Here is a 67,679-nt window from a genome sequence, read left to right on the forward strand (position 1 = left end):
GTACGGCAATAAATACCTCCTGGTTTTTGTGGGCACTTTCTCAGGATGGATGGAAGCTTTTCCCACAAAGAAAGAAACCGCCCTGGTCGTGGCCAAAAAGATTCTGGAAGACATTTTTCCTCGGTTCGGTATTCCAAAGGTAATTGGGTCAGACAATGGGCCAGCCTTCGTCGCTCAGGTAAGTCAGGAGGTGGCCAGGTTTCTGGGGCTCGATTGGAAGTTACATTGTGCTTATAGACCCCAAAGTTCAGGACAGGTAGAAAGAATGAATAGAACCCTAAAAGAGACTCTCACCAAATTGACCATGGAGACTGGCGGTGACTAGGTGGTGCTCCTTCCCTTGGCCCTCTTTAGAGTCAGAAATACTCCCTCCCTACTAGGCTTAACTCCCTTTGAACTACTCTATGGGCTTCCTGCTCCCCTGACTCTTTTTGGGGACCCCTTGACATAGCTAGTGGTAACTCTGACTTGTCCAGGCTGAAAGGACTGCAGCTTATTCAGAAAGAAATTTGGAGCAAGGTTGGCAGTGTATATGTGCCTGGGTCCTTGGAGGTGCCCCATCAGTTCCGGGTTGGAGATCTGGTGTACGTGCGACGACACCGCAGCCAGAATCTGGAACCTCCGTGGAAGGGTCCTTATTACGTCCTGCTCACCACCCCAACTGCCGTCAAAGTAGAGGGCATCGCAGCTTGGATTCACGCGTCACACGTCAAGCCTGCTCTTCATCAACCTGCAGACACCTGGAAAGTCCAAGCCTCCAGCAACCCGCTAAAACTGAAACTCATCAGGGACAATGAACTCTCCGACCAGTAAAGTGGACAAACAATGGTACCTCTGGGTGGTGCTGTTTGTACTTAATTGGGTAACTATTGACAGGAGCTTTGGCGATCCTCACCAGGCTCGCAAGGCCCTGGAAGCAATGTCTGCTAAACCCTGTGATTGCAAGGGTGGGGTGATGAATGGCAGAGCCTTACTAAATGGTGAGATTTGGGGGTCCAGCGAGGTCTATGCGCAAGTTGAGTGTGGCGCTACATGGGCATATAGAGCCCTACAACCTTCAGGGAGCACCCCAAGTTTAGAATGGCATTGTGTAACCAAGCCTAAAATGGTTTCTCATGCAAATGGGCGCCCTGGGCCTTGCCCTTGTGGTACCTATCAACAGGCTGTGCATAGCGGTTGCTCTGGGGTTGTGCAACAAGGTACTGGAAAAGATAACATCACCTATTTCACTGCCATATTGAACCAAGTCAGGGGGGCCATGGGGATAGGCGATTGGTCCCACAACGTGCCAACAGGAGGCCATGGATCTCAATTACCCCAAGCCCCTTGTTCGGGGATGGTAGGGAAGCCTGTATGCTAGAGTAAGGTACCTCCCATTCACCTCTCAGAAGGAGGAGGGCCGCAGGATCAGGTCAGACAAGAACAGGTTAAACAAGGCATTGAAGAGTTAATAGAGAAAGAATGCCCGTCGCTCAATTACCACCCTCTGGTTCTTCCTGATAGTAGGGGAAACCTTATTTTAGACCCCCAGACTATAGGTGTTATTACTGCAACTCATAGGCTCCTAAATAACACCAATCCTTCGCTGGCAAGTGACTGCTGGCTCTGCCTCCGACAAGGGCGGCCTGTTCCTCTGGTGCCCCCCCCCCTAAGGCCACTTATTCCACTGCTGAGGGGTCCTGCCACCCAGCACCCCCTATGAGAGTGCAGCCTCTCTTCAACCAAGATGTTACCTGTTTGACAAAACCCTACAAAAATGATAGCTCAGATCTACCTGTAAGGGCTGCTATCTTTGCCGTTTGTGATTCAACAATCGACATCTCCACAGCTCTCTGCCCTGACAATAACACTCTTTTCTTATGCGGGAATAATGAAGCCTATACGTTCTTGCCTGCAGAATGGACTGGGACCTGTGTACAGGCAATGTTACTCCCTGATATTAGCATCATTCCAGGGGACGAGCCGGTCCCAGTCCCCAGCTTTGACTTAATGGCTGGAAGAATGAAGAGAGCCGTTCAGTTCATTCCTGTTAGTGGGAATTGGGCTGACTGCCTCCATAGGTGCTGGGTCAGCTGGTTTGGGTGTTTCATTATATAAATACCAACAAACTGTCCCAACAGTTAATTAGTGATGTACAATTGCTTTCAAGCACTATCAATGACCTCCAAGACAGGCTCAATTCCTTAGCAGAAGTAGTTCTCCAGAACCAGAGGGAGATTAGACCTCATTACGGCTGAAAAAGGAGGAATCTGCTTAGCCCTACAGGAGCAATGCTGTTTTTACACTAATAAGTCAGGCATTGCTAAAGGAAAGATTAAAAAATCACAAGAAGATCTTGAAAAAAGGAGACGAGGATTAATAGAATCTCCTTTTGGAATGGGTTGAATGGACCGCTCCCCTATGTGCTTCCCTTACTGGGACCCCTTGCTACCCTTTTGCTCCTTGTCACAATAGTACCCTGTATTGTTAACCGATCGCTCGCCTTCATCAGGTAATGTGTAAGTGTGGTTCAGGTCCTGATGCTCCAGAGGCAGTATCAACCTCTCTCTACGGTTGATCCACAATTTTAGGGTTAAAATTGGAGCAAAAGGAAAAGGGGGGAGGAGTGAGAGCCCACCCGAGAATGCAAACAACTGTAAAAGAAAAACAGCTGTGACTATTCCCATCCTTGAATTAAAGCCAGAGGCACGTAGCTCCTGATGAACTGCTCCGAGATAGCCTTCAGTTGAAGCCAGAGGCAGATAGCTCTCAAAGGGCAGGATGAACTGCTCCGAGATAGTTTTTTAAAAAAATAAGGGCAGGGTGAATTGTTTTGAAAAAACTCACAAACGGCCAAAAACTGCAAACAACCAGCTGTAAACTATCTTCATGCTATTCTTGCTGACCAATCACTGTATAGAGCAAAAGTGGCCAGATTTTTAAGTATAAAAACCCTGTGCTTTGCATGCTCGGGGTCGTCTCCTGCCTTTGGAGGGGCGACCCTATCGAGATTGGAATTAAAAAAAAAACCTCTTGCTTTTGCATCGAGTTGTGATCTGTGGGAATTCCTGGGAAGGGTGCGATCTTGAACTCCTGAGCTGTGAGACCCCAGGTCTTACAGATGGAACCGCTGGGGAGATGGCATCTGCGATTGCCTGTGGGGTGATCTTGGTACGCCTGTCAACTGAACTGGTCTTGATTCTGGGCAGGCCCATCCCTGAGCAGATCCTGGACTGTGATACTGGAGAAAGCGAGCAGGTCAGTAGTGCTCAGGCGCTGGCCTCCCAGTGGCATTCTCCTGCTGGCTTGATTACCTCCAGGGCCTGAACCTGGAGCTGCACATTAAAATAAGCTGTTTCCACTAATCTACGTTTAAAAGGAGTCTGCTTATGTGTTTGTGTGCACGCAGAGCCTGCAGAGACCAGAAGAGGATGTCAGGTCCCCAGGAGCTGGAGTGGCTGGCAGCTGTGAGTCCTGGGATCTGGTCTGATCCTCTGGACGTCAGCGCTCTTACCCACTGAGCCATCGTGAGGTCTGTTGTTGCTGCTTAAAACAGAGTGATTTATCACAGCCGGCAACAAGACACCGACGAATTGCCAGACGTGATGTAGCCGAGTTTTGTTTGTTTGGCTTGAGGGACTACCTGGGAATGAGAAAAACAACTGCGATTATTTGAACTGAAGCCAGGTGCAGATAGCTCTTGTAGGGTAGGGTGAACTCTTCTGAGAAAAACTATCTACAACCAGCTGTAAACTATCTTCATGCTCTTCTTGCTGACCAATCAATGTATAGAGCAAAAGTGGTCTGATTTTCAGGCATAAAAACCCTGTGCTTTGCATGTTCAGGGTCGTCTCCTGTCTTTGGACGGGCGACCCTGGTGATTGGAATAAACCTCTTGCTTTTGCATCGAGTTGTGTTCTGTGAGTGTTCCTGGGAAGGGCGCGGCGATCCTGGACTCCTGAGCTGTGACTCCGGTCTTACAGGCTTGCGGTTATCAAGACGCGGAATGAAGCCCAGGCTACTCCGGTAGGTAACAGGAGTGCACCATCACACTCAGCTCAAAAAACAAAACAAGGCAAGCCAAAGACAAAGACCATGGCGGTTCACACTGGCCGTCCCAGAAACCCGGAGGCTGGGATGACAGGTTGCTAGGAATTTGAAGCCTGACTGCACTATAAACTCCAGGCCAGCCTGGGCTACCCGAGAGTTTGTCTCAAAAAAAGAGAGAGAGGAAAGAAGGGAGGGAAAGAAAGAGTAGCCAGGCAAGGTGGTGCGCTCAGGTCATCCCAGAACTCAGAAGGTGGAGGCGGAAGGATCTGGAGCTCAGGGTCAGCCTTGACCACATGGAGAGTGTGAAGCCAGCCTGGGCTACGTGAGGCCCTGGCTGAAGAACAGAAGGAAAGGAAATGAACGAACAGGCCAAGCACAAACGCACACAGCCCGAATGAAGCAACACAGTCCCAGAAAAGAGCCTGCAAGGAAGAGCGGTGTCAGGTTCCCATGGAAACAGCATCCTGCCCGCTAAGGTGGAGTCGAAGGCCCCGCCCACTGATCTCTGACAGCCAATCGCGGGGCCCGCTGTGCTCTGCGCACGCGCAAAACCGCCCCGTCCGCGCGGCCGCCTCAAGACCACAGGGACGGCACCGTATTGCGCCGACGCCAGACTGGTTGGTCCCCGCGCGTGCGCACTCCGGACGCCCGTCAGCCCTCGCGCGCATGCGCCTTCCCAGCGTGCTCCGAGCGCGCGGGCGGCGAGCACTTAAGTCTGTGAGCGAGAGCGCCGGAGCCTCCCGAGGTGAGTCGAGGCGCCCCGGGCGGCCCAGGCGACTGGACGACAGGAGGACCATCCGCACACGCCGCCGGCCGCCATGAAGCCCCCCGCAGGTACGCGCCGCCCCTCGCCCTCTCCGCCCCCTGCGGCAGGTGGAGCCCGCGGGGCCCCCGACCCCGACCCCTCCTCCGCGGAATGAATGAACTAACTTTCCCGTGACTTCATCCCCTTGGCACACCGGCCTGCGAAAGCGACGGCCTGGCTCCTGCCTCCCGCCCTTCGGCCTGGAGTGGGGTGGGCAGCCGACGGGGCTCCGAGCAGAGCCCGCACGCGGCGTGAACGCGCGGCTGCTGGAAGGCTACCCCAGACGGCGGCGTGCCAGCCGGGGTGCCAGGAACGGGCGCCAGCTGGCGTTTAGAGGGGTCGGGGTACTCGCGACTCCTCCATCCTTTCGTGGTTTCAGGGTTCTTTTTAGTTACGTGGGGGGGGTGTGCACGTGTGTGGAACGGAGGCCACAAGAGTGTGGGGATCCTCTGCACCTCAAGTCCGTTCCAGGTGGTGGCGAGGGTGCTCTGGAAGAGCGGGCAGGCACCCTTGACCATTTTCTGAGTACAATGGTCACGCCGCTTTGGCAGGGCTAGCTGGGAGACCCATCCTCCTCTTGCCGGTCCTGGTGGGCGGGAAGCATCCTCGATGGCGCAGCCGCCGGGCAGGGATCCCATCATCAGGTGTAGAGCCGCCCGAGAAGATGAGGGGCGTGTTTGGCTTTTATTTAATGGTATTTGGTGTGTGTGGAGGGATCCTCATGGGGAGTTGTCTCTCCTTCCACCTCGTGAGTCGTGGGCATTGAATTCAGGCTGTCAGGGTTGGCAGCAAGCGCCTTCAACTGCTCAACCACCCTGGCATCCCCTGGATTTGTTTAATCCAGAGCCAGGAACTGAGCCGGTGCCGGCCTGTCTTCCCAAGCGTGGGACACAGACTAGGATCTCACCTCCAGAATTTGCAAGGCTAGCCTCGGCAACTCGGCAAGTGCTCCTGCCTTAAACGGGAACCTTTAAACCTTAAAGTGGTGCCCTGGGTAGCACCACTTAAAAAAAAAATCCCAAAGGGTGGTCTGTGACCTGTGTGGTATCTTAGACTGTGGTCCAGGGTGTGTGTCGCCTCTCTGGGCTGCCACCGATGTGTTTTCTCATGCCATGGGATCATCCCCTAGTTGTGACCAGGCTCATGGAAGCAGGAATAGTTAGAATTTCTTGCTACACGGGAACTTGCAGATGACCCAAAGTGGAGGCGGTAATCCAGATGTTTACAGAAGCATGTCGCAATCCTAGTTCTCCAGAAGTTTTGGATTCTCTCTGTTCTCCTGGCTGGCCCTGTTCCCACTTGTACAGCCCTTCGTTTCTGGGTGTGTACACACGTGTGTGTGTGTGTGTGTGTGTGTGTGTGTGTGTGTGTGTGTGCCCGTGCATACAGGTCAGGGGTTGACACTGAGTAGCTTCCTAACTGCTGCCCGTCTCCCTTACTTTTTGTTTTCAAGACAGGGTTTCTCTGTGTAGCCCTGGCTATCCTGGACTCATTTTGTAGACCAGGCTGGCCTTGAACTTAGAGATCCTCCTGCCTCAGTTTCCCAAGTGCTGGGATGACAGGCGTGCCCCTCCGCACCTGATTTTATGATGGTGGGGACGGAGCAAGGGCTTTGTGCACGCTAGGCAAGCGCTCTGCCCACTGAGCCACAACCCCGTCCCTATTTTTATTTTTATTTATTTGAAACATGGCTGCCCTTATGTTCTCCATTTGGACCTCAGGCATGGAATCCTCTTGTTCCAGCCTCCCGAGCACTTAAAACAAGCACCAGTCACTCCGTCGAAGTCCATCTCCTGGTGGGGAGCCCCCTTTCCTGTCCTTGCCACCCGGTCTCCACAGCCTTCATTGCTGTGTCTTAAGGCTCAGGTGTGCTCTAGGGCAGGTGTGTGCCACCCCACCTTCATTTTACGTGGCTGTGGATTGTCCATTGGCGGTGCCCAGTAGCCTTGCTGGGACTGTGGGGTCAGCGACAGCAGCTGCTGGTGGCTCCTGTTGTGTGCCAGCCATGGCACCTGTCCTTGAGCTGTCCTGGTCATCGCAGAGTGCCGCCCGCCAGCCCCACTTGCATGCACCCTTGTCAGTGAGGCCCGAGAGGGGCAGGAATGGCCTTAATTATAGCTTGCCAGCACCAGGGGTGTGGAGGACCACACCTAATCCTGAATGGCATGTTGCTGGATGGCTTGTGGCGCCAACATGGTGTAGAGAACGGGACAGTAGGGAGACAGACTTCTGGAAGCCCCTTGGGGCCGGTCTCTCCCAGCGAGTGGTTCTGGACCCTCCTTTTTGGGAGAAGTTGGAAACCTTGAAAGGGTGCAGCCGGCCGAAGCCTGGGCTTCCATTTCTAGGACGGCCTTTGCCAAAGCAGCAGGGTTCCTCAGCAGGGGAAAGGGGCTGGGGCCAGGGCCCCTGTGTGAGGACACCCTACACCCCACGACCTGAGCAACCGGGGCACGGCTGTGTCTCCGCTCCTGACATCGCCACCCCGGCAGGTCCCGGGAGGAGGACGGTGGGCAGGCACACCTTGGCCGAGGCTCAGTCCATGTCTCCCGCCCCGGCAGCCTCCACTGGGGATGTTGTGGATGCGGCGCCCGCGCGCTCCTCGCCGAATCTCCTGCGCTGGGACCTGAGTGCCCAGCAGATCGAGGTGCTGAGCAAGGAGCTCATGGAACAGACGAAGCGTGTGTACGACCGCGTGGGCTCCCAGGATTTCGAGGACGTGTCCTACGAGAACACGCTGAAGGCCCTGGCTGACGTGGAGGTGACCTACACGGGTGAGCTCAGGAGTGTCTCGGGTCTGGGGGGGATTCCCACTTGCTGCTCCTCCCTGCACCGTGGCCATAAGGAGCCAGCTCAGGACAGCCTGAAACCTACTTTGTTGTGGCTTCTGTCTGCCGGTGTCAGCCCCTGCCTGAGCTTACAGACAGCCCTGGTCTGACTCTGTTTTCTTTCTTTTAAGGATTTTTTCTTTTTAAGCCAGGCTTTGTGGCACACATCCTTAATCCCAGCAGCTAGAGAAAGGTCTGTACACGTGTGCAGCTCCGACTGAGGCCAGAAGGGGGTGTCGAGTCCCCTAGAGCAGGAGCCACAGGCATTTTTGAAGTACCGAGTGGTGCTGGCAATGGTACCCGGGTCCTGTGGGTCCCCTGCAGGTGCTCGAACCACTGGCCATCTCCCTTGTTCATTTGTGTTCTGAGACAAGCCCTTACTGCGTAGCCCAGGCTTGCCTCAAATTTGCAGTCCCTCACTTCAGACTCCTGTGTGCTGGGATCACAGTCATGCGTGGGCCTGCTGACGGACAGGACACCTTTGCCTGCTGCGCCTCGGCTCTGTTTTGTTTTGAGTCCCCCTTCTGTGCCTGACACACCGTTCTGAGTCCCAGCCATCCTCCTGCCTCTGCCCCACACTTCCACAGGGAATCTGCTGTTAGCATGGCAACATTCCTGGTGCGGGGAGATGTGTGATCTACAAGTTTTCACGTCTCAGCCTCGGTGCCTCAGGCCCCTTCCAGGGCTGAACCGTGGCCATCATGGCTCCCCTTTTCACATCCTCCTGTGTTATCCTGCCTCCGCCCCGTTTCTATAACGCGATGCTAGGTGTTGCCACCAAGCAGGACAGCTTCTGCCTCAGGCCCGGCAGACACAGCAGACTGGAGGACTGAGAGCCCCTGTATGCCAGTGGACCAGGAAAGGCCATCATCAGATCTTGTGCCTGTGCACAGCAGCGCCCACAGCAGCCAGAGGACTGAGGACCATGCTGAAGCCTCTCGCCTCGGGTCCAGCAGGCTCCTTCCTTCCGCATCCCCAGGTGTGGTCCAGATGGGCCTGCCATCAGCCTGCTACCCCTCCTCAGGCTGCCTGTGGGGAAACGCTTACACTCCCCTCAGATGCAGCCAACTTCTCCTTTGCCTGCTCCAGCCTCAGCCAGGAAGGCTGAGTCCTTAGCCTGTTTCCAGCAATGTCCTCGTCCTCAAGGCTGAGGTAGGAATCACCCAGCAGAGCCTCCTTTGGCCTAGCGTCACTGTACCAGGCATCTGTTGATGCCCCTGCCAGCCTCTCCCACAGCCCTTCCTTCCCTGTGGGGGCTGGACAGATCAGAAAGAAAAGCAAGATGAACCCCAGTATGGTGGCGCACATCTTGAGTCCAGCACTCAGCAGGCCGAGGCAGGAGGATTGCCATAAATTCAGGCCTCCCCTGGGGCATATGGCAAGACCTTGTTCCAAAACAAAAAGAACAAAGAAAGAAACAAGCGGGTCTGGACTGCGCCCTCTCGGTGTCTCAGTTCGCCCCTGGGGACTCCGTGTGGAGGCCCGTGTCTCGTTTGCTCCCCTCTGGGGCCTTCCTGCGCTCAGGGTCCCCGGGGCCCTCCCCCCCCTGCCGCCCACTGTGTGCCGGGGCTCCTCACTTATTTATGGGCAGCTGAAGTGCTGAAGGGACCAGGTCCTTCCTGCGCTGGCCAGTGTCGCGCAGCTGTCTCTACAGGGACTCTCTCCGTGGCCAGTGGGTTAATCCAGGGTCACCACACCCAGACTGAGCCGTCCCTGGCCCATCCCGCACCCCGGCACCTCTGCTGCTTGCCTCTGGACTCTGCGGGTCTCTGCACCTGGGTCTCTGGCTGGCGCTGTGCGTGTCAGAGCCTCTCTCCTGTTGGTGGCTGCATGGTCCTCGGTCCTCTGGCTGCTGTGGGCGCTGCTGTGCACAGGCACAGAATTTGATGATGGCCTGTGCTCTTGGCTTCCTGCTGGGGAAGCGACTGGCTGGCTCACAGGCCAAGTGCAGTAGCGTTCAAGCTTGTGCGGCCCCAAATTGAGGCTTGCTCCTGTCTCACGGCGCTAAGATGGCTTCACTGCCTGCCTGGGCGTGAGCAGGGCATGGGCCCATCGCTCCGTCAGCGTGCCTGAGCCCGGCCGGGGGCAGCAGGGTCTCCGCAGGCGGCCGGAGGGCCTGCTCCGCTCACCGTGTCCCCGTGTCTCCCCCTCAGTGCAGAGGAACATTCTGGACTTCCCACAGCACGTGTCCCCGTGCAAGGCCATCCGCACAGCCAGCACGGAGGCTGACAAGAAGCTCTCGGAGTTCGATGTGGAGATGAGCATGAGGCAGGACGTGTACCAGAGGGTCGTGTGGCTTCAGGTGGGTGGCGGGGTTGGCAGAAGCCCTGGCGGAAGGAAGCGAGGCCCCGGGGCGCTGACCACGCGGCTGGTGGCCTTGATGCCACTGTCCATGCAGGCTGTGCGCTAGAGCCACTTTGGGGGTGCAACCTGAACCCGGATAGCATGTAGAGCGCAGGCACCATGGTTGCCGGCCCAGCGTGCTGGCACCTTCACTGGGGCCAAGGTTTCTGTTATTGAAATACCTGTAATTATCACACAGTTGTAAGATGTGATTGACAGGCTGAGACAGCAGGATCAGGAGTTCAAGGCCTGCCAGGACCAGTTGGGATAAAACAGGGTGTTAGGGTGCATGCCTCTCCTCTCGCACTCAGCTGGTGGAGATGAGGCTCCAGGCCATCCTTGGTTCCGTGATAAGCTGGAAGCCAACCTGGGCTATGTGAGAGCCTGTTGCAGTAAACAAAAGAGGGCTGCACCTTCAGTGGCCAAGCCCTGCCTGGAGTCCCCCGGGAGAGGGGAGGCCACTGCGGCATAGCTCAGGTAGGTTGTCTGCCCTACACCAAGAAAAGAACAGAAAGAAAATTCTGCCTCGGAGCTCACGCCAGTCTTGTTGGTCGGCCTTTGTGCAGCCAGGAGCGCTTTGGCCCCGGCCGAGGCAGGCTGCGGTCAAGACTGGGGGTCCTGTTGTGATGCTGGGGGCGGGGTGTTTCTCCGTTACCTGTGCTGACTGGGAACGGGATGCTCTGTCTCAGTCTCAGGAGCTGCCGTCTCTGGGTGTCTCGGTGCCTGGCTGTGTAATCATTTATGAATTTGTTTCCTGTGGAGGTGGTTCTCTCCTTCCACCGTTTGTGGCCTGGTGATTGAACTCTGGTCTGCAGGCTTGGCTGCAATCACCTCTAACCTCAAACCCGCACCATCAGATTGTGGGTTTCTGGTTGGTTTAAGATATTTGTTAGCTGGGCTCCTTGGTGCACGCCTATAATCCCAGCGCTCAGGAGGCGGAGACAGGCAGATCTCTGTGAGTTTGAGGCCAGCCTGGTCTGCAAAGTGAGTCCAGGACAACCAAGGCTACGAAGAGAAACCCTGTCTCTAATAACCAAACAAACAAAAAGATGTTTGTTTTGGGGGCTTGGAGAGATGACTCAATTGTCAACACACTGATTGCTCCTCAAAGACCCAGGTTCAATTCCTAGCACCCACATGGCGGCTCAGAACTGTATAACTCAGGTCTAGGAGACCCAACACCCTCACACAGACATACATGCAGGCAAAGCGCCAATGCACATAAAAGTCGGTTTATAAAGTTTTTGTTTGTTTGTTTTAATCTCGTGTATGTTTTCTGTCTGTTTGTGGGTGTCTTCATATGTGTTGCGGCCCATGGAGGCCAGAAGCTAGCACCGTGTCTCCTGGAGCTGTAGTCACAGGTGGTTTCAAGCCACCTTGTGGGCGAGAGCCACAGAAGGGGACAGACTCTACCCTGCTGTCACCTGGTGTTTGACGTGAGTGTTTGCTGGCTGCTTCTAGGAGAAAGTCCCAAAGGACTCCCTGCGGCCTGAGGCAGCACGCTACCTGGAGCGGCTGATCAAGCTGGGCCGGAGGAACGGGCTCCACCTCCCTCAGGACACACAGGAGGTGAGTGTCCCTCTTCCCCAGGCTCTCCAGTCCCAGCCTCCCGAGAACATCTGTGTCCTCCGCCTGGGCCTGAGCCAGAGAAGCAGCTCTGTAGAGAGTCACTGAACCCAGACCGTCACGGCCACCCGCGCTTGGCTCTGCCCAGCCTGGAACGTGGGTCCCAGGCGTGCCTCCTGGGCTGCCCTGAAGACCTGGCACGCGCAGAGACAGCTGTCGCGCTGTTGCATCAGGCTGCAGAGCAGGGGGACAGCTAACTGGAGCACTGAGGACAGGTGGCCCGGCACTGGCCAGACCTGAAAAAGGAAGTGATTCTGTGGATGCCCTGAAAGGCAGCTCCCGAGTGGAGGTCCCGCCAAGGTGATCCCACCCCCGAGGCCGCCAGCTGCATCAGAGCCCAGGACCTGCTGAGGGGCAGCATCCAGATCCACCGGGACTCTCGGGCAGAGCTGGCCCAGCGGCCCCTGCCTAGTCAGTGTCACAGCGAGCCCACATTCTGGCAGGGTGGGCCAGGGCAGGGCCTCCCGGGGGCAGTGCGTCCTAGCGTTCCTTGCCTGGTCCCCGGCTCTCATTGGCTGGCTGGCTCTGAGGAAGTCGGAGGCGTCTTCCGGCCTGCGTCTTTGCTCAGCAGAGGCCCAGGAGTCCCTTCGGGCCACCTGTGGTCCCAGTCCCTGTCCCAGCGTCGTCTGCTGAGAAGTTCCCGTAGCTATGCCGTCCACCGGCCAATGGCGGGGTCCACAGCCGGAGCCCAGCTCCCCGCCTCGCTTAGCAGAGGGCCACCCCATCAGTTTCTGTGTTTGACAGCACGTCCCCATCTCCATCTCCACGGCCCAGAGCTCAGGCCGCAGGCCCAGGGTCCTCCCCACCTGAGGAAGCCTGGGAGAGGGCACCAATTCAGGGGTGCCTGGGGGGCAGCAGAGGCTGGCGCCCTCACGGCCCGCTGTGTCTCTGCAGAAGATCAAGAGCATCAAGAAGAGGCTGAGCCTGCTGTGCATCGACTTCAACAAGAATCTGAATGAGGACACTACCTTCCTGCCCTTCACACGAGAGGAGCTAGGTGGGCATGCCACAGGGGCGGGGGTGGGGCCCAGGGAGGGAGGGTCCTTCCTTGGGAGGCAGGAGCTGGCTTCTGCTAACCCAGATCCCTTCTGCTGCAGGAGCCCTGAGCTGAGGCAGCCATGGCCGTCCTGGCATTTCCCTATTAGCCGGTGGCCAGGGCCCCACAGGCGCCCGACCACACAGAATGGGTTTTAGCCGGGACAAGGGGTGGTGCTTCTTGGCCCTGGCCCGGGGCCTTGGAGGACCAGCGCCCACTTGCGGTGTCTGGGCCCTCACCCTGGGCCTGTAACCCCCTCGCCCTCTGGTACATTAAGGACCTCAGCAGGTCTGCTGCAGGAATGTACTGTCATGGCCCCTCTCCTGCGTCTCCTGCCTGGGATGGCCTCCTAGATGCTCCTTAGCCCTCACTGCACTCACTGGCCGCCTGGAGACATCATGGCCCAGGCCCAGGGTTGCCGGCCCGCCCGCAAGGCTGTGTCCTGACAGCATCCGCCGTACCCACAGGCGGGCTCCCTGAGGACTTCCTGAACTCGCTGGAGAAGACGGAGGATGGCAAGCTCAAGGTCACCCTCAAGTACCCACACTACTTCCCGCTGCTCAAGAAGTGCCATGTGCCCGAGACGCGCCGCCTGCTGGAGGAGGCCTTCAACTGCCGCTGCAAGGAGGTGCGGAGCAGACGCTCTGTCCCCCATGCTGGCCTCCCTTGGCGCCCTGCTGCCGTCACCCACTTTGGCCCCCTGCTCTCGAGCACACCTGCTGGCCCCTGCGCAGCAGTCCCCATTAGCTGTACAGCAGGTGTGGCGCATGGCCCCCCAGTGCTGCCGTGCTCTTGGCTGCGTGTCAGCGTGGGAGTTGCCCGTGAGGGGCTCAGCCTCAGCGGGACAGTCGGGGACAGGGACACCTGTCCTCAATTCCATGGGTTTTAGAGTAACTGGGGCCCGAGTGCCGCAACTCCCCGCAGCTGCAGGCTGAGGTGCACGCTTGACAGCTGTGGCCTGCTCAGAACAGCCTGGGGTCCTCGCAGCTGGGAGGGGTGGTCACTGTCGCTTAACAACGCAGGCCCTCGGGACTCCTCACCGAAGGTCTCCGCTGGCCTCCGAGGGCCCCATTCGTGGCGACCCCATTCGTGGCTGGTGCTGCCTCTGCGAGGCCTGCTGCCCTCCTGGGTGTGAGTTGCCATGTGGTCTGGCGGTAGAGTGGCCAGGCCACCCAGTTGGGATGGCTGCCCCTGCTCCGGGCACAGTGCTCATTGTTCTGGGAGGCCTGCTCTTCCCTTGTGCTGACCGCATGGAGCTGGGCTTGTCCCCACTGGTCTGCTGGAGCGGGTTGGTGGCAGGTCCACTTGCCGCGTGCTCAGGTTGGCGCGGCCTATGGCCAGTCCCAGGACAGCCGGCCCAGAGCCCTCCACACTTGCGCCCCTGGCCAGGAGGTGCAGAGCTGGAGCTGCCTGTGTCCCCGCAGGAGAACTGTGCCATCCTGAAGGAGCTGGTGTCCCTTCGGGCGCAGAAGGCCAGCTTGCTGGGGTTCCAAACACACGCCGACTACGTCCTGGAGATGAACATGGCCAAGACCAGCCAGACAGTAGCCACCTTCCTAGGTAGCCACCCCAGCCGGGCGGCTCGGCTTTGCCCCACTCCCTCAGCCTGTAGAGCCCTTGTCCCTGCTCACGGGCACATCAGCGTCCAGCGGCTGCTGCACGCAGCTGCCCTTGCTGGCCCGTCCTGGAGCTCTGGGGTGATGGTGCAGACCTGTGTCCGTGCTGGGGGGTGCTGCCCTTCCCCGGGGCCCCCGGTGGCCGAGGGTGACAGTGCCGCCCCCACAGACGAGCTGGCCCAGAAGCTGAAGCCGCTGGGCGAGCAGGAGCGCGCTGTGATCCTGGAGCTGAAGGAGGCAGAGTGCGCCCGGCGGGGGCTGCCATTCGACGGGCGCATCCACGCATGGGACATGCGCTACTACATGAACCAGGTGGAGGAGACGCGCTACCGCGTGGACCAGCACCTGCTCAAGGAGTACTTCCCCATGCAGGTGGTCACGCGGGGGCTGCTGGCCATCTACCAGGAGCTGCTGGGGCTGGCCTTCACGCTGGAGGAGGGGCCCGCCTGGCACGAGGACGTGCAGCTCTATTCCGTGCGCGACGCCGCCTCGGGGGAGGACATCGGCAAGTTCTACCTCGACCTGTACCCCAGGTGGGCGCAGGGCCTGCCGGGACTCGGGTCGCCGCCACTCTACCATGCTGCCCCCACCAGCCGAGGTAGCCATGCCCGGGGACCACGCGCTGGCTGGCTGCGGCTCGGGGTGCCCGGGGCCCTCTCCTCTCTGACCTCATCCCCCCCAGGGAAGGGAAGTACGGCCACGCGGCCTGCTTCGGCCTGCAGCCTGGCTGCCTGCGGCCCGATGGCGGCCGGCAGCTGGCCATTGCGGCCATGGTGGCCAACTTCACCAAGCCCACGCCCGACACGCCTTCGCTGCTACAGCACGATGAGGTAGAGACCTACTTCCACGAGTTCGGCCACGTCATGCACCAGCTCTGCTCACAGGTGTGTGCGGGCCCTCCCGGGTGAAGGGTTTCCATGACACTCGCTTCCCGAGCGAGGGTGTGTTCGTGTGTGTGTGTGTGCGCGGGCTTGCGTGTGCAGACAGCCGAGCCTCACCCACCGTTTGGGTTGGCTCCCAGCTCAGGTTCCCTGTCGCTGACCCGCCTCTCCTGGGCTGTGGTGGCGGCCTGCCGCAGGCCCCTTCCCTCCTCACACTGCCATCTCTACGCAAACATCTCCCGACACTCGCATCTCAGATGGCTTTGGGGTACAGTTCAGCCCGGAGCCTCTCCCAGCCCTGGGCTCGTCGGTGCAGTCTGCAGGAAAGCAGAGCCAGGGCCTTGGGAATCTTAGTGTCAGGCTGGGGACCAGAGGCAGGGAGATGACGATGGCCTCGGTGGCCCCAGGCGCTGAGGCCCGATGGTGCCCGGACGCCGGGATGCCTAAGGTTGTGCCCGATACAGGCAGAGTTCGCCATGTTCAGCGGCACGCACGTGGAGCGGGACTTTGTGGAGGCGCCCTCGCAGATGCTGGAGAACTGGGTGTGGGAGAAGGAGCCGCTGATGCGCATGTCCAGGCACTACCGCACGGGCAGCGAGGCCCCTCAGGAGCTGCTCGACAAGCTCATCAAGTCCCGCCAGGCCAACGCAGGTGAGGCTGGCCCCCGGTGCTCAGCCTGGCGGGAGGCCTAGCGCAGGCGCTTCCCGCAGCTGAGGCTGACCTCTGACCTTCCCCCAAGGTCTCTTCAACCTCCGGCAGATTGTCCTTGCCAAGGTTGACCAGGCCCTGCACACGCAAACAGACGCAGACCCAGCTGAGGAGTATGCCCGGCTCTGCCAAGAGATCCTTGGGGTGCCTGCCACGCCAGGTAACCACGCGCAGCCCACCTAGTGTTCGGGCCCCCCCACCCCCGTCCCCACTCCAGGGAGCTGCCGAATGGGCCCCTCCAGGGGCTTGAGGAGACACAAGCCTCGCCTGCTCCTCCTGAGGCCTTGACCCGAGCCCACACTATCCAGTCTCTGCCACAGCCAGAGCCTGCTGGGGCCTCGTCCAGGGCCTTCATGCACACCATGCAGATCCCAGGACACCGCAGAGGTCCTGGGGCCTGTCACCGTGGCCCCATGTGCCCCTGCCCAGCCCATGCTGCCCCAAGGTGGGCACCGCAGCCTACTCACCGCTCCGTGTCTGTCCAGGGACCAACATGCCAGCCACTTTCGGCCACCTGGCGGGCGGCTACGACGCCCAGTACTATGGCTACCTGTGGAGCGAGGTGTACTCCATGGACATGTTCCATACGCGCTTCAAGCAGGAGGGCGTGCTGAGCCCCAAGGTGAGCTCTGCCCCTCCTCAGCCAGCCAGAGCACGGCGGCCTCCGGCTTCGGGAGGCTCCGAGTAGGCGGAGCTGGGCCCCACAGCCCCCGAGATGCTGACCCCGGGACCGCGGCTTCCCCTTGGTGAATGGAGCCCTAATGCCCACCCCACCCTCCTCCCCCCCCCAGGTTGGCATGGACTACCGGACCAGCATCCTGAGGCCGGGGGGCTCTGAGGACGCCAGTACCATGCTGAAGCAGTTCCTGGGCCGTGACCCCAAGCAGGACGCCTTCCTCCTGAGCAAGGGTCTGCAGGTCGAGGGAAACGAGCCTCCTGGCTGCTGACCGCTCCCCGCTCGCCGCCCTGTGCCTTAGCCCAGCCAGCCTGGGGCCTACGGATGAGCTGGGGGGTCATTTTCCACCCTGTCATACCCGGCTCAAGGTCCCCTGGCCTCAGGCTGCCCCAGTGGCTTCCTTCTTGCACTAGCCCCTCCCCGGCACCTGGTGGTGGACGTGGTTCTCTGTCCTCTGCAGCACAGGCAGCCATTAAACTTCACACGGGCACCCTGCCTGCCCCTCCCTCTGCACTGCTCTGCCCACAGGCGTGGCCTGCTGCCTTCCCAGTGCTCTGGGCTGTGACATTTTTGGGTCACATGACAGTCCAGCTGTTGGGAGGGTGCTAGGGAATGGTGCCAGGGTTAGCTGCCCAGTGCGTCACTCAGGGTCATTGTTCTCAACAAGCAGTTTCTGGACCTCTCTGGGGGAAGGTGGGGAGCAAGCCTTGGTGAGGCTCTGCCACTCGCTGGCTGTGTACAGTATTGCGACCTCTAGCTGCCATTAAATCTGCATTAAAAAAAGACATGTAGCCCAGGCTGGTCTCTGACAGCCAAACAGCAGACTGTGACACATAGTGTCAGAAGGCTGGTGGGCACAGCAAAGAAAGCCGGCGAGATCAACCCTGATCCTCCAGTAACACAAGACCCCAGCCCGTCGACGGAAGGGACATGCCCATCTGGGCTCAGAGAGGCGTGGCAAGGCAGGGGGTGAGCGACTCCAGGTCAATGTGGGCCCTGCGGGTCCTGCCTCAAGCAACCGGCCTGGGCAGTTTGAGGGCATTTTCCCAAACTGAAAAAGGACATTTTCCCATCTGGGCAGACCTCGCAGCAACTGCCCGCCACACAGGCGTGCGTGCTCGGGTCTGCGTCCCCAGCACTGTGAGGTTTCACAAGGCTGTGGCCCTTGTCCGCCTGGGCCTCCCTGACCAGGCAGCCTAGAAGACAGGCCGCACTGGAGACAGCCCAGGGTGCAGGGCCACAGTGGGTCACAACATCTGCAGCTCCAGGTTAGGGTTCTGCTGCTCCTTCTGGCCTCCTTCGGTACTGCACCCGTGTCTGCACGGGCGGGGGAGGGAGCTGTGGCCTGGAGGGGCGCTTACTGCTCCTGCAGACTGAGGCTCAGGGAGCCACCTGCCTCTCCAGGTCCTGGGGCCAGTGTCACCCTGCCCCCGAGGACTCCTGCTCACACACGGGGCATACAGGAAAGGATGAGCCGGGCAGGGTAGCACGCACCTGTGACCCCAGCACTTGGGCAAGCAGAGGCAGATGAGGCTCTGTGAGTTCAAGGCCAGCCTGGTCTATAAAGTGAGTCCAGGACAGCCAGGGCTACCTGTCTTGAAGAGAGAAGGATAACTGCCACTTTCAGCCAGGGCTAGGTGAATGAACACTTGGTCACTGAGCCCACGTCTCAAAAGATGGCAAAGGTACCGGGGGCAGTGGGGCACGCCTGTGATCCCAGCCCTGGGCCGCAGAGGCTGGTAGATCTCAAGTTCAGGCTGCACCTGAGAGACCTTGTGTGTATTTTGTACACGTGTGCGGGTACTCGGTGGGGCCCCTGACGTGTGGGGGCCGGAGCAGGGTCCTGTGTCCCCCTCCCTCCCCACCTGCCTCACTCCCCTGGCTTTACCTGAAGCTTGCCTTTCCCTTCAACTGGCCAGCCCAGGCGCCCTCAGGATCCATCTGGCAAAGGTGCGGCTACACTCAGGCCCCACTCCTGGCACGCGTGGCTGGGGCTCACCCTCAGGGCCTGAGGCTAACCCCCCAGACCATGTCACCTGCCCCAAGTCTGTTTCTGTGGTTTTGGGACAGTTCCCCTGTGTAGCCCTGGCTGTCCCGGCTGGTCTCGAACTCACAGAGCTGTCCCTGATTGCGCCCGAGTACTGGGATTTGAAGTGTGACCACCCTGCCTGGTTCAACATTTACCCCCGTGAGCACTGTCTCCTGCAATGGCTGACCTCCTCCTGTGCACACAGCCCACAGCCCACAAGGCTGGACATGCATTCTTCTCCAGTGACGCTGGGCTGGCCCACTCAGCGCCCCAGCGTCCTCACCCATAATCCAGACCCTCGGGGAGGCACGGGCCCATCCTTGGCTGATGCCCTTCTCCGTGCCACTCTCCAAACTGCTGAGCTCACGTCTAGGGTACCAGTGAAACCCCATCCCAGGCTGTGGCCAATCGGAGCCCCCAGCCACCTTCGCTATCAAAATGCTGTGTACAGACAGGGTCTCATGTAGACCACACTGCCCTCAAACCCCCTGTGGGCCCAAAGATGCCCTTGAACTCTTTCGATACACTGTCTCACTGTCCACCAGGCTGGCCCCAAACTCAGCTGCCCTCAGCCCCCAGGGCTGGGATGGAAGGTGTCCCCACGAGCTGCCCGGCCTTGAATTGCCGAGCCTCAGCATCTCAGCTATGGGCCACCGAGCCCTGCTCCTGCGCTGCCGCCAAGGAACACGAGGGCCTCATGCATACCAGCCTTACCCACTGAGCCATAGCGCCAGTACTGCCAAAATACTTTATTGAAAGTCACACAGTCTTAGAAAAGGGGGGATCAGCCAGGCGGCGCAGGCCCGTGATCCCAGCACTCAGGACAGAGGCAGCCACGTCTCTGTGAGTTCAAGGCCAGCCTGGTCTACAGAGTGAGACCCTATCTCTGAAAGAAAAGAGGAAGATGGCTGTCCTCAGGCTGGACCCCCTCTAAAGTCCAGCCGCAGCCCGTGATGAAACCTGGCTCCCCACAGGCTCTGCATCTGCCCGGTGATCAGGGGAGAGTTGGGGATCACGATTATGTGTAAAGTGTCTGTCTGTCTGTCTGGGTAAAGGGATCTAGGCCATGTCCTACAGCAGGCTCTTCATGTCTTTGTGCCTGGCGGCCCCACTTCCACCTAATCTGTGGGTCAGCGCCTCCAGGAGGCTCCGTCAGGCCGGGGGTTATCCGTGAGTCTGGGCCTGTCACTGCCCGTCACAGCTCTCCCAGGGCACCCTGCAGCAGACGGACCCTGAGCCACGTGGGGATCCAAGACAGCCACATTTGCTCCTCTGCCATCTGCAGCCCCACCCGGCCCGGGCTGAGCAGCGGCTGCAGCCAGGCCAGCAGGGCGGCCCTGCCCAGCTCCTCCGTGGAGTTGACCAGCAGCAGGGTGGAGTTGTCCAGCTCTTCCGTCGGGTTGCCCAGCATTGGTATTTCCAGAAATTTCCCCCAGTCTGCAGCGAGGCTGCCGGAGGGAGGCCCTTTGTGGGGCGTACCAGCGTCGGGCCAGGGTCCTGGGACCTCGGACCCGGGGGTGACGTCGGGAGCCACGCGGGGTGCAGCGTGGTTGTGGAGGGTCCTGGAAAACACTGAGGAGAACTGGGGAGTCAGAAGGGGCAACCATGCAGGCGGAGGCCCATCCCCTTCCACCTCGAGGATCTGGGGATTGAGGTTCGGGCGGCAGCCTTGGCATCGAAGCTCTTTATTCTTTGCGCCATCTGCCGCCAACTTCCACAGCAATGAGCTTTTAGTTTTCAGGCAAGAAACTGAACTTGTGTGTGTTCCATGGTTCACATTGTTGGTCAGGGGTCTCTGGTAGCCTAGGCTGTCCTACGTTGCCAAGGGTAGCTCTGAACCAATTCCCTGCCTTCACCTCCCCAGTGCTGGGTGACAGGCCCGCACCACCTCACCTGGTTTCTATGGTGCTGGGGATGGGCGTCGGGGCCCAGCACACCTCGCCCTCCCCCCGGCGCTCAAAGGCCGGCACCTCCTACCTCGCACTGGCGCGAAATCTCCAGGGCTGTCGACTTTGTTGGAGGTGAACGGGCTGATGGAGGGGAGGATGATCAGGACGAAGGACAGCAGAAGGACCTGCCAGAGATGGGGCAGGGTCACCCCAATCTTCCCCCACCCGTGAGCACCTTGAGGTCCAGCTAGCCGAGGGGGAGTTTCAGGAGGCAGATGAGACTTTGTAGCCCAGGCTGACCTATAACCCGAAGCAATCCCCCTGGCTCGGCTTCCCTGGGACAAGGCTGTCCCACCTTGCCAGGCTACAAGCCTCTGCTATTGAAGACGCTCAGTCCCCACCGCCTGTTCCACTGAGACCAAGCACTCCGCCCATCCTGGGGACCCCGAGCATGGCCGCAGGGAGGACTCACCGCTATGCAGGTGCCCGCGTGGGCGGGCTTGCTGGTGGACTGGACCACTAGGGCCTGCAGGTGCTTCAGCTGCTCCAGAAGGGACCTTGCGGGGGAGGACATCCGGTTGAGCCCTGCGCCCTCCACCCTGCTTCCCTGCCCTTTCTGGAACCCCTCAGCCTCAATGGCGTACGAGCGTTCCTAAAAGGCCCTCCCCGCCCTCCCCCGTCTGCCCCTCAGCCCCTGCCCCGCAGCACCCTGTTCTGCCCCAGGGCCTTTGCAGGGGCTCGGCCTCCGTACCGAGGACACTGCCACCAGGGACGAGTCTGCGGCTGGTTCTTGCTCATCCCATAGGACTTTGCATGTACCCACTGCCTCCCTAGCCAGCTCCTACACAACCGGTGAAGCTCCCAATCGAACTCCTCTCCTCAAGGTCTCCTTTCCGGCTATCTGAGAGCCCCTGCGCCATCATCGTGTCTGTCCCTCCCTAGAGGATTCCTTCCCCACGCCCTGTATCAACACACACTTACAGATTCTGCTTTTCCAAATGCAAAACCTTCCTATGCAGCTCCTGGTTCTGGGCGGTACACGCCGACATCCTGTGAGGACAAGGACCGGGTGACCCTGAGAACACGCCTGTCACCCGCCGGCCCCACTGAGGCTTCATCCGCAGGTAGGCCAGAGCCCGGCAGCCACTCATGTGTTCTCTGGCGTGGGCATGCCTGTGGAGGACGGGCGCGGCACCAATGCCCCCTTCGGCCTCTCTCCACCGTCGTTTTGTTTGAAAGCACTGTGGTTGTTTTTACTGTGGGGACAGCGTCTCTCTTCACAAAGCCCTGTGGGCTCCAGCGGCCTCTGCCTCTCCGGCGCTGGGGTACCATAGTTAGGATTGCTCTGTGTATGGGTGTGTGCAGTACCCACGGAGGCCAGAGGGGGGCGCCGGCTCCCTAGAGCTACAGTTGCAGAGGGTTGTGAGCGGTCTGTGAGCGCTGGGAGGCCAGCCCAGGACAGGCTGCTGCTGTCCCCGCTGGGCCGTCTCTCCAGCCCCAGGCCAGGCGGTTTTGGTGGTCTTTATCTGCGCCTGTGCCCGTCAAAGCAGGCCCTCCCCGCAGGAGCAGGAGTTGAGATGCTTTCCCTGCAGCTGCCATCACAGTGGCTGTGAGCCACAGACGCTGGGAATCGGATCCGGTCCCCCAGAGAGGGCAGCAAGCGCCAGGAACGAGCGAGCCATGGTCAGTGAGCCGCAGGGGAGCCCCCTGCCTCAGCGCCTGGAGTGCTGGCATGGCAGGACCACGCAGGTGCACAGATGCCCGGATGTGAGTGTGGGTCCGAGCAGCACTCCCGTTCCCGCCCTCATCCCTGCAGCCTGGGCTGTGCCAAGGGCGTCCAGCCCTCCGCCCTGTCTCCCACCTGAGGACCTCCCAGCCTGCTGTCACTCAGGCAGGGGCTGACCCCACGCAGAGCCGAGCAGGCCCGAGAGGCGGCTCTGTGGGTCGCCAGGCCTGACGAGCCAAGTTTGACCCCACAGCCCCCCACAGGAGAGGCAGAGAGCCAACTGCCACGGTTGTCCTCCAGCTCCCACAGAGGCCCGGTGGCACACGTTCGTCTTTCATCGACACATGCAGATGAAAGAATGAATGAACAAATGAATGACGGTCCTTGAACTCCTGTCCCGGAGTGGCACAGTTTTGTTAGGACACAAAAACCCTGGCCCCCCCCCCCCCCCCCCCTCCCCATTAGGAGGGGCGGCCCTCGGCCCGCCTTACCGGCTCTCCAGACTGTCGATGTATTCTTTCTTTTTCTTCCTGCTTTCCTGGGCTGACTGCTTGTTCCGGATCTTTCTGCGGATTTTTTTCAGCACTCGCTCCTCATACTGCGGAGGAGGGGGCGTTCTGTCAACCTCTGCTGTCCCCAAGCGCACACCCAACCAGAGTTCTGCCTGTTTGAAGGTCTCACGTAGCCCAGGCTGGCCTCAAACTCAGATGTTCGAGGATGGCCTTGAACTCCTGCTCCTCCCCCTCCTGAGTGCGGCTTCGGTGACAGGCGTGTGCCACCTTGCCAGGTCTCTGTGGTGCTGGGGATGGAAGCCAGAGCACCGTGCATGCTGGGAGGACGCTGTGCCCACCCTCTCCCTACATTCCCGCTCCGTCTCTAGGTTTCCAGGGCTCTGACACTGTCCTCCACCCACAGCCCGAAAACTTTGTGGTTGCCATGGTGGCTTGGGACACAGCGCCTCCTGGTGGCGATCCCTAGAAACAGCACCTTATTGTCCATCCGTGTAAAAGAGCAGGAAAAATCTGATAAATTAGAGGTGCGGGCACAAGCCTTCAACCCCAGCACTCGGGTGGTGGCAGAGGCATGCAGGTCTGTGAGTTCAAGGCCAGCCTGGGCTACTGGGTTCCCTTCCCAGTGCCACATACAGCAGGCGCGACGTCATTGAAGCACCCAGGAAGTAGAGGCAGAGTTGCTGACTTTGGTCCCAGGCTATGAAGTGAGACCCAGTCGTCAACACGTGTGCAGACACCCCGGGGCCCGCATACCTTGGTGAGAGGCAGCTGGGTTGGGAGGGTCACCCCCTCTTTAGCCAACAGCTTCTTCTCATCCTCCGTCAGCACCAGCTCCTGGCAATGCCCATTCCCAGGCCCCAGGAGCTGGGAGGCGGCCAAGGAATGCTGTTGCTATAGAAACGAAGGGGCTTTCAGTAGAGACACAGACTCCAAAACTAAAACCACATGAGCAGGGCGTGGGGAGGGGCACAGGCCTGTCACCTGAGCACCCAGGACCACAGAGGCAGGAGGAACTCAAGTTCAGGACCCACCTGGGGGGGGGGGCGGGGCTCGGGGCTGAGGGTGGGGCAGATCACTACCCAGTGACTGGCATGTGTGGCCAGTGCGGTCCTAACCCTCTCTCCTAGCATTCTGGGCTGGGCCTCAGCAGTGGTTCCCTTCCCCTCGCTTTCTGTCTGTCTGTCTCTTTCTGTGTTTCGACCTCTGTGTCTCTGTCTGTCTCTCCCCCTCTGTCTCTCTCTGTCCCTATCTCTGTATGTCTGTCTGTCTCTCTGTCTCTGCCTGCCTGCCTGCCTGTCTGTCTCTCTCATCTTTACTGGAGAGGGCCAGCCCAGGACACACCGTCTGGGACTGAGGTGCGTCCAGGTCTGCTCTGGGCCTTGGTGTCCGAGGCTGCTCAAGGCAGACATGGGCTCCTCCTGATATCCAGGACCTACCAAGTCTCCACCGCCACCGGATAGCAGCAACTCCTTCACGGTGAGATTGAAGCGAGAGGGCGAGCCGGTCTGCTCCTCTGGGTACAGCGTGTCCGTACCCCACATGTCTGGCCGGCAGGGAAGGGACAGAGAGGACATCGGGCCATTCAGTCTCAGCAGCCGGCCCCGGCAAGTGCCCACGTCAGCCTCAAAAACGGAGTCTCTCTGTGTGGCCCTGAAACTCACTCTGTAGACCAGGCTGGCCTAGAGCTCAGATCCGCCTGCCTCTGCCTCCCTCCCCAGCGCTGGGACTAAGGGCCTGCGCCACCAAGCTCACGGCCTGAAGGGAAGGGAATGTGGCCCCCTGTAGCACTTTCTCCTCTGCTGTAAGACTCCACACAAAGGATCCTAGTTTGCGGGTCTGTGCCATGGGGCTATGGAGGACAGGCTGCTGTAAGGGAGTCGAGGCTGTCACCTCGTGTCACGCACGGCTGTAGCTCTGGGTGGCCAGCACGCAGGAGACATGCTGCTGCACAGCACAAATGGGGCAGTAAACGCTTTTCTGAGGAGACTGCGCAGAGCTGCGTGACCCTGGGAAAGGGCCTTCACCGCTCTGAGCCTGGGGCTGGGGGCGTGGTCGGGTGGAGCCCCGCCTCTAATGCCCCAGAGAGGGGCTGGGGGCGTGGTCGTGGTGGAGCCCCGCCTCTAATGCCCCAGAGAGGGGCTGGGGGCGTGGTCGGGGTGGAGCCTAGCCAGAGGCCGCCCAGTTCCCCTGGGCTGGGGCTCTCCCTGGCTAGGGTTGCTGATCCATGTCCCCGAAGTAAATCATTATTGATCTGTGGGGTGGCCCCTGATAAGCTGTCCTTCTCAGGGCATTATCTGCTCCTGTGCCAGGGCTCTGGAATCTCCCCAGCTTTTATTGAGCACCTACTGAGTTCACCATACTTGGAGGAACCCAGATTCAGGCCACCCTGTCTCCTCAATCCAGTCTGTCTGGTCTGTCTCTTGTCCAAGCCGCCTGAGGGAGCGTGTGTCTCAGGCCTGAGGTGGTGCGCTCCCCTCCCAGGGTCCCCTCCATCTGTGAAATGGCCCCCCCGTGTCTCCCACCCAGGGTGTCCATCAGTCCCATACTCACCCAGGTCAATAGCCACGGAGGACTCAAGGACTTGTGTCCTTGGAGGCACAGGGCACGGGGTGCTGGGCAGGTAGGAGGGGCAAGGCCCCTTGCCTTGTTGGCTTGGATGACCCCTGGCTGCCGTGTTAGCTGGTCCAGTGCCACTACGGGGAGGGGTGTCCTGGGGATCTGAGGGTAGATCCTCGGAGATGCCACTGTCGCTGTCGGTGGGGGACCATATGGGGGAGCTGGGGTCAGAGTCTCCAGGCCCCAGGATGGAAGTCAGGAAGTCATCAGAGTCAGAATGTGGTAGAACCTTCTAGACGGGGCGTGGAGAGAAGACACCTGCTTATTTAGACTGCTGTGTGAGCCTGGGCAAACCCCGGCCCTCTCTCTCTCAGGGAGGGAGGCGTCTGAGAGCCAACAGCCATGAAATGACAGCTGGGAAAGCTCTGGACAGTGAGCGGACAGGAGTTGGAAGTTGGTTGTTTGGCTCTGGGTGGTGCCTGCCCTCTCTCTGCCTGACCCCTGACACCCATTAGAAGGACGATCTAGCTACTAGTAAAAGGCCGTAGTGAGGGCTACCAGCTGCCTGGGTCAGGCCAGCGGGGCCACGGGCGTGTCCTGCACATGTCCCTGCCCCAGCGCTGGACGTGTGGCTGGACATGTCCCCCGGACACCCTCACCTGCTCCTCCGAGGCGAGGCTCCAGCCCTCAGCCAGCTCTACATTTCTCAGGATGCCATCCTGCTGGTCAAACAGCAGGTCAAGGAGTTCCACGCTGTCCAAGGGACCCATGGCGCAGGCAGGGGACGACATCTGAAGCAAGGAGAGAGAGGGCCAGGTCACATCTGTTCACACACACACACACACACACACACACACAGGCAACACCCAGGTCCGTCCAGGCCAAATGTGACTTCCGTTTGGCCGCTGGGCCGGGTCTCTGCCAGTCTGCTTAAAGTGTAAACAGAGCTGGGACCAGAAAGCCAGGAGTCTTTAAAACCCATGGTGGTGTAAGGCTGTCCCCTCGGCTCTCAGGAGGCAGACAGGAGGATGGCCAGCTCCAGGCCAGCCAGGTCTACCACTAGCAAGACTCAAAACAAAAAAACAAGCAAAAATCTAGCGATCCATATGGCCAGTGTGTCGCATATATATATATATATGTGTGTGTATATATATATGTGTGTGTATATATATATATGTAGAAACTTCTAGAGAGGCTGGGCAGTGGTGGTGCACACGCCTGTAATCCCAACACTCGGGAGGCAGGCGGATCTCTGTGAGTTCGAGGCCAACCTGGTCTACAGCGAGAGTTCCAGGACAGCCAGGGCTATACAGAAAACCTGTCTCTAAAGACCAAAACAAGCAAACAAAATCTCTTCTAGAGACCGGCGCCTGGTTCAACCCGTCCTGAAGGTCCTGGGGGGCTGTGGGGTCCCCTGGCAGCCCCGCTCCAGCCTCAGTCTTCCCGGCATGCTGAGGCCCTGCCGGCCTGCGGCCCCTCACCTTTCCGGTCGCTCTGTCCACATCCATGAGCCCCGAGCCCGTGGCAGCCCCCTCCAGGGTCCCCGGCGCAGCCCGAGGCTCCGTTTGCCACGTCTCCACCCCCAAAGGATGCTGAAATACGGGCCAGCAGCTCCAGGCCCAGCTCCCGCCGCGACTGGCCACGGGGGAGACGGGCGGGGCCGCGGGCCAATGGCAACAGAGGGAGGGGGGCGGGGCCACCGTTATCTGCCCCGTGCTTTTCCAGGGGCCAAAGAACAAAGTCTGGGGTGTCGGGGCCGGCGACCTCTCACCTACTTAAAGCCACTGTCTCTGTCTAGCGTCACTGGATGCTGGGTCCCCCACGAGAGCCAGGGTCTTTGGGCGGGCTTTGCCGCACCTGCGAAAGAGGAAAACAGTGGGCATTTTCCTCCCTCCGTGGGAGCGAAGTGGGGGGCCAGCCGCCCAGCGTCCCCCACTGTCCCACGTGGTAATCAATCCCTTCTCGGAGCACCTGCCCCGCATGAACTCAGCCGACAAATATTTATACACACTGCGCTTTCCTACCCCAGGGCCTTTGCACCTGCCTTCGGGCGCCCGTCCTGTGCCTGTGATGGCCTTCTGCCACATCTGTCTCCCTGGACCAGCCTGGCCTCCCACTGTGCATCTGAGGATGGACCTTGAACTCCTGATCCCTCCAGCTCCTGGCTAACCACACCTGCCCTATGTGGAGCGGGGGACAGAAGGCTCTGTGCGTGTTGGGCAAACTCTCTGCCAACTCCTTCCCAGCCCTCAAAGCCCCGTCTGCCGTGTCCATCTGCTTCCTGACTTCTTCACACCCTCACTCCCCAACCCTCACCCCCAACCCTCACCCCCACTCCCGCCTCTGCTCCAGCCACAGAGGCCTCCAGAGACTCTGTAGGTCATTACCAGGTGCTGTTGCCCAGAAGAGGGTGGGTATACAGCTGGTGCACAATCAATGCTTGCTCGTTGAGCACCTCCCGTGTGCCTGCCATTGCTTTAGGCGTGACCAGTCAACTATCCACGAGCAGCCGGATGAGCCACATCTCGGTAGACAGACGCCATCCAGCAACCAAAGGACTCCATGGCAAGAAGCAGGGGCCACCCGGAGTCCTGGCTGGGAGACTGAGTCAGCCAAGGGGAGGAGAGCTGGAAAGGGCTGCAGGCGGAAGAGGCCACCCGTGCAAAGGCCCCGGGGCAGGACGGAGCATTGTGGGGGGCATCCAGGGCCCTCCCGAGGCTGGAGCAGAAGGACGGGGTGGAGGTGACGCTTCCCGGGGGAGAGAGAGGCAAGCTCCTGTGCAGTAAGCGAGCACATCGGCGACCGCTAACTGAGATCACTAACCGAGTCAGAAGGAATAAAAGCAGAGGGCTGAACCCCTGGGCACAGCTTGAGCCGAAGGGGTCCCAGGGACTCCTCGAGCTGAGGCTTGGAGAGAGGTGATGGAGAGAGGGTGAGAGGGCCAGAATTAGTGCAGGGAAGAGAGGGGGGATGGAGGGAAGGGATGGGGCATGAAGGGCTTTGAGGCCTGTCGAAGAGTTTTACGTGGACGATGTCTGGCCAGAAGCTGCTGGGAAGTTAATGAGTGGACGAGGTGCCAAGGGCAGTCTCAGGAGGAAGGGACTTTCGGGCACCTGTTTGGCAGGAGCCTGTAGTCGGGGGGGGGGGGCGGGGAGGCCGGGGACGCTGCTTGGTTCCCTTCCCTTTCCTTCCTAAGACGCCCCACGGAGCACAACGCAGCCCCATGTCCACAGTGCCCCCAGGCGGAGTCGCAGCCCCTCCGACACCATGCCCTCCAGGCCGTTGCCCCCTCCGTCCTCCGGGGGGGGGGGCATCTGTGTTTGCTTCCTGGGCAGTGTTTGCTTTGGCCAGAATTCGGGGTCACAGGCGACTGTCCTTCAGCCGTGTGTGTGATGGCTTCTTGCCACACTGGCAAGTGCTCCGCCAGCGGGCCAGGCAGGATGGCTCTAAACATGTGAGAAGCCTGTGTGCGGGCTCAACCCTAACCCGGAGGCAGGGGGTTCTCCATGAGTGTGAAGGCCAGTGAGCTCCGGGACAGCCAGGTAATGAGATCCTGTCACAAAAGAACAGAAAAGAAGAAGAAAAACATGAGCCTCTGGGTGTCGGTGGCACAGTGTACCTTTAATCCCAGCACTCGGGAGGCAGAGGCAGGTGGATCTCTGAGTGTGAGGCCAGCCTGGTCTACAGAGAGAGCTCCAGGACAGCCAGGGCTGCACAGAGAGACCCTGTCTGGAAAAAAACAAAAAAGAAAGAAAAACAACAAAACTCACTTAAACAAAATAATAATAATAATAATAATGAAAATAAATAAAACTGAAGCAAAAGAGAGCCGGGGCGTGGTGTAGCTCAGCAACATAGCCCCCACACACCTCTGCCTAGAATCCCCCAGTGAGGGGCTGGGGGTGTGGCTGAGTCATGGCTTCTTCCCCCATCATGCCCTGGGGCACACAGAGCTCCATCCCTGGAGAGGCAGTAAATAATCAATTTATGATTGACCAGGTCTGTCCCCTGCTGGCTACTTTACCACAAGGTGAATCTTGTGATGGTGACTCCTGGGAGCTGCCTCTGTCCCTCCCAGGCAGCTTGATCTCTTGGTTCTGAGCGGTGCTGGGCGTGTCGGGACAGACTGCACTGTTCGAGGGACAGAGCGCCTGACTCACCCTGGCCCCTGCAGCCAGGCCAGGCCACACCCGAGTCCATTGCTCTGGGCCCCGTCCTGGCTTATCTGCGCACCTGAGCCTGCCTCTCCACCTTTGCATTGGGGGCAGCTGCGGGGGGGAAGATGGAGAGTTCCTTCTGCCCCTGGTGTGAGTAAAGCTCTTGTGATGGTGACAGGGTGTGGCTGGGTGGCCACGGGGCACTCTGCTCTCTCTCGGGTAACTATCAGGCTTCATCCCAGCCTGACACTCCAATGTCCTCACTCAGGCCTGTTCCAGGAAGGTGGTGGTGAGGCCCTCCTACCCCGTCCCCATCCTCAGTTCTGAGGAAGCTCGAGCCCTCGTGGTCATGCTGCAAGGGCTAAACCATTCCTCCGGCCCCTGGCAGCCACATCTGGGGACAGAGCAGAGGGCCTTCCTGGGAAACTGTTCCCGCTATCTGCCCAGTAGATCACCCTGAAGGGCCCCGCTCCCACTGAGGCCCTGCTCCTCATCCCAGAGCTCAGGAGCTGGACACAGGAGTGCCGGGAGGGAAGCGAGTGGCCAGGAGGGTGGCAGGGTTCTCCAGTCCAGGAACAGCCTGTGCAAACGCCGTGAGGTTGGCGCATCTCGGCAGAGGGCCGTGGGGGACAGAGGCGCTGAGGAGGGCATGGCGGGCAGGTGGCCAGGGGTCTGGTGCCAGGGACTGCAGGATGGGGATGGAGAGTGGTCCCTGCAGGGTCAGTCCCGGGGTGGGCACGGCTGGAGAAGCGTCTCCGGGAGCCAGAGCGAGCACAGAAGTCAGAGGATCCGTGTGCCAGGGCAGCGATGCGATGGTGACTTTATTGTCCACGGTGGATGCCCAGCGTCTCCTGCTGACATGAGGAAGGTGGACTGCCTGTCCATGCCCTGCTGGCCCTGCCCTCGCCCTTGATGTCTTGCTGCCTTCATCAGTGACTGCTTCATGGGTGAGAAGGTTCCAGGGAACTCTTGGCAAGCAGAAGCACCTCGGAGACGGGATGCTGGCCCTCCAGTCCTTTGGAGCCCAAGCTGTGGGGTCTGTGGGGTCTCCGGGTCCGGGCCTTCTTTGTGTCCCCAAGGTCAGGCACCGGGCTAAAATCTCCTTCGGCATCAGTTTAGAATTCTGTGTGCCATTTCCATCCAGTCCCTGCAGAGGGCAGCAGGTCCCCAGGAGTTTACAGAAGGCTGTGAGCCTCCACGTGGGTGCTGGGAACGAAGCCCAGGTGCCCTGTAAGTGTGAGTGCTCTAACCACTGAACACACTGGCCTGCTCCTGTTTCCGAGGTGCTTAGCTTAGAACCCAGGACCTCCTCCACGGTAGGCAGGAGCTCTAGCAATGCACCACACTCTTGCCCTGGCTTCTCCATTAAGACTCTAAGACACTAAGGGACAGGCCTTTGAGAGTCTGACCAGGCTTCACTGAGCATATAGAAACACAATTTGGAATCAGGTGTTGTTGGGTTTTTTTATTATTATTATTATTTTTTTTATTTTTGTTGTCATTGTTGTTTGTTTTGTTTTGTTTTTCCAGACAGGGTTTCTCTGTGTAGCCCTGGCTATCTTGGAACTCACTCGGTAGATCAGGCTGGCCTCGAACTCACAGATTTGCCCGCCTCTGCTTCCCACGTGCTGGGATTAAAGGCGTGTGCCACCACCTGGTTTCTTTTTGCTTTTTGCAGGGGAGATGGTCTGAGAAGCGGTTGCGGTTCAGGTACATGATGTGAAATTTCCAGAGAATCGATAAAAATGTAAAAAAAAGCTGGGTGTTGGTGGCGCACGCCTTTGATCCCAGCACTCAGGAGGCAGTGGCAGGCGGGTCTCTGCTTTTCTGCTTTTGCCTTCACGAAAACAGAAGAGTCTGCCAGGGATATTTATCTGTTATAAATAATAAATAAATCTTTTTTTAAAGTGACACTTTGTGTTTAAATATAAACAACAAATAAATAAATAAGAAAGCCAGGCAACCCAGTGAGGTGGCTCAGGCCCGTCGCTCCAGCTCTCAGGAGGTGGCAAGCTTGGTGTGGTGAGCTGCAGTCTAGCCTGGACCATGAGAGACCCTGTCTCAGAAAATATATGAATTACAAATAAGTACACAAAAATCATTCAAGCTACTGTCGTGGCTCCAGGCTTTAATCCCAGACAACCCGCACCACATCCACATCGTGAGGCCCTGCGATAATAATGGTGATGATGATGATGGTTAGTATAAGAAAATTGCCCAACCCTCTTTATTCCCTATGCCCCAACACAGAATGCGTGATGGAAAACACAACCTTCCAGGTCACAAGCATGCCCCACTCTGCCGGGCTGTGGCGCCCTCTAGAGGCTGATGGCCGAAAATGCTGCTTGCTCGGCCTTTTAATTGATTGTCTAATTAATCGAGCCTTTTAATTAATCAATCGAAGGGGGAGGGAAGGTGGGATTAGGAGGGGAGGAGGGTGGGGCTTATGGGGGGATACAAAGTGAATAAAGTATAATTAATAAAAGTTTAAAAAATGAGGAAAAAATTAATCGATGATTGACTCTTATTAATTGACTGTTTCGTTAATTAATAATTAATTAACAAACAATTGGTTGTTTAATAAATCGATCAATTAATTAATGTCGAGTAGAGACAGGTCTCCTGTCCTCTGTCCAGTATGAAACTCACCATGTAGCCGAGGCTGACTTTGAACCCCTGACCCTTGTGCCTCCACCCCACCAGCACTGGGATGACAGGTGTGCGTGCGCTCTCAGCAAGTACTCTCCCAAGCGGGGCACACCTGATCCTCTTTTTCTTTCCTTCTTTCTTTCGAGGCACACCGACCCTCTTTTTCTTTCTTTCTTTCTTTCTTTCTTTCTTTCTTTCTTCCTTCCTTCCTTCCTTCCTTCCTTTCTCTCTCTCTCTCTCTCTCTCTGTGTGTTAAAGATGACCTCCCCATAAATTGTCCCAGTCTCCCTACCTGGGTCTCCCTGGTGGTTGGGCTGGCAGGCCTGTGCCCCCATGTCCAGCTTTAAAGGGAAAGTGTAACCTCAGAACCCTGGAAATATTCTGCATTTCTCTCTTTCCAAAGCTCGAAGCCCACACACTGACTTATTTATCGCAAGTGGCTGAGCGTGCCCGCCCTAGCGCAGACATGGAGGTCAGAGGATAGTGCTCGGGGGCCGGTTCTCTTCTCCCACCACGTAGGTTCGGGGATGCCACTCTGGCCAGCGGATGTGGCAACAGGCCCCTCCGCCCTGAGAGCTCAGTTTTCCCTTCCTTCCCTTCCTTTCCTTCTTGTTTTCCAGATGAGGTTTCCCTCGCTATCCTGGAACCCACTTAGACCAGGCTAGCTTCAAACTTACAGACACCTACCTCCCTATGCCTCATAAAGCCGGGCTTAAGGCTGCACCCCACCCCTCGGGAGGAAAGGTTAGGGGCAAGATGGAAAATACCCCAGTCACTCAGGTCCCTCCACTGCCACGCAAAACATTCCAAAAGTCACTTCAGGCCTAGACGTGGACAGATGTGTTGTTTCCCTTATTAACATTCCGTAAACGATCCAGTGTTCTGAGTTATTTAGACATCTTTACAATTTGGCGAGATTGGATGACTCAGGGGCTTATACTGTTTCTGAAAAGAATCTGAGTTCCATTCCCAGCGCTCAGGTTGGGCACACTTTCTCTTAGACAGAGATACAGAAATAAAAACCGACAAAGAGAACTCTCTCAGCCAGCCATGGTGGCGCATGCCTTTAATGCCAACGCTCAGGAGGCAGAGGCAGTCGGGCCTCCGTAACCAGCCTGGTCCACTGAGTGAGTCTGGGCTGAAGAGCAGGATCTTGTCACCAAATAAAATAAAATAAAAATCGAAAGATAATGCCCAACTGATGGAGTCACTTTTGAAAGAATCTTTTGTGTGTGTGAAGACACTGGCGGCGCTGCTGGAGTCCTCCCTGAGAATAGGGTTGAGGTGTCTGCTCACAGGCTGGCCCCGGACTCCACCTCCTGTGGAATGCTAGCATTACAGCTGTGCGCTCCATGTTGGCTTTAGGGGCATTCTGGGGTGTAGTTTTTAGTAAATGTGGCATTTTAGTCTTTTTTTTTTTTTTTTTTTTTGTATTTGCTACTTTGTGTGGGTTCTTCTCCTGTTTCTTCTCTGGCTTGGCTCAGCTTCTCCCCGCTCAACTAATATTTATTTATTGTGTATACAATGTCCTGTCTGCGCAGCAGCAGAGGGCGCCAGATCTCACTATAGATGGCTGTGAGCCGCCATGTAGTTGCTGGGAATTGAACTCAGGACCTTGGGAAGAGCAGCCAGTGCTCTTAACCTCTGAGCCATCTCTCCAGCCCTCAATTCACTTTCAACTGTCTCTTATTTTCTCTTTGCTAAATCTCTTTTCTTCTCTCTAGCCCTGCTCAAACTTCTTCCTGCATCAACTGTCCTCTCTGACCCTACTCAGAAAAGATGGAATGGTGGATTCTTTGTTTCAAAAAGTTTTCAGGGTGTTTGCTGTGACAGACCGCCCCTCCCCAATGGTTTTCAGCAGCAGTTTATTTTTTTTTTTCCTTTCCTTTCCCTTATTTTGGGATTTTTTAATTTTATTTTATTTTTACAAAAGACTGGCTGAACAACTGGAAAAAAATACAGGTGGAATTGGAGAAAAGATTGGCTGAGCTACTGGAAAGCACGGAATTAGAGAAGCTTGGGAATTAGAAAAACAGAAGTGTCAAACACAAGAAACCGGAGAACAAATAGGTTCATTCCCAGTGACTGGACGAGAGGGAGTTTTCCCCAGGGAGAAAGAGGAGAAGAAACTGTCAGAGGGCAGAGAAGTAAAAAAAAAAAATGGGAAAGCAGGAGGACGGTCAGGGGAGACAGCCTTTTTCGGGAGACCGGGTGAAACCACAGCACCTTTGGAGGGCAGCAGTCCCGGGTCCGAAAACACCCACAGAGTTCCCGGCACGCACACAAGCCTACCCTGCTGCGGGATGACCCACAAGGTTATGACGAAATGGATGGCGTCCTGCGGAAAAGAAGGACCGAAAGGGTTTGAAGGCGCAACGGTGTCTCTGGGACGCACTCACCTACGTGAAACAGACTCTAAATAACCGGGCGACTCGGAATCTATTCCCCAGGACTGGAGCGAGCTGGCAAAGCTGAGCTCGAGGCTGCTCCTCCGCTGCAGCTCCTCGGCTGCAGTGGTTGTCCCGGGGGGAGAAGCAGCTAGTCTTCGCAACACCGCAACAGAGCAAGAAGAGTTAGGACAGCGAGGCAGCAGGTAGCAGGTGAAGGCCGATTTGCCAGCAGACAAGGACAGGGTCAATTTGAAGGCGCAGTCACAGAACAATGACATTTTGCAGCTTCAAGACCTTGGGGAAAAGTCGAGGAGCCAGGACACAAGTCCACATTGTTTACAAGAATTATCCAAGGCTCTGGAGAAGCCCTCTCTGTTTTTTGTTTTTTTGTTTTTTGTTTTTTTTAACAAAGATTGATCTCAGCAGTAAATATGCCCAAATGCGCAGTGTAAACTGTCATGAAGCTCGAGCATCACTCATGAGTTCAAGAACTCAAACAATATTGGTTCTAACATGCAGCGTGCTAACATAGCAGGCCAAAGTACAGTTAGAGGTCTCTGACATCAAAAGCGTTTTAAACATTTGAAACAAAATTGGAACAGGGCATCTCCAAGGGCAATGTTTTCTGGTTTTGTAAATATAGATCAGAAGGAAGGCCCGGGATCCCAGCGTTAAGCAGGTAATGTGGGAAGAGGTTTTTGTTTCTTTTTTCTTCTTCTTCTTCTTCTTTTTTTTTTTTTTTTTTTGAGACAGGGTTTCTCTGTGCAGCCCTGGCTGTCCTGGACCTCACTCTGTAGACCAGGCTGGCCTTGAACTCAGAGATCCACCTGCCTCTGCCATCAGGAGTACTGGGGTTAAATGTGTGTGCCATCCCCCCACCAAAAGATTTATTATGTAGACAGAGTTCTGCATGCAGGCCAGAAGAGGGCACCAGATCTCATCACAGATGGTTGTGACCCGCTGCGTGGTTGCTGGGAACTGAACTCAGGATGTCTGGAAGAGCAGCCACTGCTCTTAACCTCTGAGTTGGCAAGCATTGGACCAATGAGCGTAGGTCCAAGAATGATATCCAAGCGATTTCTTGTCATTGGGCAACAGAATGGGGGCCTGGTAAGAGCCGTCTGAGGCACTCATTTTTTTGTTAATTCTTCTTTATTTGGGGGTGTTGAGGCCTCAACCTCCCAACCCTATGTAGGAGAGAAAAGGTTAGTGGGGAGAGAGGGCCCCTTTGCTCCACCCGGCTGCTGAGGGTCGATGGGTTCTTTCAGGGCTGTTCCCATCTCCCTCAACAGCAGACGCAGCCAGCAGTCTCCTCCAAAGTGTTTCTCTCCATCTGTCTGCTCCAAACCGCCACACTGCTCCCGGATCTCGCCAAACTGCCAACACGGAAGGCCGCCCTTTCCATGCTTTTGCTTCCCGGGCTCTCATGTTTACACTGTCAGAGCCCTAGACCACACCCCTCTCCCTTCGCCCGTGGAAGGCGGTTACCGGCTGGCAAAACCACGCTCTGCACGAGATAATTAACAGGCGTGGACAAAATCTAGCCCAACTGAAATCCCACACTTGGAGGTAAAACAAAAATACACAGACATAACACAACTGAGCTTCTGAAGAAACCCAAACTTCCATTGCAGACTTTCCTCTGTCAGCCAGGAAAGAAGAGGCCGGCCGAAGAGGCTAAAGCCGAGCATTGCAGGCTTAATGCATTCTGCTGCAGGCAGTGCTGCTTGTGGGGCGGCCATAGACAGGCACCTTACACTCTCCCCCAAATCCAATGTTATACGGTAGCTCCTCGACTCAGTTTATGGCCCTGTGCCCTCAGCCTCGGTAGGAATAGTCTCGAGAAGGAGCAGTTTGAATCCCCAAGAATTTGTTGTGCATCCAGGAGTTATAGATGAAGATTTCAAAGGAAAAATTAAAAATAACGGCTTCTGTAAAAAAAAAAATAATAATAATAATATAATTTAACACAGGTGATAGGATTGCTCAGCGGCTACTCATTTCCTGTGTCAAAGGCAAAGCTGCTCCAGCAGAACGATCAGACAGGCTTGGAAGTACAGGAAAACTTCTGTCCTTCTGTGTTCTGGTGGACAGTTGTTAATGAAAGGCCAAAATTAGAGTAGTGAATGAATGGTATTAAAATAGAATGTTTGGTGGATACAGGAGCTGATGTAACTATTATTTCACAAAAATCTTGGAATTCAGAACGGCCGTTTCAGAAAGCTTGTACCCAGTTTTTAGGATTTGGAAAGTTATCTCCAATAAAGCAAGCAAAGAGGAGACCCCCGACCAGGCGCTGCCTTCCCCTGCCAGGCAGAAGAGCCTGCACCTGAACATCCAGCACCTGACCACTGACAGGCCTGTGAGCCGGAACTTTAAGACAGGCTGTGCTGAGCACTGCATCCAGCAGCTCAAGATGGGGCTGCCAGGCAAAGGTTCACAGAGCTGTAGAGCACGTGCCTGTAATCCCAGCTCTTTGGGAGGCAGAGGCAGGCGGATCTCTGTGAGTTCGAGGCCAGCCTGGTCTACAAAGTGAGTCCGGTATAGCCAAGGCTCAAAAAACAAAAAAAACAAACAAACAAACAAAAAAAAAAAAAAACAGAAAAACAGAAAGAGAGAGAAAGAGAGTTCAGTGAGGAACTCTAAAACACAAGATACTAGAAGGTTAGACAGTCCAAGAATGTACAAGGTTCGAGCACCAGTACCCAAGTTACAGGAGAGAGAAGCACCACTGTTAAGATCTGATCTCAGGGCCTGGAAAGGTGGCTCAGAGGTTGAGAGCACTGGCTGCTCTCCCAGAGGTCCTGAGTTCAGTTCCCAGCACCCACATGGTGGCTCCCAACCACTTGTAACGTGATGGAATGCGGCTCTGTTGTGCAGGTGGACATGCAGACAGAGCACTGTGTACCTAATAAATAAATAAATAAATAAACCTGAAAAAAAGATCTTACCTCAGCTGTAGATATGCCCCTGAGGAAGCAACAGAAAGATCGCATCGCATCACATGCCCGAGAATCTGAGAAAAGGCCCTGGAAAGAACAGGGGAGCAGCTTCGCTGGGGGCTAAAGGGGAGGTGTGGTACGAAACAGTTCATGTGCCCGGCCCTTTAAATGACCCTATGCCCTCCCTTCAGTGTCAGTCTGGGAACAGGAGGGGATATAAAAAGCCAGCGGAGTTTGAGAGCTGAGAGACAGGAGGAGGAGGAAAGGGTAGTAGGGTTGGAGAGTGGGCAGGAGTGGGGTCCAGGAGATGGGACGTGGGGTCAGAGAGGACAGCTGATACAGGAAGACAGAAGGCTGAGCAGGGCTGGAGAGAAGAGAGGGGCTGAGCAGAGCGAAGAGACCGTTGAGAGTGAATTGAACGAGCAGAATGAGAAAGAGAGGCTTCACCCAGCAGCTGGTGGAAACAGATGCTGAGACCCACAGCCAAACAACAGGCCAGGCTCGGGAGTCCTTGGGAAGAGTGGGAGGAAGAATGAGCCTGAGGGGTCAAGGACCCCTCAAGAAGACCCGCAGAGGAAACTAAGCTGGGCCCACAGGGGCTCCCAGACACTGAACCACTAACCCAAGAGCATGCATGGGCTGGACCTGGCCCTACACATATGTAGCAGATGTGAAGCCTGGTCACCGTGCGTCCCCTAACAGCCGCAGCGGGGGCTGTCTCTGACTGTGCTGTCTCTGGATCCCTTCCCCCAGCTGTGCTGCCTTGTCTGGCCTCAGTGGGCGAGGGTGTGCCCGCTGGGACCTAATGTACCACGGTGAGCTGTTACCCATGGGGGCCTCCCTTTTCCTGGGGATGAGGGGGGAGGGGGAGAGGGCATGAGGGCGGAACTGGAAGGAGAGGAGGGAGGGGATTGTGGTCAGCTTGTAAAGCCAAATAAAAATAAAATAAAAGACTAAAAAGCTAAGTTTACAAAAAGCCTCATTTGGCACCCAATGCGGGGTCAACCGTAGGAGACAGTTAGGAAAAGAACATTAATGGGGTCTTGAACTTGAGTCCGAAGGCTTGTGGGGCAAGTGCTTCCCCACAGAGCCCTCTCCTGGGCCTTTTGCTTGTACTGCACCCTGTGACACAATTGGTGGATGGCCCCGGGCAATCGTGACATGTTTGTTGACTGATTCCTGCGAGGTGGTGAGGGAATGTGTTCCTTCCCCAGCAAGCAGAGCGCGATGCAGTTTCCAGCGAAGGGTTTGTTCTGCAGACAAGGTTCAGCCGTGTTTGTAAACACGCAGTACGGTAGCAGTGAAGGCTGTGTGAGGGCCCTCAAATAAACCACACTTTCCTGCCTGTCGTCCCAGTACTTGGGGGGTGGGGCAGGAGGATCAGGAATTTGTTAGACTACTTCCTGCTGATTGGGGTGTTGGGCTCTGAGGGACACTTTGATCTTTGAAATCAGGATCTCTAATTCCTTGTTGTGTGTAACCTGCAAGACCCTTTTTGAACAACAAAAACAGGTTGGATGTAGTGACCTTGCCTTTATTGAAGAGGCGGAAGCAAGTGGAGCTCTGAGAGTTCAAGGCCAGCCTGGTCTACACAGTTGTAGGTTGGCCAAGGCTGTGTAGTGAAACTGTCTCAATAAACAAACAAACAAAAGGGGGGCTTGACAAACCACAAAATAAGATTCACAAAATACACAGCTTTCCTGTTGACATTCCTGGAGCACGGTGATCACGATGTTTGTGAACACAGCTGACAAATGCTTAACCCACAGCCGGCGCTGGGACGCAGGTGCACAGCGTCTCCCAGCATGCTCCGAGCCTTGGCTTCGTCCTGGAAAGGAACCTCCTCCCTGCCGACTCGGAGGCTGGGGGAGCTGGCCTGTGTCCAGGGCTCTGGGACACAGGCTCCCCTCCACACACATTCCCCACAGCTCCCTTCTCTTTGTCTGTCCGTCCTTGTGTGGCGCCTGCTGTGTCTGCACCGCTCCTGAGGCCTGAGCAGGTGAGTGAGCGACAGCCCTCAATGCTTAGACCAAAAGCATGTCAGTTCCGTACCTCGCTTCTTACTTGTTGCCGTGATGGAATCTCTGCCCTGAGCGATGTGAAGAAGGAAGTCTCATTCCGTGAGAGGGCACGGTCCATTGGGTGCCAGGAACGTGCTAGTGTCTGTCCACCGCAGACCCTCAGTCAGGAGGAAGAGAGATCTCTGCCGCCCAGATCCCTCTCTCCCTTTCATTCAATCTGGGACCCCAGCCCATAAGATGGGGTACCTGTAGCCTGGATTTTGCTCGTTGGTGGGTGCTTCTTGCTTCTGCTGTTCTCTACACCTTTTCTTCTTTCCTTTCAACCCCTAACACTAGTAATGATTTAAAAAAAAAAAAAAAAAAAAGGATAGTGAGGAAAGGGGGCCAGAAGGGTGACATTATGGTTAGAGGACTTCCTGCTGATTAGGGCCATCCAGCTCCTTCAGACAAGTTTGATCTCTGCCATCAGGATATCTGATTACTTCTTGTTTCTTTTTTGTGCACACCTGCTTAACCAACCTGTTAAGTTTCGACCAGCAGCAACCAACAACCCCTGCCTTCGGTTTATATGCCCTCCGAAAAGTCCCTGGAATTCCAAACACCCTACAGCTGTGCAGCTGGGATTAAAGGTGTGTGTCACTGTGCCCAGCTTGAAAACATATTCTTACATTTCCCTCTTAAAAAAGAAAAAACCTCAAATCCCCAAATCGCCACTGCAGCCTCCCACCCTAAGTGTGGGTCTTCCTCAGTTAATTCAGCCTAGAGACTCTCACAGTCATGGTCCGGGATGTGCTTCGGTGTCGCTGAATCCTGTCGTCAATCAATGGCTGCCACCCCAGCTCCACCCCGCCCTCCTCAACTCAAACACAACCAGCTTCTTGTTTTTGTTTTGAGACAGAGTCTTACAATGTAGCCCTGGCTGGCCTGGAACTCACTCTGTAGACCAGGCTGTCCTCAAACCCACAGACATCCCCCTGCCTCAGCCTCCTGTGTGCTGGGATTAAACATAAGCATAACAGCTCGTGGCCATCTCATAATACAATAATGCATTCAGCCCAGTTCCAAAAGCACCCCGAGTCAGCCACAAGACTGTGGTGTACGCCTTTAATCCCAGCACTCGGGAGGCAGAGACGGGTGGATCTCTGAGCTTGAAGCCAGCCTGCTCTACAGAGTGAGTTCCAGGACAGCCAGGGCTACACAGTGAGACCCTGTCTCCAGAAAAGGAAGTTTCCACAGTCTCTAACTGCTACAGCATGGTCTGCTGCTCTGTATTTGATTGTTAATGATTTTGCTCCCTGGGCTCTGCTTGCTGTCTTTTAGGAGCCGAACGTCGTGTACCTGAAATGCTGCTGTGGAACCTTGCCTCCACAGTTCTCCCTCATTGACTAATAAAGTTGCTTACACACCTGGACCGGGCAGAAGTGAGGCAGGCAAAGCTAAGGTTCTTGGGCTTGAAGGACAGAAGGATCATGGGAAGGAGAGAGACAGGTAAGAGAGAGGAGGAGGAGGCAGAGACAGCCAGGGGTTAGCCTACAGAACCACATGGCCGGGAGGAATTCACTGGAGGAGAGCAGCATCCCAGAGGGAGCGCATGTACAAGTGTTATATTATTTTGGATGGGAAGTAGCTCAGATAGGAATGATTAGAGCAAATGGCCTGGGATGTGGGGCTGGGAGATAACGAGGTAGCTTAGGGGTTAATATCTGCCTGTCCCCGGGTGAAATAAGGCTTATTAAAAATCTATCAGGTGTCTGCTTCTTTCATTGATAGGATAGCTGGTTAAATATAGCCAACATAATAATCTATGGATCAATAGTGAACATGAACAGCCAAATAGTTTCCACAACATGTAACAGTCTCAACACAATCCAAAAGGGCAAAGCTCAGCGCAAATCTCCTGTGACTCCTGTAAAGTAAAAGAGCCTATATTCACTGAGTGCACATTTCTCCTCCCACAGGGACAAACCCGAACACAGCACAGGAATTATCCCAAGACCAATGCCCAGCAAACCCCAAATCGTCCAGCTCCGTGTCTAGCCTCTGTGGCTCAGGACAGAGTCATCTGGGCTCCTCCAGGCTTGGTAGCTCTGCCCCTCCATGGGGCTCCCCCACCCCCAGAACCTACTCAGCCTGTTTCCTGCCACAGCCCCTAGCACTGGCGGTTGGTTGTTGAAGTGTCTGACATGCACGCTGGGGAAGGAATTCCAGCCCTCTGCTACAGCCCACAAGCACTCCTGTGCACCGAGCCATCTCTCCAGCAGCTGGAGACTTCATAACCCAAATGCTTCCGCGAACCTCCCAGTTCCAAAGACCCAAGAACCCTGTCACTGTGACTCCCCTTGCTCCTGGTGCTGACTTTCAGTACCTTTCTCACTGCAACGTCTGTCACTGATGACAGGAATGCATGGAGGAAAGTGTTGGGGCTGGAGCAATAACTCGGTGGCTAAGGGCACCTGCTGCTCTTCCGGAGAACCTGGGTTCAGTTCCCAGCACGGACACGATGGCTCACACCTATCTGTAGTTCCAGCTCCAGTGGCTCCGGATGTCCTCTCCTATCCCGTGGACACCAGCCACACAGGCTGCACAACCTGTGTTAACAGTCCGAGCTGTCCTGGGCTCACTCTGTACACCAGGTTGGCCTTGAACTCACAGAAATCCTCCTGCCTCTGCCTCCTGAGAGCTGGAACTAAAGGTGTGTGCTATCGCACCCAGCAAGGCTTGGCTCTTTTGTTGTTGGTTTGTTTTTCCAGTGCCTCCTGTAGCTCAGGCTATCCCCCAACTCAGCCTATAAAGAGGATGACCTTGAACTCCTGACCCTCCTGGTCCACGTCCTATGTGCTGAGGGGCACTCGTCACCCCCGCACCTGACTTAGGTAGTGCTAGGACAGTCCTGGAGCCTCCTGTGCGCTGGTGAGCTCTGCCCACCCAGCCCTGCGTCACACACCCGCCCCTGTAGGAACAAGTTTTGGTTTACGTAAGGGCATAGATGTGTTATATGACTGTTTTTGCTTTAATCCCAGGTGTGGGACACGGGGCTGTTCCACATGGTTCAAGGCAGCCAAGTGTAACCTGTGCTCTGGCAGGGGCATGACTTTGCCAGCTGAAGAGAGTTTATGTTTGGAATTCTGAGGATTCTTGAGAGGGGAAAAAAAAGGCTCCTTTTGCTGTTTCGGTTGTTTGCTGGTTTGAGACATTTAGATGATGAAGAGCAATCTCACCCCTATGAACTCAATGCTCCTCATCAGCAGGAAGAAGTCTAAAGATACTGACAGCACCTCTCCCCTCTAACTGGTTTTCTCTTCTACTTGGTGTTGCATTGGAGGGGTTAGGGGAGGTATAGGGAAACAGGACAAAAACAATCAAATATCCAGAAATCCACCGACACCCTCCCATTGAAGCTAGGTCTCTGTATGTTGCCTAGGCTGGCTGAGGTCCAAACCCCAGTTGCTGGACAGGACACATCTTCTCATCTGTCCTCACTGCCCTTTGATCTCACTGCCTTCAAATGGTGAACAGTGTTGAGTCATTTTCATTCAACACAAATGGGGCTAGAGGGTCAGAGGAAGAGCTCAGCAAGCGAAGGAGCTTGCAGTCCAGGCAGCAGACCTGAGGTCCAGTCGGGGTTCCATGTGATGGAAGGCGGGAGTCCCCACAAGAAACTCTCTGACCTCCACACATGCTCTGTGACACACACATGCTCACACACACATACGCAAAGTAAGAAAACACGAAGCCTTGGAGGGCATGGTGGCCTGCGCCTGTAATCCCGGCAACTCAGGGAGGGGAGGCAGAAGCAGGTGATTGCTGTGAGTTCGAGACCAGCCTGGTCTACAAAGTCCAGGACAGCCAAGGCTACACAGAGAAACCCTGTCTCGAAAACTGAAAAACAAAACAAACAAATGAAAACCCCACGAATCCTTCCTGTGTTTCTTCTGTTTATCTGTAGGAATGGATTCTGCTGGGGTGTTAGGCACTCAGCAGGGTCGTGGAGTTTCCCCGATGGGACAGGATGGTTTTGCAAGGAGCTCAGCCACCACCTAGGTGAGTTACCCCTTCTCCCTTTTTGCCCCGTCGACACAAGTGTCACCTTGAGCTAGTATTATCAAGAAAGCCATTACATAATTATTTCCCCTTGTGTCTGGAACAAGGGACCCAGAAGAAGGTCATTGGAACTGTTGATAAGTCAGGAGCTAGATATGGAAAGATTGCCAGCAGAAAGTGCTGGGTGGTTAATATTGGGAGGCGGCTAGCGTGAGGTGCCCTGTGACCCCAGCCATAAAACCTCCTGTGAAGGGCTAGACAATGGGGGCGGGGGGGGTCAGCACCTGGGACAGGAATGCCCAGGGTGTATAATGTGCCCATGTCCACCACGGCTGTGGTGGTCCAAGGAGCTGAAGGGAAACATGCACCTCTGACATCATCCTGCTGGTTTGTCCTTAGACAAGGTTAGACCCACAGAAAAGTGAAAGCATAGTCAGAGGTCTATAGTACGGAACAGTGAGGACCAGTGACCTCCGAAGGAATCCCGGTGGCTATGTTTTTATTATTATTTAGTACCAGGAATTAAGCCCAAGGCTTCCTGGAGCTCCACCCCTGACCACGCCTCCAGCTCCCTCTCTGCGGAGCCTAGGCGGGGGCTCCACTCCTGACCTAGCCTGGGTGGATGGTTTCCAGCAGGCCCTGTATACTTTTTGTTTTTTTTTTGTACAGGGTTTCAGTACATAGCCCTGGTGGCCTGCAACTAGCTGTGCAGACAAGGCTGGCTTTGGCTTCCTGGAGATCTGTCAGCCACTGCCTCCTGAGTGCTCTGGCTTTAGGGACTGGTATCCCTGACTGCTCTCTCCTGTGGCAGGGCCTGACTTGTCCTTATCTGCTGTCTGTGACCTCACAGCCTTTGGACTTGTGAAGCTCTTGCTTGTGTCCTTCAACCATCTGGGATGTCAGGGTCCTTCCCAGTTAAAAGCTCACATAGACCAGGAGCAGGAGCGTGGCACCCTTGCTCACTGTGGGCAGAAGCCAATAACTGGGACACACCCAGCTCGGAGGGGAAGGGTTCCACAGGCCTGCACCCTCCTTAACAGTTCCTGGAACTGCACCTTCCCCAGGGTGCGTTTATTATGGTCCATTATGGGTCAATAAAAAAGATTACATGGAGCTGAAGATAAACCAGAGTGAAGGAGTGTCCCTGGAGCTGCTGGAAAACAAGGTATTCCCACCCCAGAGCTGGAGACCCCAGACGCATCTCAGGTGTGCTTGTCCAGTTGACCGGCAGGAGACTGCTGAAGAATGAGTGGGCAGCCGGGCAGCCGGTGGTCAGCGAGAGGGCTCAGCAGGTAGCGGGGCTTACACCCAAGCCTGAGGACCTGAGTTCAGTCCTTAGGACCCCCACAGTAGAGAGGACCCCCCCAACCATATCTGCACTGTGTGAAGCTGGTGGGGGAGGGCTTTCATTCAGGAAGACGCTGTTCTGAGGCCAGCACTTCCAGCTGCAGTGGTGTTTGAATGCACGACAACACTGGGTCTCTCTCCCAGCCTGGCCGGCGAACCACTTCACAAACTCAGAAGATAGCTGACTGGCGGAGGTGGGGCCTCGTGGGCAGAATGGTCACCTGCTCCACCACGCAGTCACTAGGGTCAGTTGGTCGGTCGCTGGGCAGTCCTGGGGTCCACCCAGCACTAGCCAGAAAGCATCCCACTGCTGGGCTGTGCCCCAACTCTGAGACAGTCTTGCTACGTAGCCCAGGGTAGCCCTTAACTCTAGATCCTGCTTCCTCAGCCTCCTGAGTGCTAAGGTGACAGGTCAGTGCCACCTCAGTGGTTTGGTGGGTTTTTGTTTTTTTTGTTTTTTTGTTCTGTGTAGCCCTGGCTGTCCTGGACTCACTTTGTAGACCAGGCCTGCCTCTGCCTCCCTGAGTGCTGGGATTACAGGCCTGCCCCACAGAGTCCATTTGTATACTTCCTCATCGCAAGAGCATGATCCTCGACAAATGAGCCAACCCTGAGTGGTGCGCCCACACAGAGGAATATTATTCAGCCAGAAAAAAGAGCGGGGCTCTGACATCTATACCTCTGTGGATGGACCTTGAAGAAATAGGTCTCTGTAAAATGAGCCAGACAGCAAGTGACCCTAATCACTTAATCACCCTAATCACAAAATGTTCGGATTCAGACGCTGAAATGGTGACTGTCAGGGACTGGGAAGGGGACAAGAGCTTCCACGAGGGGCTGCGGGGTTGCTGCAGAACAGTGAGATTGTACCAGAGGCTGAGACTGGAGGATTGCGGGACTGGAAACAAAGCGTGGACAACAACTGTGCCTTCCCCAAGTGTGGGGTACACACGGTCTCGAAATATAAACACCAGGGAGTAGGGCTTAGTGGGCGGCGCTCTCGCCTACAGGACATGAGGCGCCAGCAAAGCAGGATGAGGCAGGAGGATCAGCAGTTCTAGAGTAGGCTCAGTGACCGAGAGGCCGAATCTAGAAAAAATTCTAAAACTAGACAAGTCTCATTTGACTGGTGGTGGTGGCGCGACGTCCTGCAATGTTCTTCCTGGGCATCCCAGAACCCCGGTCTCTGTGCCTCACCGTCAGCCGGCGGTCATTAAGCAGCACGCATCTGGGGCGCATGCGCAGCCGGGCGTGGGAACCCGGCCGCACAGCGGATCGCATGTGCCCTGGACGCAGCGCAGCGTCCGCCTCCGCCCTTGCTCCTACAGTGCGCATGCGCCTCCTCAGCTGGGGGGGCGGAGCCTCGGGGAGGAGATCTCGCGAGAGTCCGGCCGCGATCTCGTGGCCGCCCCCTGCTCCCCGCCTCCCGTCTGGGCTGCAGCGTCAGCTTCGTTTGGCCTCGGCGGCGGTCCCCTCACCCCGGCGCCCCCGGCTCGGCCGCCCCCCGCGTCCGCCCGGCCTAGGCCGCAGTCCCGGGCCCGCGTCGCACCGCCCCCTATGGGCCCCGGCTGAGGCGCCGCCGCCGGCCGCGGAGCCCCGATGCTGGCCCGGAGGAAGCCGGTGTTACCGGCGCTCACCATCAACCCTACCATCGCCGAGGGCCCGTCCCCTACCAGCGAGGGCGCCTCCGAGTGAGTGGGCGGGGCCTGCGAGCACAGGGGCGGGCCTCGGGGAGGGGGGCGTGGTCACATCCCAGGGTTGAGGTGTGCTGAGGGGAGAGGGGCGTGGCCTTGAGCGCTAGCGCGAAGCCTTGGGGGTGCGGGGTCAGAGAGGTGAGGCCTGTGGGCTGACAGCTTGGCCTTTGGGGAGGGGGGCGTGGCCTGAGATGAGAGCCCTGCGGTCCGTGAGCGTAGAGGGGCGGGGCCTTGAGCAGCCTGAGCCTAGCAGAGTGGAGCAGAGTAACCCAGGGGTCTGCGAGTGTCCGTAGCTGAGCCAGGGGTTTGGATTGGGACGGGGAGTGGGGTCTGAGAGGGTGGCTCGGTGGGAAAAAAGTCCGGGAAAGGGTGGGCCTTTCCGGGTGTGCGGGGTGTGATGATTACAGGCAGTGGCCTGGGTGTGAGGTGAGCGGAGCTTTTAAAGAATGGAACCTGTAGTGCCTGGCCAGAGCCCCAGGAGGCAAGACTGGACAGGGCCAGAGGGGAGGAACCTGTTTTATGGGGCAAGGGGCGGTGGAGGAGGTCCTCGCCTGTAAGGGACAAGGGGGGGACATGATGACCTAGTGGAAAGTGGGCAGTGACCGGGAGGTAGTCCTAGGGGCAGCTGATTCACGATGGTGGGGTAGGATGAGGGGTCCACGGGGTGGAAGTGGGTCAGGTTGCAAGAGGGTTCCTCAAATAAGGTTGGGGGTAAGGGTTAGCTGGGAGGAGACAGAGGGAGAAGGCTGGGCTTTCTGAGGTGAAAGTGGGTGTTTTGGGAGAGGACAGGCTTAGGATCCTTGAGTGATTCCCCGGGGAGGCCTCTGTCAGAAAAGACTGGGAGAGGCACCCCTCTGTGGGAGTCCCAGCGTGATGGAAGGACTTCCCACAGTCCCACGGCATGAGGGACAAGTTAGCTTGGTGGGGTACATGATAGGTGTTGAGGGGCCTGCAGAGCATAAAGATAGCCTGGGGTGCTAGAGAATGGTGGGAGGCTGGGGGATGCTGTTCTAGGAAAGAGTGGGCTTCCGGTCTGGAAGTCATAGGAATGGCCCGGGGAGGACCTGAGGAGTTGGAGAGAGTTCCTGGGAGCCTGGAGCCCACAGTGCAGATACGGGGTGCAGAGAAGGGGTGCAGCGCCCTGAAGCTAGGTCTTGGAGGTTGTATCCTGCTGGCCAAAGCTAATGGGTTAGAGCAGCCATTGGGAGGCAAGGGAGGTCTTGGGGTGCTTCCTAGAAGCTGAGGAGGACTAGAAGCCTGAAGGTGCTGAGGCCCTCCAAGGGCTGCTGTGCACCTGGGGTCCTGGGAGGATGACCAGTACATTCCTGTCATAGGGGGCGCGCCCTTGAGAAAGGAAGGACAGGGTGGGATGGTCGGGTGGCTTGTTTGAGGGTGAAGACAGAGAGGTGGGAACAGGTTCATGAGGTTGAGGCAGGAGGAGCACCATTTCAAGCCAGCCTAGGCTACAGAGTGAGTTCAGGAGCAGTCTGGGTAAGTTTTAGACCCTGTCCCAAAAGATAGAGCCCCTGCCTAGAATCCCCAGTGAGGGGTTGGGTGGGGGCATGGCTGGTGTGTGGGAGGCCTCAGATGGATTAGCACGGTGACATGGCTGCTGTTACTGTAGGATCCAAAGCCACTTGAAATGCCCTCAGCACAGACAAGGTCCTGGCCAGGGCCATGGTACGCCTGGCCTCTGGCCCCTTGGCCTCCTCATGTGTTCCTGAGGTGTCCTGGGTTCTCTGGAGCAGCTTGTCACAGTTCCTCCACATGGCGTGGGCTCGGGTCCTCGGCTCACCCTGTGCTCCTGGCTCTGCAGGGCGAACCTGGTGGACCTGCAGAAGAAGCTAGAGGAGCTGGACCTGGATGAGCAGCAGCGGAGGCGGCTGGAGGCCTTCCTCACCCAGAAGGCCAAGGTCGGAGAGCTCAGGGACGACGACTTTGACAGGATCTCAGAGCTGGGGGCCGGCAATGGCGGCGTGGTCACTAAGGCCCGGCACAGGCCGTCAGGCCTCATCATGGCCAGAAAGGTGAGGGGGTCAGGGTGGGCGTGTGTCCTGTCCTCAGCTTCTGTGATGCTGGAGCCAGGTCTCACTGTAGCCCTGGCGACTTAGAACTTGCTCTGTGAGCAGGCTGGCCTGGACTCGCAGAGATCCCTGCCTCTGCCAGATTCTGGAGCAGGGACACGGTGCCCTGGCAGGTGCCGGCCTGGCATGCCCCCGACCCCATGTTCTTCCCCATCCAGTTCAAAACTGCTGTCAGGCTGCAGTGCGACCCGCTGACAGCCAGCTAGAGAAGGGCCACACGTGGAGTTTACTCGTCTCTTAGTCTAGGACGATGTGCTGGGCGGCGTTGACCCAGTGGGCAGAGTGCTGGCCTGACACACTCGAAGCCCGGGCTCCATCCCCAGTAGCTCGCAAACCAGGCCTGTAGTGCAGGCGTAGAGGATCAAGAGTGCCAGTCCTCAGCTACGTACTGAGTTGAAGGCCACCCTGGGCCCCGCGAGACCCCGTGTGGAACAGCGAACGGCAAGCCAAGCCTTCCGCCTGGTCTTCGGAGAAGCAGAACGGCTGCAGGTGGACGTGGAGCCGGCTGGAAGTTGGGAGGCTGCCGAGCACTCGGCTGCAGTCTGCAGGGAAGGCAGGCACGCTGCAGCCTCACAAGGTTTCCCGAAGCCACTTGGGAGCAGTGTTCCTGCTTCCTACCTTCTGCCGATTGGATGAGCCACGCTGCGACAGGGGTCACCTGCTTTTCTTTGATCTGAAAGCTCGCCAGGCGCATGCGTGCACGCCCACCGGGCTCTAGGCTTCCCCCTGTTCCTGAAGATCCTCACGCTGCAGGATCCCGCCAGCTGAGCGTGGGCCCCTGCCTGCCTGCCGGCTCTTCTCTCCTAGAGCAGGAGTCCCTTTAAGGGGTGGAAAGGGGACAGCAGGACATAGCCAGTGGTGACCTGCACACTGGGCGGCTGGGGCAGGAACACAGCTGACCTTTCTTCAAGTCTGCAGTGGGCTGTTTAGCAAGCAGAGCCACCTCTTCCTGCCAGAGTTCTCTGCCGGCTCCGCAGGGGCGCTGCCGCACCCTGGAATCCACCTGCCTCGCACAGAGCTCTGCTGTGGCATTGACAGGGCAGCAGGGAGCCCAGGTCCCTGTGGGGACCCAGGACCGTCCTCGCCTCTTCCAGGCATCCCTGACAGGATGCCTCAGGTGGCCAGTGTGTGGAAGCTGAGCCTCAGCCGCCGCCTGCACACAGGTCATCCCCATATGGGCTACTTTGAGAATTGTCCACACTCCCTTGGCCAGCATGCCCTGCTCTGCCATCGGTGAGCGGCGGTCTGCTGCAGTGGACAGGACCCAACACGTCCACTCCAACTCTTCTTTCTGTGACCGGTCCAGCCTCTAGCAACATCCTCGACCAGCAGTCCTAGGCCCCTCCATGGCTGGAGCCCAGCAGGGCGTGTAACTCACCTGGGCTGGAAGCTTCTCCACAACAGGCAGCCTTCTGCCCACAGCTTGTACAGCCGGAGGCCATGTCTCCATGCCAACTGCTCCCGACAAGGGCAGTGTATGCAGAGCTGGTGCTCGTGTGTGACTTTTGGAAGCTGGTGACAGGCTCATGGCACAGGGAGAGCAGGCTGGCACTGGCTTAGGATCGCATGCTCTTGGGAGCAGAAGTGCTCTGTGGTCCAGGCTCGGGACAGGCTGCCATGAACTCATCACAGCGTCCCGTGGGCCTTCCCATCATGCAGACTGTACAGTTCTACTCACAAAGAAAGTATCTTCCAGCCCTGGTGCCCCTCTCTACATGTCCTGGTAGAGGAGGCTGGTCCTGCTCAAGGGCTGACTCCCACCAGCAGGGGACACAGACATGTAGTCACCCCATGCCAGGGCCACCTCAGATGGTTCATACAGCAGAGATCCAAATGTCCAAGGCCTGTGTCCGAGATGCACAAGCTAGCCGCCACGCATTCAGATGCTGGAGACAGACGGGGCTGAGAGACCAGGGCCACGTGCTGCTGACCAAACGGCTCCTCCGCTGTCAGTCTGCACACTGCAGGACTGAGGAGTTGGCAGAGAAGTTTCTGGATTGGGCAGATGGCGTCGGCCTTATGAGACCCTCCTGCAGGCTCAGCATGGAGCTGAGACTTCCCGCCCCTGTTCCTGGCTCGTCCCTGGGCACTCCAGGCTCCCAGGGTTCTGTGCTGCCAGTGCTCAGCACCCCTGGCTAAGCAGCCACCAGCCACTGCGAAGGACCTTGGTGTGGCGGGAGAACGGTCCTGGTCCTGGCTGCCATCATGAGTGGGACTGCACATCAGCAGACAGGGTGGAGGTGGGGGCGCTTGCTTCTGTCCTCTCTTCAGGGTGGCAGCCATGCATTTTTAAAAGGCTCACCTCACTGCCCTTACTTCTGTCAGCGTCCATGATACCCCACAGACATCAGATAATGTTCTCCAAGCCCCTGTGTGGCAGTTGAGAGCCTCCCTCATTGTTGACCTCAGGTCTTGTGACCTTGCCTAGCCTCACCTGCAGCCACCGCCCTTCTCAGAAGGCCTGACCAATTCCTGTCTCTGCTCCACATCCTCCTCTAGTGCCCACGGTTCTCAGGGTGGGCTTGGACCCCCATAGGCCCCAGTCCTGTGGACACCAAGAGATACAGTCCTGCCACACAGACTCACATACACACATGTGGCGCTGGCGCTGAGGAGAAAGGCCGGGGTGCCCTGCCCCCACCACAGTTGAGAGTAGACCACGGTGGTTGAGTGTCAAGTCAGTGAAGTGTGGGGGGCGAGGCACAAGGAAGTGCAGGCCAGCTTGGCCTGCTGCGCTAGGCCCCAGTGAGCGTTTGCGGATCTCAGGTGATGGGGTTCAGCCTTTGTGTGGAAATACCATTTCCACCTGTTTTGCCTGCTTTTGTTGTTCTTTGGCCAGGGTCACTCTCACCTGCCCTGAGCTCATCCGGCACTTTCATGCCCCAGTGGTGGCTCACCTGTAGGTGGCTCACCCCTAGATTGGCTCCCTGTCCCCTTTGTGGAAAGGCCTCCCCACCCTACCCTGACCACCCTTCCTGCTCACTAGTTACAGTTACCCGGTGACCCTTTGCTGGGGTTTCTGTTAGGTTCCCCAGCAGCCATTACCACTACAGCAGCTGTCTCCCTGCCCTGCCCGTGTAGGGACCTCCCTTGTCTGCAGGCTGCCCGAGTGCCCACGATTGGCCCCGTGTGGCTCTAACGGGCCTGGCCATGGCTGCTCCCCACTGGCACCAGGTTCCAGGCTTGTGGGCGCTGATTGCTTCCTCATAGCCTTTCCTGAGTGGCCACTGAGGCTGCGCCCTGGGAATGGCGGGCCTGGAGGAAGGGCCTGGGAGTGTCTGGGAGCTGGTTAAACACCTTGGTTAAAGATGGGTGGTCCTCCTCAGCAGCCACTCCTCATCCTTGCAGCTGATCCACCTGGAGATCAAGCCGGCTGTCCGCAACCAGATCATCCGGGAGCTGCAGGTGCTGCACGAGTGCAACTCGCCCTACATCGTGGGCTTCTACGGGGCCTTCTACAGCGACGGCGAGATCAGCATCTGCATGGAGCACATGGTGAGACCTCTCTTCACCCCACCCCTCACCCACCGCTCCAGGCGGGAGCGTGGGGCCATGCTGTGTGACCTGCGTTTGTGGTTGCGGTGGGGAGTGGGTTCCTGACCACTAGCTGTTTGCCTCGCTCTGAGCTAGGAAGGATGTACCCAGGCCCACGGGCCCCAACCTCAGATGGTAGCCGCACCGCACTCCTCACTCTCCATAAGTTTGGGTCTCTAGAGTTGGGCGTGATGGAGGGTCTGAGCGAAACGAGACCCCAACCTGCTGAGCCAGGTGGGAGAACCCTGAGACTCAGCCGCACATGGTGGCCCAAGCTTGTAATCACAGCACTCGGGAGGCAGAGGCAGGCAGATCATTGTGAGCCTGTGGCCAACCTGGTCTATAAAGCAAGTCTGGGGCAGGCAAGGCCACACAGAGAAACCCTGTCTCGAAAAACAAAACAACAACCAAAAGAACCTTGAGACTCCCCTGAAAGCTTGGCAGCTCCCACAGCCCTTACCCGTGCATTGCCAATACACTGACCTAGGGACCATTTTGTACAGGAAGCAGGCAGTGAATTTGAGGAAGGTGTGCCCAGTTGTTGGGAGGTCCTCACCTGGCCTTGGCCTGTCTCTCCCCTGAGCCTTACGCTGCTTGCTTCAGGGATGAGCAGGTGTTGGTCCCATCCCTTTATAGATGGGCGACTGTTGGGTTACAGGCCTCCTGTCCTTTGCAGGAAAGGGACTCCATCCTGTGTCAAGGCACTTGACTCTTCATCGCCAGAGTGGCCGGCTGGCAGCCCAGCTAGGCTCTGTACTTACTACAAGGGGCATGGGAGCCCGCTGTGCCTGCAGGTGCCTCTCACACTAGGGCAACAGTGTTGGGACAGGAAGGTCCCAGAGGCAGGATTGCCTGGAATTTGAGGCCAGCTTGATCTACAAAGCAAGGCTCTATCTGAAAACAGAACTAAGCCAGGCCTGGTATGTGTCCACATCCCGGTGCTGGGGAGGTAGGAGTAAGGCCACATGAGGCCCTGTCTCAAAGAAGGAGAGAAGAAAAAGGCCACTCTGCCTTCCCTGCTGATGGAGTTTGGATTAAATCAGGTCACCTGGTATGGGTGTGTCCTGGGAGGAAAGCTTACCCCTGGGGGTGGTGTTGGGTGGCCATTAGGCTGGTCCTGGCCCTTGTCCACTTTCAGTTTTCTGTAGAGGGTGACACAGAAACAGGATTTATTTGGCTACAGAGGCTGAAATCAGAGAGTGACTGTGCCGTCCAGTCACTCTGGGCTCCTAGTTCTGGGGTGCTGCGGAGCTTGGCGACAGATAGCAGCGGGCTGGCCTCGCTGGGTGTCACTGGCTTACGTTAGGCAGCATGCCCTGGAGAACCTTTCATCAGGGAGAGGAGGATGCACTGTGACCTCTGGTGCCACTTTGTGGGTAGCAGTGGGCCGCATTCAGCAGGACCTTGGGAAGGGTAAGATGACAGCCAGGCCATAGCTGTGTCCATGCCAGTGGCCTGGCCCTAGCCTGACAGGAGCACTGCTCTCTGCCCACAGGCTCGTGTGCACAGAGCCCTTGTCATTGATCTGGAGTGTTCCAGCCCTAGCTTGAGCAGAGGGTACTGCAGGGCACAGCTGCTCACCCTACACCTGGAAGCCAAGGAGAAGGGGAGGGAGAAGCTGGGCTCCTGCCATCCCCATCCAAGACCAGACTTCCCTCCAGGGCGCCTGTCAGAGGCCCTGCCCCCTTTCTGATGCCACACTGCAGCCCTAGTTGTCACTGCAGAAGAGAAGCCGCTGTGTGTCATAAGTGCGGGCCCACCCACCAGGAGCCTGCTGGGCCGCTTAGCTGTCCTCTGCAGCGCCTGTGCAGTTCCAGAGCGACAGAAGGTACTGAAGGGGGCCTGTGTAGGAAGTAGGAAGTTCTGGGGGCTCAGCCTGGATTCTCTGTTTGAATCTTTCACAAGAAAACATGCTGGCACTCTGTGATAGTCTCTGAAAGTGCACGCAGGGACTGGCTGGCAGCACCACCACCCCCACCACCCCCCCGCCCCCCCGTTCTCCATCTTGTCCTGGGACACTGTGACCTGCCTGAGAGCATCCACGTTCAACCCCAGGATGGGGCTGTCCACCAGAGACTCAGTCATGCCTAGAGATGCCTGTAGCTGTCACACTGAGGAACTCCTGGGGTAAGGCAGCTGCTCAGCACCCTGCAGGCCTAGTGTGGCCTAACGGAAGTGATGGACCTGTTGCCCTCCGGAGACAGTAGCCTGTTCTTCCCCTCAGTGGACAGTAGCTAGACCCAGCCATTGTCTCCTCCAGTCTCAGTCCATAGAATCACAACAGATCCAGGCAGTGGTGGCGCATGCCCTAATCCCAGCACTCAGCAGAGGCACGTGGACCTCCTGAGTTCCAGAACAGCCAGGGTAACACAAAGACCTCCTGTCTTGAGAAAGCCAAAAAATAGAAGTAAGAATAAATAGGTAAGTAAAATAGCTAGCTAGCTAAAACCTAGGGCTCCAGTGACCCTGTGCTCAGCAGGAGAGATTCACTGGAAGACCTGGGCCACCTTGAGTTCCAGCCACCTCAGAGATGGCCAGGTGCTCTGGACCTTCCCTGTGTCCCTCTGAGCCCCATGACAGAGGAGGCCCTCCCTGACCTCACCTCCTGAGGTCCTGCTTTCTATGTCGGGTGTACCAGCCTGGCCATGACTGCCTAGTGTCCTGGCCCAGCTGGAGTCAGGACAGTATTTCCTCATCTGTTGAGTGGAATCAGGGCCACACCCTGGCTGTGAGGGCCAGTCAGGTTGGTAACTTGTGGGTCCTGTTTCTGCACTGTGGCCAGTTGGCCACCTCACCACTGCCCTTCTGTGGGGCATGGCCCACAGGTTTCAGGTCGTGTCCTGCCCAGAGATCCCCGGTGTTGCCCCTTTCCCCACAGCCCTTGACATAGGTGCGTTTGTTGCTGTCACAGTCATAGGCTCTGGGCTCTGAGAGTCCCACACCACAGGCCTGCCTGCTGAGGCCGGCGTGGCTGAGCTTTGAGTTGGGCTTCTTGACAAAGCCAACTGCTCAGCTGCTGTTGTCTCCATGCAGGACGGTGGCTCGCTGGACCAGGTCCTGAAGGAGGCCAAGCGGATCCCTGAGGACATCTTGGGGAAGGTCAGCATTGCGGTGAGTTTGCTGGCTGCTACTGCTCCTGCTGCAGCCCCTTCCTGGGAGCTTAAGCAAATCCTGGCCCCATCCATTTGAGGTTCTCTGTTGGCCCTACCATGAGCTGTGGCCTGTCGCCACACCTATCTTCCCTGTGATGGAACTGGATGAGCAGTGTGCACCCACTCCGCACTCAGGACATAGGGCAGGCAGGGCCGCACAGTGAGACCCTGTCTGAAAAGAAAAAAAGTATTTTTAGGCATGCTAGCACATGCCTGTCATATCAGCATGTGAGGAGCTGAGGCAGGAGAATCGTAGCGAGTTTGAGGCTGCCCTTGGCCTTGCACTTTCAACTGCAGGCAGTGACCATGTGCTTGCCCCAGGTGCCTGTGTGGGACTTGGGGGAACTGTCACCCAGCCGCCATGGCCGGTGCTCCTGACACATGGGCTGGCTGGTCACGCTCTGGCCTCCCTGCAGGTGCTCCGAGGCCTGGCGTACCTCCGGGAGAAGCACCAGATCATGCACAGAGGTAAGCAGGTGAAGGTCGGCGCAGGCGGGCCACCGAGGGCGCAGCCTTACTCTGGCCCTTTCTCCAGACGTGAAGCCCTCCAATATCCTGGTGAACTCCCGTGGCGAGATCAAGCTGTGCGACTTCGGGGTGAGCGGCCAGCTGATTGACTCCATGGCCAACTCATTTGTGGGGACACGCTCCTACATGTCCGTGAGTGTCTGGCCCCCTCCGCGCATCCTCAGTGAGGCCCCCTGTGGCGGTGCATGTGGCCCCTGCCCTGTTGCTACCAGCCCCAGCGCTGTCTGTCTCTCCGACAGCCAGAGCGGCTGCAGGGCACACACTACTCTGTGCAGTCGGACATCTGGAGCATGGGACTGTCATTGGTGGAGCTGGCCATCGGGAGGTACCCCATCCCCCCACCTGACGCCAAGGAACTAGAGGCCAGCTTTGGCAGGCCTATGGTTGACGGGTCAGACGGAGAGCCGCACAGTGTCTCGCCGAGGCCCAGGCCCCCTGGACGCCCCATCAGTGGTACGAGACATTACAGCTAGCTGGGGAGGGACGGGAGGGGACCAGCTGCCACCCTCCCAGCCCTCTCTGTAGCAGCTGCCCCTGGACAGGGCATGCTGTGGTCAGCAGTCTTCAGATGGTCCCAGGCTTTCTGGGGACAGAGCTGCGGGCAATGCGTGTCTCCCCCTCCGTCCAGGGCGGCTGCACCTGTTGCCGCCAGCTGGAAGGCCGAGAGCCTCCAGTCTGAAGCAAGCCCTGGCCAGCTGCTGGCTTTCCCAGCCTTTCCTCATGAAAATGGCTAAGTGGGGGCCGGCCGCAGTGCAGAGGGAGCCAGTCACTGCCTGCGGCCTGCACAGCCACAGAGTGTCATCCAGGGGGCCCCAGACCGAGGTACTCTGGTGACATCCCTGGGCCCCCGGTAGCCTCGGTGGCACAGGGTGTGCAGACTGAAGGGAATCCAGTTTCCGGGAAAACGGGAGACAACCCAACCCTTGGAGTGGCCACCTTAGCCACTGGGGGACAAGGGACAGGGTCCTGGCATGGGACAGAGCCTCTGTAGAGCACCTGGGTACTGGCAGTGGGAGAGAGTGGGTGACTTTGTAGCCAGTGAGGCAGGACACAAACACTATGTCTTGCTTCCTGGAGGCCCTGCTGCCCTGTGGTTAGCACATCCAAAGATAAGAGTGGCTGTCATCGCTAGCTGGTTCTGGAACATTCAACCCCCCCCCCCCCCCAGAGGATGTCGTGTTCAGTTCCCCAGCCCCTCACACCCAGTGCCCCCTGGATTCTCTTGTTCTGACATTTCCTGACGTGGAGTCTGTGCTGTGTGACTTGTGTCTGGGACTTAGTAAGCACAATGTCTTGGAGGCCCCTGTGTGTCTCAGTGGTGGTGTGTAGTTCACATGCCTTCACTGAGCAGAGAGCCCCCTCCCCACCCTGTGCCCCACACTGCCTGCTCACCCTGAAACCAGATCGCAGGACATGCTTCTCAGCTGGCCCCAGTCCTTTGGCTAGCTGTGTCGTGAGACCAGGCCAGCTCACTGGCGGGTACCTTTCCTGCCTAAGTCCCAAAGCAGCCCATGGCAGGATGGGCGAATGGCACAGTTGGGCTTCTGGCCATCAGGGCCTTTGGCAGGGGTCGCCGTCCACCAGTCTCCTGTTCCAAGGCCTCAGCAGCTATGCAAGGTCACTTCAGTGTCCCTGCTCAGTCACCAGCCCTGCCCACTGCTAGCAGGCACAGAGCATTTCCACCCACATGACCAGCTTCTTGGCACATGCCTGTGAGAGTGCAGGACTGAAGCCAGGTGGGGGGACCAGGGTCACCCTCGGTAAGCTTTGTGCACCCTCCCCAGTTATTTGTTCTTTGTCCTGTCAAGTAGGTCATGGAATGGACAGCCGACCGGCCATGGCCATCTTTGAACTTCTGGACTACATCGTGAATGAGGTGTGTGCCCTTGGTCTCCGGGCACTTGGCTCAAGGAATTAGCTGGATGCCCGAGGGAGGGATGCTGTGGGCTGGGCACCTCGAGGCCCAACTCAGTAGGAAGCTCTCTGTGTCTTCATCTGCCCTGTGACCCAGCTGCTCGGCAATGCAGGCAGGAAACGAGTTGGAGGTCATCGTGGGCCAGCCTAGGCTAATGCTGTGCCCAAGAGCGGTCACCCGCATAGGACCACAGACACAGCAGGCTACCCCCTTGTCCACACTGTGTCCCATGGGAAGCTAGCTGCTGCCCTTCTTTTGGGTCCAGGGAGCTCCTGGGGTTAGACCTTCAGCCCAGTGTCCTGGGGTCAGAGGCTGAAGCAGGAGGATTATCACATAGCGTCTTCCAGACCAGTGTCAGCTCCAGTGCGAGACCCTGACTCAAAAGCAGCCAGCAGTGGAACAAAAACTATCTAAGCAGGTCTCCAGAAGGGGACCAAAGTCACATGCAATCTACATGATTATCCTCAGGGACAAAGGACAGTGGCAGAAGACGGGCTTTGGACCCTCCTAGCTCCTTGTAAAGAGGCCTCGACGTTGTGGGCTGTGACAGGGCTGTCACTGTTCCTGGCACTGACGCTTCTGCTCAGCCAGCACTTCTTGGAGAAGCCCTGGAGCCTCCCTTCACAGGAAGGGCCTGGCCGCACCACAGGCCGATCCTGCCCACTCACTTGATAGTGTTGGGAAAAGCTGACCCAGCACAGCCCAGCCCACTGAGGGAGCGGCCAGCATCCCTGCAGCCGCTCAGGTGACCCTTCCCTGTCCTCCACAGCCACCTCCAAAGCTGCCCAGTGGTGTGTTCAGCTCAGACTTCCAGGAGTTTGTCAATAAATGGTGAGATGGGGCCCGTGGCATGGAGGGGAGGAGGCAGCCCCACACTCCAGCCAGGGGTTGAACTGTCCCCACACCTGAGGCCACATGGGAAGCCAGAATCTCACACCCAGGTGCCAGGCTTGAATGGTCAGGATGCCAGTGTGTGCTGGTTGAGGGCCTACGAGCAGCACAGGTCCTGTCCCAGCCAGTGGGCGTGTAGGTTGGGGGTAGCTGAGCTGCGGCTCAACTCCACAGCTCTTTAAGAACAGTCAGCTGCTACGTGCTGTTTCTGGAGCACATGGGGCCAGGCGGCAGCTTACCTGGATGTCCCAGAAGGCACCATTTCTGCCTGTTAGTGGAGTGAGCCCCCCGCAGACCAACCTCTCACAGCGGTTTTCTGGATGGAGTCACCAAGCTCTCTGCTTAAATTCACTAGGACTTTAGCTGTGGGGGAGGGGGCTGGGGGCACATGCCTGACATCCCGGCAATCTGGGAGGACGAGCCAGTGAGCTCAAGGTCACCCTGGGATACAGAAGACCCTGTCATCTCAAGAAGTCAGGGGCTCCCAGTGGGCAGCCCAACGATGGCTGCTGAGTGACATTGGCACCTTGTCCCCTCACCCAGCCTCATTAAGAACCCAGCGGAGCGCGCAGACCTGAAGATGCTGATGGTGAGTGCAGTTGTGTCCTGGGCCAGGGGACTGGGGCTGTCTGACAGGACACAACACCTCCAGGGTCTCAGCCACCTCTGTGCAGCCACCACCCAGGGCCTGGGCCACCTGTGAGGCTGGAATTGTCCTTGACATGAAGACACACATAGACCTGCACCCTGGACACCCTTCTCCCACAAGATGGGAAGAGCAGCCACTCTGAGACTTCTGGGCAGATCTTAGCGAACACCCCCCTCCTTGGACAGACCTAATCTGGTTTAAGCACCATCTGTCTGTTTCTTAGGCCCCTGAAAAAGAAAGCCATGCTAGGCACAGGTTGTGTGCACACTTGAGCCACCCCCAGAGGCCCAGAGATGGACACAAGTGCCTTCTAGTTGGGCGTGGTGGTGCGTGCCTGCCATGCCAGTACTGGGGAAGCCCACTTAGGCACCCCCATTTCCCTAGCACCCTGGGGATTGAAGCAAAAGGATAGAAATCTCAGGGTCATCTGACTACACAGACGTTCAAGGCCAGCCTCAGCTATGGGAAACCCTGTCTTAAAAACAAAGGAAGCAGCTGTGTGGTGGCACATGGCGCACACCTTTAATCCCAGCACTCGGGAGGCAGAGGCAGCCTGGTCTGCAGAGTGAGTCCAGGTCTACAGCTAGGGCTACACAGAGAAACCCTGACTTAAAAAAAAACAAACAAAAAAGTAGGCCATCCAAGATAAAGGAGAGGTGTGGCCTTGTTCCCTGTGACCAGGCCCCGGCTTCTGTATCCTTCCATTTCCCACCCAAACCTACCCCGTCAGGAGAGGGTCATAGGGCTTCAGGCTACCCTCCCCTGGAGGAGCTGCCCCCAACCTGGGGACGTGCAGCTCTTCTAGAGGCAGTTTGTGGAATGGAGCAGGTGGAGGCCGGGACCACCTGGGCAGGGCTGGCCTCTCCGGCGGTGACCAACACCCTGCCTCTTTCAGAACCATGCCTTCATCAAGCGCTCTGAGGGGGAGGAGGTGGACTTCGCCGGCTGGCTGTGCGGAACCCTGCGGCTGAAGCAGCCTAGTACACCCACGCGCATTGCAGTATGACAGCCATCGCCCAGCAGCCTGTGCCCTGTCCCAGTCGGCACGGCAGTGGCCGCCCCTGGGGACAGTGATGCTGTGTGTCATGGCAGGGGGCCTGAGTCCGTGCTTTTGAAAAAAACAAAATGGAGAAAGAGAAAGCTGCCACTGTGCTCCTGGCCCGTTGCTTGCCCATGGCCCCGCTCACCAGCAGGGCGGGAGCAGCCTCCACCTCCTTGGATGTGGCCTCCTTCCCAGCAGGGCGTGTGGGAGCAGGGGACCCTTGTGGGCCCCAGGGAGCCCGGCTGCCGCCCAGCCCAGTCCTGCAGAGCTGACTCAGCACACTGGGCAGGAAGCTCCACCCTCGGGAAGAGACCCCAGCAGAGCTGGGTCATGAGACCAGATAAGGGCAGCAGCGCCCCCAGGAGTGGGCAGCCCTGTGGCCTCCACCAGCCAGCCGAGCTCAGCCACAGTGCTCTGAGGAAAGCTGGGAGGCTGCCTCTCCAGGCCCCACAGCCCAAAGGTGCTGGGGCTGGAGCGTACCTGTTGGCATCTAGGCCTGTTTGTCTGCACATGCTGCTCCCCTTCCCAGAGATGCAGAGGGAAGTGTTACTTTTCCAACAGCTTGAGGCGCCGCCATTGTCGAGGCTGCGCTTGGTCCAGCCAGTCCCTCCGGGCAGCTTCTGTCGGCCACGTACACCGCTGGCTGCTCTGCAGAGTGCGGGCCACTGTGGCCTGCCCTCACCACAGAGTCCATATCCTAGAGTGGGAGACCGTGACGGGGCCTAGGAAACAGGAAGGGGCTGCACAGGCTGTGCCACGAGCTGCAGTTACCCCACACTCCCCAAACACTAGGAAGGCCGAGGATGGCAGGATCTGCGCCAGCGTGCCTACCTGATCAGTCTGTCAGGGATCGTACATCGCAGGAGTGTTGGGCTCAGTCACACCTGTTGGGTTTCCTGCGCGTGTGTGTGTGTGTGTGTCTGTCCGTCCTTTTTTCTCCACAGACGGGGCTTCCCTGTGTAGCCCTGGCTGTCCTGGAACTCGCTCTGTATCCAGGCTGGCCTCGAACTCAGGTCCACCTGCCTCTGCCTTGCTACACACATCCCTCAGTGCTAACATTAGAGGTACCTGCTGCCCCACTCAGCCAATTAATCTCTTGTTGACGCAGAGTCTTCCATATCCCAGGCTGGCCTGGAACTCGTCCTGCCTCCGCCTCTCCAGTGCTGGGGACGGATCCTGGGCCCCAGTAGCTGTCAGAGTCCCTGGGTCAAGAGCACCTGGACTAGCAGTGGCTGTGGCTGTAGGTGGCCAGAGGGACCCTTTTTTTTTTTGTCGTCTCTTTTCCCAGAACAGTACAGGCCAGTATGGTCTCTGCTGTCCACGTGCTGGGTTTAAAGGCCTGCGGGCCCTATGGTGTCTGTCTCACGCCTCTCACTGCCCACCATCCCCTTCCTCTGCAGGGACCAAGTCAGTCAGCACATCCAACTGCCGTGGACTGGCTTGCTGTGTCAGGGCTGGCTGGCTGCCGGGCAGATGCCCAACTTGCCCTTGACCTGAGCCACAGCCTCAGGCTTGGAAATGTGATTGTACTAGAGTTCTGGCTAGGGAGGCCACTGCTAGTGTCCACACATGCGCAGGCACGTGTGAGGGCTTGAGTTTGGATCCCAGCGGCACACCAAAGTTCCTGGGGGCTCAGCAGCCAGCCCACCCAGCTCAAAGGATCCCCAGCTTCAGTGAGTTGCTGTCAAGAAAAGGGCAGCCCCTCCTGGTGGTGCAGCAGAGCTCAAAATAAGCCTGACAGAACGTAACAGATGAACACCTGGTGCCCTGCCTGACCTCTCAATACGCCTATGTGTACAGACAAGGATGAGACGGGGTCCGCTGGATGACATGGCTCCCACCTATTAACCCAGCACTAGGAACACAGGCAGGAGGATGGCCACAAGTTTGAGACCAGCCTGCAGAGTCATAACCAGAGGACAAACCGAGATCTGGTAGTGCTTGCCTGGCATCCTAGCATTTGGGAGTTGGACCAGGTTCAGTGTTACATACACAGTGACTCAGGTGCTAGCCTCAGCTACGTATCAGGAAAAATGTACCTTGTCCCACCCCAGCAACAGCAGCAGGGGCCACAGCAGTTCCAGTTGGGGAGCTCCTAGGTGCCAGGGATACAACACCTCCAGAGCCAAGGGTATACCTGGCCATCGCCCCCAAGTCTGTCCAGGTCCAGGGACCTAGTATGGTGGGCAGGAGTGAGCAGAGCCTTCTGGAAGGTGGGCGGCTGCCCACCCCACCCCACATTAGACCAGACACAACCCAGATAAGGGCTGTCAGCGGTTTCCCAGAAGACAGGCTGGCTGCCTGGGCCATGAGTGAGGTGGGTAGTTCCCTCCCTCCTCCCTGTCCTGTCCCAGCCAGGTGGCTGTGAGCACAGGTGTGGGCATTCCTGTGTCACCATGGCTCCAGAGAGTGGACGGTGGTGGCCTCTGGTTTCTCCTGGCTCCCGGGCGGGGGGGGGGGGGGGGAGGGAGGAGTCTGTGCTGGATTCCCGTGGACAGGCAGGTCAGGGAAGAGCTCAGCCTCACTTACCGTGACCAGCCCTCGCGGTGACTGGCTCACCAGGCAGGAGGGGACAAAATGGCTGAGGTTCTGATGGGACATCGCCCTGGGGTCTTGCCATTCAGGACCCAGGGACCAGGCTGGCATGCCACCTGCCTCAGTTCTCCTGTCCTTAATAGGGGACATGGGTTCTCAGAACAAAAGCTTGGGTCAAAGGCTGAACAGTATTTGTTGCAGCCAGGGTCCCATCGTAGCCAAGGTTGGCCTCCGACTCAGTGTCGCTGAGGAAGGCCCTGCAAACTCCATGCCAAGTGCTGAGGATGGCACCTAGGGCCATGTCCTCCATGCCAGGTAAGCTAGCCACTGACCTACAGCCCTGGGAATCTGTTTTGTTCCTTGTTTTGAGCCAGGGTCTTATGTAGCCCAGGCTGGCCTCAAACTCAGAGATGTGCCTGCCTCCTCCTGAGTTCTGGCATTCAAGGTGTGATCGTGCCCAGCCCAGAAGTCTATTTATTACCGTCGCTGCTGCCTTTGTACCAGTGAAGGAGGTAGTCAGGCTCTCCTGTGAGCTGGTTTGGAGCTGATAAGGCTGATGGAGCCCATGGCTGCAGCACCTGCCCCTGATGACGTCACTTCCCCCTTGGGGGCCCATTCACTCCCTTGACTTCATCTCCATCTCCCACAGACCTGCTGTCTTCACTTTGTGCACCATAGATACTTGGGGATTTTCTGCAGGGGTTCCTAAAAGCAGACCCTCACTGAGCCATAGATAGACTGCCCTGAGAACAAGAGGGCCCCAGGACTCCTGGGAGAGAGGAGCAACAGCTCAGCCTGGTAGAATTCCCAGACAGAGCCAGATGGGACCTGGTGTTGGTGGCACACACCTGTCATTGCAGCATTCGGAAGGTGGAGGCAGGGTGATCGGTTCTCACCATCGTCAACCACACAGTGAGCTGGAGGCTAGCCTGGGCTACAATAGGACCTTACCTTGAAGGGGAGGGTGTCTTGGTGGGCGCCATTAACCCCAGCACTGTGGAAGCAGAGGCAAGCAGATGTCAAGTTGAGGTCAGGCTGGTCTGCAGAGGGAGTTCGAGGACAGCTGGGGCTACATTGTCTGAAAACGTGTTGGGCGTGGGGCACCTGGCTCTGAGGTGGGCATTGTCCTGGCAGCACCAAGAGAAAGAGCAGCTTGGATGGCCGTTGGTGCTGGCCTGCAATGGCAGCATCTGAAAGACTGAGGCAGAAGAACTGCCTGGAATTCTAGGCTGGGCCGGGCTGTGCGGGAGGCTCAATGCCGGAAAATAAAAGGGCCTGCGCAGTTGGTTTGGTCTGTGAAATGCTTGCTGTGACATCATGAGTTCCCCAACACACACGTAAAAAGCCATGGAGACTGAGGCTGGGGGACCCTGGGCTCACCAGCAGATGGCCTGGAGGAATCCATGGATCAACACACACACACACCAACAAAAACATGGAAGTGCCAGGTGGTGGTGGCGTATGCCTTTAATCCCAGCACTTGGGAGGCAGAGGCAGGTGGTCTCTGAGTCTGAGGTCAGCCTGGTCTACAAAGTGAGTTCCAGGACAGCCAGGGCGACACAGAAAAACCCATTCTCAAAACACCGAAAAAACAAACATGATGGAAGCACCCATGACCAGATCACCACTGGCTTCTGTGTACATGAAAGAAACCAAGCCAATTCCAGCATGGCCCCGCGTGCCTGCAATCCGTGTATGGCCTTGAAGTGACAATGTAGAACAATGAACACTCTTCCTACGAAGACAGTGGCCCAGGAGAGTGGGTCTCTGGCCAGCCAGCCCATGCTCCCTCAGTCCTCAGGGACACTTGTGAGACCCTTTGTTTTCAGCACGTGCGTGTGCTCTTGTGTGCAACTCCTACAGAGGCCAGAGGCGGGCATCAGATCCCAGAGGTGAAATCGCGGGTGGCTGTGAGTTCTTGATGTGAGTGCTGGGAACTGAATCTGGCTCTGTTGCAAGAGCCTTGAGTGCATCATTCTTTAACTTTATATGCATTGGTGTTTTGTCTGTGTAATGGTGGCAGGCCCCCTGGAACTCACAATAGATGGTTGTGAGCTCCCGCGTGGGTGCCAGGAACCAAACCCTGGGTCCTCTGTGAGAGCAGCCTGTGCTGTGACCACTGAGCCGTCTCTCCAGCCCAGTGAGTAGCGAAGTGTTCTTAACTGCTGGGCCATCTCATCATTCTTGACATGTACTTCTTATTTATCACAGGACAACACTTTGGGAGTTCCTTCACAGCGCAGAGCTAAGAGCTCAAACTCACGCTTGTGCACAAATGCCTTCACCTAATTACCATCTTGCTGCCCCCTTGGGGCCCTGAGCTCTTTGCTACCCTCACTTCTCCCAGGGTTCCCCACACAGGAGACAATGGGGATCCCCCCTCTTGTGTCGCTGGCGTCAGCCTTTCCTTGCTCTGGTCCACCAGCGGGGGTCCTGTGACCCGCAGGCCATGCAGGGGCACAGGCAGCAGAGTGGGGCCCCTCAGAGCCTTGCTTGCCTGGAACTGGGCTCTGTGTGACCCAGGGTCAAGGGGGCTGGAAGAAAACGGTGCAGACACAGGGCGGCCCGACGTTTCATGGTTGGGACTTCAAGGGAGGTGTGCTGTCTCAGAGCCACAGCCCACAAGAAAGCGCCGGAAGTGCAGGAGGAAGCCCCAGCGGGGCGTAGCCCCCGCCCACCCACAGCCTGGCAGCTTCCCCTCTCACCTCTGAACCCCTCTTCCTCTCCTCAGTGAGCCCCTGCCGTCGGCCCTCGCTCTAGCCGGAGCCTGCCGAGCCCTGTCTCCCGTCTCGGATGGTCTCTTGTAGGGTTCGTGTACACATTCATTACTGAGCTTGGGTGTTTTGTAGAGGAGGGATGGCCCACCCCAGGGCCTTTGCACACCCAGGACAGGACTCACTGAGCTGCACCACATGTGCCTTCTGTACATTTGTATGTGTGCTTTTGTGGGTTGTTGGCTTTTGGAGTCCGGGGTCTTACTGTGTAGAGCAGGCCGGCCACCCACCTGTGGCCTCCTGAGTGCAGGGCGAAAGGAGAAGGCCAGCACCTGTATGTGACTTCAAGGCCTTGCTCTCCGGTCGTCAGGCAGCAAGTGACTCAACCTCCCTGATGCACCACCGTTATTTTTTAACTATTATTATTATTATTATTATTATTATTATTATTATTATTATCATTATTTTGAGAGAAGATCTCGCTCCGACTTGAGGCCTCTTGATCCGGCCTGTGTTGTCCTCGTGTCTGCCTCCTCAGTGCTGGGGTTGCAGGGGCTGCCAGGCCGCAGCTTTTTGTGTGGGTCCCGGGGATTTGAACTCCGGCCTTCATGCCTGTGTTTGCAGGGGTGGCAGTGTGGGTGGGGATCTGGGGCTTCCTCTGAGGGGACAGAATGTTCTGGAATCGTGGCGCCACCTGGGAAGGCGTGAAAAGGCGCTGAAAGGGTCCCGAGTGTTTAGAGAGTAAACGGTGAGCTGCCCTCACCCTCCAGAGCCCTTTGGGAAAGCCCACTCCGTCGCACTTAGGCTTCGCAGGCCCCGTGCCCCCCCAGGTCTCCCGCAGTCCCCCAGCCCCCCAGACTGTCCGGCTGACCGGTCACCTGACCCGGCACCTGTGCAAGCTCGATCGGGCCCCACGGGGGCGCTAGGCCATCCAGGTACGTGGGTTTGCTGTCCCTGGCTGGCAGCCAGGCTCACCCAGGGGTGTGCCTGTCCCCAAGGCCCCGGGAGCAGGTAGGCAGGCCGGGCCCAGTCCCACCTGCAGGCAAGGACGTGGGGGTGGGGCGAGCGGGGGTGGGGCCAGATGGGCGTGCTCAGGCAAACACAGGTGCTGCCCAGGGCAGGCTGCAGTCCCTGTGGGGTTTTTTTTATTTTTATTTTTTGGCTTTTTGAGTCCAGGTCTCTCTTTAGCCCGGACTATCCTGAGGCGGCCGGATGCTGGGTGCAGTCTTGAGCAGCTTCCATCCCGCTGGACTCTGGACCAAGACTGTCCCTGGCCGGGACACTTGGGTGACCCACATCCTGTTCTGCCTGGGCCGTTGCCCCACCCCCTCCTGCTGGGTGGGGAGAGGACTTTCGGGGCAATCCGCCACACTTCCTAGATCAGTCACTGGGTGGCTGTCCCAGCCGCACGGCACCGAGCCTCGGGGGAAGGAGCCCACTCAGCGCCACCTGGGGCGAGTTTGACCTTGACCCCTTAACCTTGGCGGTGAAGGTTGTGCGGAGAAGAGCCGAGCGAGCTGAGGGCCGCCGGGACGCCGGGCACCGCACTGTGGGTGCCCCGCACCTGCCCTGTCCCCCTTGGCCGTCCCAGCTCCGTCCCGCAGGCTCCCTCTCTGTCCCCAGCTTGAAACTGAAACCACGGTAGCGAAATGAAACCAGAGCCCAGGCCCTGCAGCCGGCGGGAGGGGACAGCACCGCAGACACCGGGCCCACGTGGCAGGCCACTTCGAGGGGGTGGGGAGACCCGCTGCCCAAATGGCATCTGTTTTGTTGGTGTATTTATTTATTATTTTTAAGAAGGAACCCCGCCGCCGCCGCGTCCTCTCACCGCCCCACCGCCTGGCAGCCCGGGTGGCTCCTGAAGGGCGCCAGGAGACTGACCTCACTCAGGTGGACCCTCTCCAGTCTCCAGAGGTCACCCCGGATATGAGAATTCAGGTCTTCCTTCCAGGGTGGCTTCAGGCGGCCATGCATGGGTAGGGGGAGGGCGGCCAAAGCCCTAACTTGTCCACCAGGGGCATTTGTTTAGGGAAGGAACTGGCAAAAAAGTCAGCTGCAGCATGCAAGACTGAGGTTAGACTCCAGCCGGCTTCTCTTCTTCTGCCCTGCGGATCCTGCGCCAGGGACTGTCACAATT

The 67,679-nt window shown here is 57.5% G+C and overlaps 3 protein-coding genes across 7 annotated transcripts; 2 read left to right on the plus strand and 1 right to left on the minus strand.

Annotated features, from left to right (window-relative positions):
• Positions 1–4,696: 4,696 nt before the first annotated feature.
• On the plus strand, positions 4,697–17,322 carry Thop1 (thimet oligopeptidase 1). 2 transcript variants are annotated; one of them, XM_055607811.1, is made up of 13 exons: positions 4,697–4,863; positions 7,393–7,605; positions 9,813–9,961; positions 11,464–11,571; positions 12,523–12,625; positions 13,132–13,292; positions 14,089–14,224; positions 14,450–14,813; positions 14,963–15,164; positions 15,626–15,812; positions 15,901–16,029; positions 16,355–16,491; positions 16,661–17,322. In XM_055607811.1, exons 1-13 carry the CDS (start codon positions 4,848–4,850, stop codon positions 16,814–16,816), a joined length of 2,061 nt encoding a protein of 686 aa, XP_055463786.1. In that variant the 5' UTR covers positions 4,697–4,847; the 3' UTR covers positions 16,817–17,322. The 2 variants fall into 2 exon arrangements, with proteins under 2 accessions (XP_055463786.1, XP_055463787.1); XM_055607812.1 differs by lacking the exons at positions 4,697–4,863; positions 7,393–7,605 and adding an exon at positions 7,944–8,638.
• A 1,986-nt stretch (positions 17,323–19,308) lies between these two features.
• Positions 19,309–27,113, minus strand: Creb3l3 (cAMP responsive element binding protein 3 like 3). 3 transcript variants are annotated; one of them, XM_055607781.1, is made up of 10 exons: positions 27,029–27,113; positions 25,917–26,048; positions 25,252–25,549; positions 24,138–24,244; positions 23,455–23,592; positions 22,681–22,787; positions 21,445–21,513; positions 20,936–21,020; positions 20,552–20,648; positions 19,309–20,146 (listed from the first exon to the last, which is right to left on the minus strand). In XM_055607781.1, the coding sequence occupies exons 2-10, from the start codon at positions 26,046–26,048 to the stop codon at positions 19,770–19,772; spliced, it is 1,410 nt and encodes a 469-aa protein (XP_055463756.1). In that variant the 5' UTR covers positions 27,029–27,113; the 3' UTR covers positions 19,309–19,769. The 3 variants fall into 3 exon arrangements, with proteins under 3 accessions (XP_055463756.1, XP_055463755.1, XP_055463754.1); XM_055607780.1 differs by lacking the exon at positions 27,029–27,113 and adding an exon at positions 26,739–26,879 and having other exon boundaries at positions 25,252–25,546; XM_055607779.1 differs by lacking the exon at positions 27,029–27,113 and adding an exon at positions 26,739–26,879.
• A 19,102-nt stretch (positions 27,114–46,215) lies between these two features.
• Map2k2 (mitogen-activated protein kinase kinase 2) lies at positions 46,216–60,396 on the plus strand. Of its 2 annotated transcripts, none has more exons than XM_055607776.1 (11): positions 46,216–46,495; positions 48,315–48,525; positions 51,931–52,077; positions 55,150–55,227; positions 55,685–55,736; positions 55,804–55,928; positions 56,036–56,249; positions 57,605–57,672; positions 58,481–58,542; positions 59,146–59,191; positions 60,147–60,396. In XM_055607776.1, exons 1-11 carry the CDS (start codon positions 46,404–46,406, stop codon positions 60,255–60,257), a joined length of 1,206 nt encoding a protein of 401 aa, XP_055463751.1. In that variant the 5' UTR covers positions 46,216–46,403; the 3' UTR covers positions 60,258–60,396. The 2 variants fall into 2 exon arrangements, with proteins under 2 accessions (XP_055463751.1, XP_055463752.1); XM_055607777.1 differs by having other exon boundaries at positions 57,608–57,672.
• The last annotated feature ends 7,283 nt before the right edge of the window (positions 60,397–67,679 follow it).

The sequence above is a fragment of the Psammomys obesus genome, unplaced genomic scaffold (genome assembly GCF_907164565.1).
Source record: "Psammomys obesus unplaced genomic scaffold, mPsaObe1.curated_primary_1811, whole genome shotgun sequence".
Lineage (NCBI taxonomy): Eukaryota > Metazoa > Chordata > Mammalia > Rodentia > Muridae > Psammomys > Psammomys obesus.

Excerpts from the sequence above, each read along its gene's own strand:
- Thop1 (XM_055607811.1), top strand. Across the intron at positions 7,606-9,812 it reads CGTGGAGGTGACCTACACGG|TGCAGAGGAACATTCTGGAC; the intron begins GTGAGCTCAGGA and ends TCTCCCCCTCAG. Across the intron at positions 11,572-12,522 it reads TCCCTCAGGACACACAGGAG|AAGATCAAGAGCATCAAGAA; the intron begins GTGAGTGTCCCT and ends GTGTCTCTGCAG.
- Creb3l3 (XM_055607779.1), bottom strand. The coding sequence starts at position 26,765 with ATGGATGTGGACAGAGCGACCGGAAAG. Across the intron at positions 23,593-24,137 it reads CCGGTGGCGGTGGAGACTTG|CAACAGCATTCCTTGGCCGC; the intron begins GTAGGTCCTGGA and ends TCGTTTCTATAG. Across the intron at positions 21,514-22,680 it reads ATCGACAGTCTGGAGAGCCG|GATGTCGGCGTGTACCGCCC; the intron begins GTAAGGCGGGCC and ends TTGTCCTCACAG.
- Map2k2 (XM_055607776.1), top strand. The coding sequence starts at position 46,404 with ATGCTGGCCCGGAGGAAGCCGGTGTTACCGGCGCTCACCATCAACCCT. Across the intron at positions 48,526-51,930 it reads GCCTCATCATGGCCAGAAAG|CTGATCCACCTGGAGATCAA; the intron begins GTGAGGGGGTCA and ends TCATCCTTGCAG. Across the intron at positions 55,737-55,803 it reads GCACCAGATCATGCACAGAG|ACGTGAAGCCCTCCAATATC; the intron begins GTAAGCAGGTGA and ends CCCTTTCTCCAG.